The 72,089-nt window shown below is 34.4% G+C and overlaps 2 protein-coding genes across 2 annotated transcripts; both read right to left on the bottom strand.

The window, feature by feature from the left end:
* Nucleotides 1–10,108: 10,108 nt before the first annotated feature.
* Nucleotides 10,109–30,336, bottom strand: LOC108319132 (uncharacterized). The gene is made up of 5 exons (XM_017550164.1): nucleotides 30,161–30,336; nucleotides 11,751–12,051; nucleotides 11,079–11,404; nucleotides 10,487–10,817; nucleotides 10,109–10,387 (listed from the first exon to the last, which is right to left on the bottom strand). The coding sequence occupies exons 1-5, from the start codon at nucleotides 30,334–30,336 to the stop codon at nucleotides 10,109–10,111; spliced, it is 1,413 nt and encodes a 470-aa protein (XP_017405653.1).
* Nucleotides 30,337–30,453: 117 nt separating this feature from the next.
* Nucleotides 30,454–32,271, bottom strand: LOC108319133 (uncharacterized). Its single transcript, XM_017550165.2, has one exon. The coding sequence runs from the start codon at nucleotides 32,269–32,271 to the stop codon at nucleotides 30,454–30,456; it is 1,818 nt and encodes a 605-aa protein (XP_017405654.2).
* Between the last annotated feature and the right edge of the window lie 39,818 nt (nucleotides 32,272–72,089).

Below are 72,089 nucleotides of genomic sequence, written 5' to 3' on the forward strand. Positions count from 1 at the left end.
CCTCCATTACACTTACCGTCTTTTCCTTACTGCAAACCACAAAATCATCATATTTATAACATAAATAAAAAGACATGAATCAGATACCTGTAGGCACTATAATTCGTTTATGAAATGATTAACGACTCTGCACATACAGTGTTTCTTTTCCTTAAACCTTAAACTCATTTCTCCAATCATCATTCCTTTGTACCCTCTCCATCAAGTATAGAAGAAATTATTAACAGCCATTTATTACAAAAATATATATAAGACAATACATAAAGTAAAAGAGGTATACATCATCATGCCAACAAATATTTCTCCATAACAAAAATTGTTGAACTATTGAATAATCTTACTGTATTGAATAATCCCTAAAGCAGTAGACATTAATTCCTTAAGAAACTGTTGAACTTTCTCAGTAGCATGTTATTCAAACACTATGGCCACATTAGGGAAATTCTCTACTTTGAGTAAGACTAACTATTTAAGTACTGGAATCACATTTAACTATTTGAGTTATATACAATTTTTCATTTTCTTTGTTGTATTTTTGCTCCTCTTAACAAAGGAATCTCACTTATTTATGTATGGCCTTGTTGTTTTGGAATTGTGCACTTGTTTTCTTTGATTTAGACAATTTCACTATTTTATTAAATGTTGAATGTAGGAACAAATTGAAGCATATGAATCCACAACATCATCTCAATCAAAAAAAATATCCAATTTAGATTCATTGGCTCATGCTTTAGGAATCCAAGAGCATTGTGGACGCGTTCGCGGTCTAGGTTTGGGTCCTTGCCCATTTAAAGTCTTTGGAGTCAAAGTTCGTTCTCATAGTGGATCATCTTTAGCTGCCCCTTTTAATGATGAATTACAAACTCAGGTTAATGAATATTTTATCAATTACTTGATTTGTTCCTTTTATGATTAACTTGTTAGGTATCATTTTTCTTACTTTTTAAATAATTTCATCTGTTACAGGTATCTTCATTGACATCACAAGTTAATGAAATGAAAGATATGATAGCATTTATGTTGCAAAATTATCAAGGTCAATTGCCTTCAAAGTTTGCCGCATTTCAACCATCGGTAATAATTGCTAAATTTATTTGTATGATTTTTTTATAAAATATATAACCAACTAACTATTATGTTATATTGTAGGTATCTGATCAAGGAAGCGTGTCAAACGATGAATGTAATGAAGATCAAGAAAATTAGACATGCATGAACAATTAGTTATGTCTCCATTGATATGCAATATATGAATTTTTGAGGATGCAAATATCACCTGCCATCCTTTTAATTGTGTATGTATTGATATGCTAGTATCTTTAAGTGATTTTATTCACATGCACTATGCAGTCACCAGTAGCAAAATTAGTAACAAGTTTGAGCATGATAGTGTCAATAACTTGATTAGTAGCTGACATACTCTTTATACACATCATGACACTGATTACAAATAAGAAATTTGAGAAAATTTGAATTTAGATATCCTATTTTAGCACCTCCTCACCTACTTGATTATATTAGAATCTTGTCCTTAATGTTGTATAGTTTTTTCTCGTCTTTAATTTAATCGCCACATCTTCTTTTAAATCAGTTTTCCCATTCTCAGATGTTTTGAAATTAATTTCTTCTGCTAATATAGTCCATATAAGACATTTTACATTGATCGACAGAACATTTAAAGAAGCACCTACCAAATTGAAAAAGGTGCACATAATTTAGTTAAATTGGCCATTTCAATAAAGAAGTAATATATACAAAAAAGAAATTTCTACCAGGTTATCCACATGAAAGTGTTATGATAGAAAATGACAAAGGGAACTATTTCAACAATTTTTTAAGTGTGAAGACAGATTTAAAAAGCAAAAAAGAAATGTTAAGGAACTAAAACTTTAATTTAACCTTTACGTCTTTAATTATCTAAACATGAAAAACTAATTTGAACTAGAAGCATGGAGTAACAAATGTCACGACCAATAAAAATTTGAGCTATCACTACATTTCCGACAGTTTTGTAGGAAACCCCTGGAAATAGAGACGGTTAAAAGAAACTCCGGCTATTCCCAACGGTTTGCAAAAACCCTTGGAAATAATGACGATTTTTCCATAATCCCAGGAAATTGTGGCGGTTTCATACAAAACTACCGGTAATGCTTAACGACATTGCTTTTCCCCGAGACTTTTGTAATCACGAAAAACAAATTTTCCAAGGGTTAAAACCGCCGGAACTCTAAAAATAATCCCTGAAAAAATTATAATTTTTGTAGTGGAAGATGCATATTTTATTTTTTAATAATGTATTATTTGTTACTTTTCAATTTTATAATAACGTACATTAATTATAATAAGCAATTGGTTTGTTATAATTAATGTTAATAATAATTAATTGATAATATAAGATACTGTACGTTTTATATATAATGATTTGACTATAACTATTCAACGTTAGACTTCGGAAAGAGTTTTAATTAAGTGATTTAAGAACTAGTATTTCACACCATATAAATTATATTGAATATAGGATATATATTTGGATTACAATGTTAAAGAAAACTTAATAATATTCTAAAATTTCTTATAAAATATTTTATTTTTAATATTTTTATTATGGATATAACAATAAAAAGAAATAGATAAAGGGTTTTGGAATATTTTTTTTAAATATAACTAAAACTAATTTTAATTTGTTACAAAATCACTAGGAGTTAATGAATTAGAAATAGTATAACACCCCAAATTCTCACACTGAAATTTAATAGATAATATAATTATTGTACATTCATTTTACTATCATGTCTCACGCGTATAAAGAGTGCATACTGAAAAATACATTATGCTTTTAAACATCACATAAAACACTCATAATTTTTTTTTTCTTCTTAAACTATTCTTCATTTTTTTGCTGCCTCCTGCTTAACTTGTATTGGTTCGGAAGTCCCTCAACCTCTGTATAACATATACATTATACGATCATCGCAAAAATAAGATTTTCGACACAAGCTAACAAGTAACATGCAACTATTATTATACATAATACATTCACCATTATTATACATAATACACCATTCTAAAAAGGAGACAGTAACACTATTATTATACATAATACATTCATCATAAATTCATGTAAGATGCAACTATTATATTAGACTCTATGATTCGGATAAATTAATAGGAAAATCTTTTCTTAGAGACCATGTTTTATATATATATATATATATATATATATATATATATATATATATATATATATATATATATATATATATATATATATATGAATGAAAAATAAATATATTATTTTTAAGACGTATTAATTAAATATATTTTATGATATTGAATATTATTTAAATATGAATAATATCATTATAATATGAATTGATTATCTACTATGCACCAATTATATATAGTCACGTATAATTGATATTATAACATTGCGCATTTAACAAAACAAATAAAAATAATCTGCATAAAAACTAAGAGTAATATTACAACTACATGGACACATTAAATAATCCAAAAATAAAATAGAACAAAAAACTATTAATTATAAAGAAATTATTTACACTTTTATAATATTACATTAATTATTTTTTTATTAAACAACGCAAATATATATATATATATTAAATCAAATTTTATATAAACAATTTAAATACTATATTTAAATATACCACACATAGTAAAAAATTACATTAGTTGAATATATTAATTATATATTAAAATAAGATGTAAATTAATGATATTTTTTAAATGAAAACATATTTTATTGACTAACTATTTTTAAAAACGAAAAATTATAAAAATAAATTATTTATAAATTCGTGTTTAGATTTCAATATTTAAATATTGTATTTTAAATATTAAAATAGTCAAAATTTAACTTCAAAGTAATTATATCTTAACGTAATAAATAAGTTATTAATATTTTTATTATTAAATAGATTTAATTGACTAACTCTTTTTAAATGTGAAAGCGTGTAATAGTTTTTTATAACATAACTACTTTTGAATACAACTAATTGTCTTATTTCATTATTTTTGGAATTCATTAGTCTATCAAAATTCACTTAGCCTATCAATATATATATATATATATATATATATATATATATATATATATATATATATATATATATATATATACGTATTAAAAAAATATGTTAACAATTTAAATACTATATTTAAATATATGACACATAGTCAAAAACATATTAGTTGAATATGTTAACTATATACTAAAATAATATATAAATTAATGATATATTTTATACTTTTGTAATATTACATTAACTAATTTTTTATTGAACAATGTAAATATATATATATATATATATATATATTAAATAAATCTTTATATTAACAATTTAAATACTATATTTAAATATATGATACATAGTCAAAAACTACATTAGTTGAATATGATAATTATATATTAAAATAATATATAAATTAATGATATATTTCAATTAAAATATATTTTTTGACTAAATATTTTTAAAAATGAAAAAATATAAAAAAAAATTCCTTATAAATTTGGGTTTAGCTTTCAATATTCAAATATACTAATTTAAATATTAAACATAGTAATTATATATTAGAATAATAAATAAGTTATTAATATTTTTCCTATTAAATAGATTTTATTGACTAACTATTTTTAAATGTGAAAAAGTATAATAATTGTTTCTCTATAAATTCATGGTTAGCTTTCTTAAAACAATACAAAAGACTTTATCTTCTATTCAAATTTAGAATCCTTAAAAAATACTAAGAAAAAAGATATGGGAAAAGTTGAGATAAAAGCTATTGGAGTTTTAATTATGGTCATGATTCTTTTGGGTTTTTCACATGCTGAATTAAATGGAAAAACTGATGATATTTTTTGCGCAGAAAAATGTGCATTCAAATGTTATTCTGAACAACCACTCCTTGTATTATATAAAAATTGTATTAAGGATTGCGAATCACACTACAACAAATTATCCTCTGATTCTGTTTATAAATGTTTTACTACTTGTGACTTAATGAAGTCCATTGCCTACAACACTGGTATGCGCTCTCTCAAAATAATCACTTATTTCCATAGTTTTATATTTCTATTTAGATTTCATTTTATTAAATATTTTTTCATAACTTTGATAATTACCTTTTCCCTTGCTTTTAATTTTAACCAATTACTTTACTTTCTTATAGGAGCTCATGGTCTTGCAAATAACGTGATGAATACATGCATGCAAGAGTGTACAATGAAAAAGTTTATTATCTTCTTTTTATAATTTTATAGCTGTAATCAAAAGTATATGATCTTTTATTAAGAAATTTTTTCCTTTAGAGACGATGTTATATATATATATATATATAGGCCGCTATTCTCTGGTTGTTCGTACACTTTGGGTGCTTAGTTCAGATTTAGTGGCTTGTGCTTGTCAGGAAAATGCTGTCTTTGAATGGCTGACCCGGCTAAGCGTATGTGTTGTCCAGCAAGGAAGGATGCTTGGGATAGTAATAACCTATCACACCTTAAAATTGGATAAGCCGCTTCTACCGGGGAAAGAATAAGAAATGTGATTTCATTATATTTCTGACCAAGAACAGGGAATGAACTTCCTTGGCCCTAGCTAAGAACAAATAAGAGGAAAAACCCTTGTATGCTCTTTAACCAACCTCAACAGTGGAGAACTCAACCACCTGCCACGACGAAACAAGGGAATGAAAGGCCGCTTTGCGTTGAATGCTCTTGACCCTGCCCACAATGATGGCTCTATTGTCTTGGGGAGCGTTGAAGCTTGCTTCTTCTCCAGAGTTTTCTTTGTCATCAATACAACTTGTCCTTAATAGATCCGATCTTATTCTAGGAATTTCGTACTTTTGTCGGATCCTTCCTATCTCTTGATCGAGCTTGTGTAGGTAGATGTTGCACAGTATAAATATATTATTTTTAGGACATATTAATTAAATATATTTTATTGATTTAATTGAGTGTTGTTTTTTTTTTATTTTAATATTTTAATTGAATTTTCATTGAAAGGTAATTTTCTTAAATTTTTAAAATATTTAAAATAAATTTGTATTGTTTAAAATTTAGAACTTAAATAAAAATATTCAAATTTGTAAAAGCTTAAAATTTAATTAATTATTTTAAATTATCTATGATTTTATCAGATAATATTATGTCTAATTAGAAGATGCATATTTTGTTTTTTAATAATGTATTATTTGTTAATTGTCAATTTTATAATAACGTACATTAATTATAATAAACAATTGGTTTGTTATAATTAATGTTAATGATAATAAATTGATAATATAAGATACTATACGTTTTATATATAATGATTTGATTATAACTAATCAACATTAACATTAGACTTCGTAAAGAGTTTTAATAAAGTGATTTAAGAATTATTGAATATAGGATATATATTTGGATTACAATGTTAAAGAAATCTTAATAATATTTTAAAATTTCATATAAAATATTTTATTTTTAATATTTTTATTATGGATATAACAATACAAATAAATAGATAAAGGGTTTTGGAATATTTTTTTTAAATATAACTAAAATTAATTCAATTTGTTCTAATATCAATCGCAGTTAATGAATTTGAAATATTATAACACCCCAAATTCTCACACTGAAATTGAATAGATAATATAATTATTGTATATTTATTTTACAATCATGTCTTACGCAGTATAAAAAGTTCATACTGAAAATACATTACATTTTCAAACATCACATAAAATAGTCATAATTTTTTTTTCTTTCTTTTTAAAATATTCTTTGTTTCGGTATAGTAGTCGAGGCCGAGATGCGAATCTGATGAGTCACGTCTTCTCCTTCTAGCAATGTAGTTATTTTTACGTCTTCTTCCTGCCCAGAATTCTTCAGGGAGAATGGAGCGGGTACCTGCGAAGGCACTCTGACGCTCAAGTCAGAAAAAGGGAAATGATAGCTTTTTCAGCCCAATAATAGAAGAAATAATGTATTCTCCTCCTCTCTTGATATTCAAAAAAATGTACCTTTTTTCCTTCTGGTTTTTCATATTTAACCTACCACTAAGATAAACCGTTTACCTGAAAATCCGGTTGGTTGAAGAACTTAACTTCTTGGAAAACACAACCGCTTGGTCGTACTTGATATTGGGTTAGTTGGTTCCGCGATTTGCGACATCATGGCCACATATTTCTAACCGCTTATTCTTTGGTTTATCAGGATTAAAAGATCCATTTTGACTAAAACTGATCGAACGTTTGTTGACTCTAGCCTTTGAATGGGTTGTCGTGACTCTGCGAGCTAAAGTTGACCATTTGGTTTAACCAACAGACGATCGCTAAAAGACGATCGCTGGATGATTGATGTTAGAAGCGCCAATGATGAGCATATGATATGACGATCGTTCTGCCTAGCGGGTGGACGATCGTTCGGGAATGGTCATATGACAACTCGTTATTGTGTGACTTGTTTATCCTTGGTGATCATTTGGATTTCCAATCGGTCGACTCAGATATCCTACCATACATAATGCCCCTCGAGTCCGAGTAAACGAACACGGTTTAAGCATGTGAGTTTACTGTAGGACGTTGAGGGTACATTTATTGAGTAAGGTAATTGCTACGCACCGTTTTGTGGAAAGGTTTTAGGGTTTCCCGCCTTTGGAGGTATATGTAACGGCATGCAAACAGAGCCGTTGGATGAAGCTAATCCTACGGTGCGTGGCGTTCTGCCTTCAGTTGTGCGTTTAATAACACGAAAGGAAATGTGAAGAGGCGTAACACTTTGTAGTAACACAAAAGCATCCTTTCTACTCCGTTGACGGTTCTCCTGCTTTGCTTCGAGTTGATTCTTCTCCTTTACGAACCCGCCAGGTAAACCTCAACCCTTTCTCCGTTGTAGTGTGTTCATCGTTGATAATGGAGGAAAAGGGGTGGAATGCACGTGCTGATACGCCGGAAGCGTCATCGACGGTGGAGCGCCATGAAATCACCACTGTTCTTAGCGACGAAAGTGCGTTTTTGTATGGAAATGTGTTGACTAAAGGTCCAGAAGAGTGCGCTGCTCCCTCGACTTTTGGTAACGGCTACGATTGGGCTTCGTGGGAAGTAAGTGATTTTCGTAGCTTATTTAGAAGTAGAGTAGTACTAGCAGATTGGGTAGAGAATAGTTGCGTCTTAAGAACCCTAGGTTAAAGATCTTGCGTCAAGTTGGTGGCTTGACGTGAGAAGGAAAGAGTTTTTCAGGGAAGAGAGAACGCCACCAACGATTTCTTCTATTTTTATTCTTCGTCGTTCTATGATCTATATATTAGGTTGCCCTTAACTATTTTTCAAATGGAGGTTCTAAGAACCCTAAACGAAGCACCAACCCAACTGCATCCCAATAACCTGGATGATTATGAGAATAAGGTAGTGGAGAACATGTGGGAATAATAAATGGCTGATGCCATGTTGGAATGGGCGAGTCGAACAGCTATGGCTGCTTGGCACAGGGCATACGCCTCCGACAGGGGCGTGTTGAGGGTCAAGCTGGAGAAAGTGCGGACTCAACTGAAGGAGCTGGCGGATGTCCACTCTAACTGTGATAAGAGGCAGAGGTAGTCGGAGCAATTGATGTGTGAGGCCCAAGTGCTATTGAATACTACTCGGTCAGTCGGCCTTGCTCTGAAGAAAGAACGGGATGAGCTCCAGATAGAGCGGGACCAGATGGTGTCCGAGTTAGAGCAGTCAAAGAAGATTGTGGCTGCATTGACTAAAGAAAGCGACGATCTGACTAAAGAAAGAGACGATCTACTTGTTGCGGCTGCCGAGGAGCGAGAAATAAGAGAAGAAATGAGCAAAGCCATAGTCGTGGAACACACTAGAGGTTTCAAGAAGGCTTTGAGGCAAGTCGCGCATCTCCTTCAAGTGTCCATTGAGGGAGTGACATTTGATCTGAGGAAGGACGTATATGAGGGTCAAATGTTGCCCTTAGATGAGATTCCAGATTATGCTTTCATGGAGGCTGAAGTAGGTGTCGACGATGGAGTGGCTGCTGCTGAGGAGCCCAATGCCGAAGCTGCTGGAGGATCCGTTGTCGGATCTCCAGATATTGTAATAGATTAGGTTGTAGGATTTTGGCGTGGCCATGAACTCTTATTTGTTTGTTTCGAACTTTCGTTTTGTAGACTTTCGTTTCGAAATAGATGTTTGCTATCGTGTTGTTATTATTGTTGTATGAACGGTATAGTATCCTCATACTGGTGTGAGGTAGACGTTGGTAAGGTCTGTGAGTGATCAGTTAGATCAAATGTGTTGGGTATTCCAGGGTGAACATCTATTAGGGGAGTGTATCCCTTTAACAAATGTGTTGGGTGTTCGAGAGAGAACATCTACCAGGGGAGTGTATCCCTTTGACGAATGTATCTGGGTGTTCGAGGGAGAACATCTACTAGAGGGAGTGTATCCCGTTGTGTGGTTGTTCTAAGGTGAACATTTATCAGGCCGAATGGTGCCTTGGTCCGGATGTTCTAAGGTGAACATTTTCCAGAGCGAGTGTATGCGTCGTGGTTTGGATGTTCTAGGGCGAACATTTATCATGCCGAATGGTTTTGTAAAATTTGACCCTGGGACTCGACATGTGAGAATGAAATAAATGAAGAATGGGAAAGATATTCTTTATTGTAAGCGAGAAAAATAATGTGTTATGAACATGAAAAATAATAAACTTCAACTGAAATAATATTTAAGGTGAGTGGCGTTCCAAGTGTTAGGGACGGTTTGTCCATTGAGGAGTTCAAGGCGGTATGCCCCATTCATCAGGTCCTTAGTAATGCGGAACGGTCCTTCCCAGTTGGCTGCTAGTTTTTCGTGCGCTCGGTTTTTTCTCGCTTCTCCTCGTTTCCGCCACACAAGATTGCCATTTTTGAAGGCTCTAGGCTTGACTTTAGTGTTATAACGGCGGGAGAGCATTCTTTTTTTGGTCGCTGCACGAACGATGGCGACCTCTCGCCGCTCGGGCAGTGTGTCGAGATTCATCTGCAGTTGTTCATCATTAAGGGTCATGTTAGTGATGTTGCGTCTTAGTGACGGCTCTCCGACCTCGACTAGAGCATGGCATCGGTGTTGTACATCAAATTGAATGGAGTGTTCCCGATGGATCCGTGTGGGGTGCATCTGTATGCCCATAGGACTTCGGGTAGTTCTCCACCCATAAACCTTTAGCCTCGCCAAGTCGTTTTTTCAATTCTGTGAGCAGAGCTTTGTTTGCTGCCTCTGCTTGTCCATTAGTTTGTGGATGCTCTACCGAGCTGGTCACATGTTTAATCCCCAGGCTTATGAGGAAATCCTCTAACTTTTTCTCAATGAACTGCTTGCCATTGTCTGTGACGATCTTTTGTGGCAGACCGAACTGACATATCAAGTGCCAGATGAATTTCTGTACTGGTTGGGCGCTGATTATGGACAGTGGTTCGGCTTCTATTCATTTAGTGAAGTAGTCGACCGCCACCAGGAGGAATATGTTTTGAGCTTTTGCGATTGGCAACGGTCCGACTATGTCGATTCCCCATTGGGCGAATGGCCATGGGGAGATGATGCCATGCAATTCTTCAAGAGGGACGCGAAAGTCATGACCATGTGCCTGGCATGAGAGACATTTCTTGACAAATGTCTCGCAATCTTGGTCGATCGTTGGCCCGTAATATCCTGCGCGTAGTACGCGCGCTCTAAGCGTATGCTTTCCCGAATGAAAGCCGCAGATCCCGGTGTGGAGCTCACGTAGGACGTAATCTACCTCGTCCACCGATATACACTTTAACAAGGGTGTATTGTTGCCACGCCTGTATAGGTCGTTGCCTATGTATAAAAAGCGCGCGATGCATTTTGAGTCACTCACGGTGACCTTTTCTCCTCGCTCCTACTTCATCATCAAGTCTTGTATGTTCTGTCTCCAATCAGCTTCCTGTGTCGAGACATCGGTGGCAAAATCTTCCACGACTGGGTGGTCGAGATTCATCTTGATGATTGAAGATAACTGTGTTCTCTCCTTTGAGAGTTAATTTAGACAGGAGATCCACCCTTGCATTTTGCTCCCTAGGTACATGAATGATGCTGACATCGACAAAATCCTTGAGGAGGGTGCTCGCTTTGTGAAAGTAGCGTAGTAGTTGTCTTTAACCTGGTAGGTTCCGTTCATATTCCCGACCACCAACTGGGAATCAATCCTGCACTCTAACTGAGCGACCCTCGATTCTTTAGCTAGGGTTAGACTAGCAATCAAAGCTTCATACTCTGCTTGGTTGTTGCTGGTTTGAAACCGGAATGTGATGGCTTGTTCTACAACTAGACCGTTTGGTCCTTCTAGAACAATACGAGCTCCCCCCTCTTTTGTTCGAGGATCCGTCCACATTAAGGAGCCATTTTGGCTCTGAGCCGTCAGGTATTGGTGTTAGCTCAGCTGCAAAGTCTGCCAGGTGCTGACCCTTGATGGATCCCCGAGGTTCAAAATGGAGCCCGAACTCAGAAAGTTCCACCGACCATGATACCATCCTCCCTGCCAGGTCGGGTTTCCTAAGGATCTTAGCGACTGGGTGAATAGTTCGGACGACCACCTGATGACTCTGGAAATACAGTCTAAGTCGACGTGAAGCTGTGAGCAGGGCCAAGGCTACCTTTTCGATCTGGGAGTATCACTCCTCCGCCCCTTGTAGTGTTCGACTCAAAAAATATATCAGCTGAAGGGTAGGGGTCTCCTGTACTAAAGCGGCACTTACATCATGATGAGATGCTGCAATGTACAACTGTAAGTCGGATCCTGCTATCGGTCGCGCCCTGATTGGAGGGATGGTGAGAATGTGTTTAACAGCACCGAAGGCTTGTTCACACTCATCGTCCCAGTGTTGGGTGATGCCCTTCTTCATGTTCTTTAGGATAGGCCTGATGTGTTCGGCCAACGTCAGAATGAAGCGTGATAACGCTGTCATTCGGCCAACCAGACGTTGTATCTCTTTTAGGGTTTTTGGGCTTTGCATTTCTAACACGGCTCTACATTTGTCTGGGTTGGCTTCGATGCCCCTGCATGTCAGCATGAAGCCCAAGAACTTGCCAGTGGGGACTGATAACAGTTGAAAAACTGTTATTTTCATGCTTAAAATTGATACTAAAAACATCCTTTCACACTTAGAAACTAACTTGAAATCATGCTTTTGGTCATATTTTTAGAAATAAGAGAGTTAGACAGGTTTATGCTTGATTTTAGTGTTTTATGCAGGTTTTAAGGTGAATTTGGTGAAAGAAGTGAAGAAGGATAGAGATGGAATCAGAAAAGACATTAAAAAGTGCAAAAAGGAGAAAAACAACTCACGCACTTACCGCTGAGGGGTGAAAAGGCCGCTGAGGGGAGAAAAACAACTCACGCACTTATCGCTGAGCGGTAGTTTATCGCTGAGCGGCACTATTTTGGGCTTGGGCCTAATTTTTTGTATATTTTAGAATAGTATATGAGCTTTAGGACGTCCTAGGGTTTGTATCTTTGGCTGAGACGAAGCAAACACTCACTTTTCCACCCCTTGAAGGAAGATCTTGGATGCTCAAGCTACCTCCTCCTCTTTCTAGGGTTCTATCTTTCTTTCCTCCATTATTATTCATCTAGTTTCACCATGAATATGGTGAACTAAACCTTGTATTGTTGTTGGGGAATCAATGTAGTCTTGTGAAACTCTCATATATGGAATTTGTTTTAACATCTTATTTTAAGACCTATGCTTTCTTTCATCATTAGTTAGGGTTTTTCCTCTTTGCTTAATGCTTGCTTTGTTTAACTCATTCATTGCCATGATTATTGATTTTGTCGATATGGGAACGTACGGGGAAATCTAGATCCGGGGAATTTCTCCCAATAGCATATTGGTTGCCTTTAAGCTCCTGCACTTCAGAACTAATTACTAGGAATGCTAGGAATTGTATGAACTCGTAATTAAGGATAGGCTGTCTTGCAAGGTGATTTAGAGAGTGACATTAACATTGATGAAAAGAATGATGAATTCCTAAAAGTATACGAGAGTGGATAAGATGAAATTGATAACCCCAACAACATACTCATCCATCTAATTCATTAAAGTGCCTGATTTCTTCTTTTCCATTGATCAAATTCATGCATACATGTTTAATTACTGTCTTTTGCATTTAAACCTACAATCAATTGTTTACAAGTCTTAAATAATCAACAAATCATATAACTAACTAGGCCGTGAGTCCTTTGGGAGAACGATACTTAGTCTTACCGAGTTTATTACTTGATACGATTCGGTCACACTTGCCGAGGGTTAAACATGTTTTTGGCGCCGTTTTTCGGTGCTCATAAATTTGTCATCAAGTTTTTGACGCCGTTGTCGGGGACTCGTGGTTTAACTAGTTCATTTGTGTGATTATTGATTATCTTTGACTTTAATTTTTAATTTTAAAATTTGAATTTTTGTTTTTATTTTTATTTTCATTTTATTTATTTTATTTTATTTTATTTTATTTTCTTTTTTTATTTCTATTTTATTTGTTTGTTTTTATTTTTTCTGTTTTCTATTTTTATTTTCTGTTTTTATTTTTTTTTTCTGTTTTTATCTTCTTATCTCTGATCTTATATTTTCTTTTATATCTTTTTGTGCTAACCAATTCTTCTAGGGATTTGTTTGTTTGTGTATGAAGGAAGCAATCAGAACTAGGAGCAAGAAAACTATAGAACCTCTTTTTGAAGGTTTAGACGAGAGTAGACAGAGGAGAAGAATCCATACATCTAGAGAACTTTTTCCTTCTCCAGAAACTCTGTTACAACCATAGCACTGAAAATATGGAGAATAATAATGCCAGAAGAACTCTTGCAGATTACACAAATATAGCTGGACCTCAACATTTTAATAGCATAACAAGACCGATGGTCAATGCAGCCAACATGGAGGTTAAGCCAGCATTAATCCAACTGGTGAAGAGTAATCAATTTAATGGGTTATCTCACGAAAGCCCATATGAGCATCTCACAACTTTTAATGAGATCTGCAACACGGTGAAAATAAATGGGGTGTCGGACGAAGCAATCAAACTTAGCTTGTTTCCATTCTCATTAGGAGGCAACGCTAAGCTTTGGTTAAATTCTTTTCCAGAAGGAAGATTTACAGAGTGGGAAGCAGTGGTGACCAAGTTCCTAAACAAATACTTTCCACAATCAAAAGTAAATAAAGGGAAGCAAGAGATTTCATCATTCAAGCAAGGCATGGAGGAATCACTGGGGCATGCATGGGACAGATATAAAAGCTTATTAAGAAAGACACCCACGCATGGATTTGATGAAGTGGAAGTAGTCCTAATCTTCCTTGGAGGTCTTGGTTCACAAACCAAGATGATGTTTGACGCCTCAACAGGAGGAAATATCAAATGGAAGACTCCAGAGGAAGCTACAGAAATCGTTGACAATATGGCTACTAGTGACAATGAGCTCAACAGTGAAAGAGGAGCTCCTATACAACAAAAAGGAGTTCTACAGTTACAAACCCATGATGCCTTGCTAGCACAGAACAAGATACTAACTCAACAATTGGAGACTCTTACAAAAACACTTGCACAACTGCCAAAAGAGTTAAAGACTGTTGCACAGGTTCAATCACAGTTGTGTGAATTATGTGGAGGTGACCAAATCAATGGTCAATGCGCTTTTCCAGCAGAAGCCTTAGAGGATGTTAACTTCATGGCCAATCAATACCGTCAGGGGAATTTTAATCAAGGGTGGAAACCACACCCAAGCATTGGTCACGGACAAACTGGGCAATTCAATAAGCAACAACAACAACCAACCTTATGGAAACAGATTTCTATACTTAACGAAAGGTCAATAAGGATGGAAGAAACTCTTCATCAATTCATACAAAAAACTGAGTCTACTCAAAAGAGCAGTGAAGCTGCTATTAAGAATTTGGAGACTCAAATGGGTCAGATTACCAAGCAGTTGGAAGAGAGGCCAGACATAATAATTTTGGGGCTAATAATGAGGTTAACTCCAGGGAAGAATGTAAAGTGGTGGAGAGTACAAATGATGAGAGAGTTGAGTTAGAAGAAGGAGAGCAAGTAAAAGAAGAGAGAGAAAAGAGAGAAAAAGATAAAGAAGAGAGGAAAGAGAAAGGAGAGAGAAGAGAGATAAAGAGTAATGATATTTTTCCTTTTCCAATAAATCAAGAGAAACAATTTGATTTTACAGAATTATTCAAGATGGTGGACAATGATGTACCTTGGAATCATATATTACAACAAATTGAAGTTTATACTAAACCTGAGGAAGAAGTCTCTACAAAGAAAAGACGTAGAGATGATGATACAAAGAAGTATAAAGCTGTTAAAAAGGAGCCATTCCCTCCAAAAGCAAAAGATCCAGGAGGTTTTTCCATTCCATGCACAATAGGGAAGAAAAGGATAAACAAGGCCTTACTTGATTTAGGATCAAGTGTTAACTTGATACCTTATTCTTTACTAGAGCAGATCGGTGATATTGATGTGAAGCCTGTAAAGGTTAACTTAGTAATGACAGGTGGATCTTCAAAGGAACCCTGTGGTATAGTAGAAGATATTATAGTTTGTGTAGGCAAACTCCAGTTCTTGGTAGACTTTGTGGTGATGGAGATGGAGACGAAAAAGATACCCATTATTCTCGGAAGACGGTTTATGAAAACGGCCAAAGCCATCATTGATGTGAACGAAGGTATAGTGGTGCTCCAAGATAGAGAAGAGAGAGTTTTTGTAGATGTCTTCAAAGAAGAGAGGCAGATGCAGGAGGAAGAAGCTAGTCATAAAGCTGCATTTCAAGATGTACTCATGACTAGCCCTAAAGATAAAAAGCCCAAGGTTAAAGGTAAACATTGTTTATTGTTTCAGGTACAGGAAAAAGAAATGATTGGAAGAGGAAGAAAAGTTCCTGATGACTGGATGAAAGAACAACTCCAACTGGGTACACCTGTGAGATTCAAAAACAAGTTGTGGGTTGTAAAAGGCTACAAAGAAAAGGAGATGATAGAGATAGAGTCTGCATATTCTAGAAGAGTCAAAACAGTACACCGGAAGCAGTTGAGGAGTTGGTGGGATATGGACATCAACCATGAAGAAGGAACTTGAACTTTATTGGGTCAAGCTAATGACATTAAAAGAGCGCTTGCTGGAAGGCATTCCAGTGATTTGAGGACAATATTTCTTTTGATTTTATTTTGGTTTTGTAATTTTTAATCAATTGGACATTATTTCTGTAAATATTTTGTTGGGATAGAGCATCTACTGAAGGATGCTAGGTGGTTAAGTATCTACTGAAGGATACTAGGTTTGTTACACCTACTGATGGGTGTTGGTAAGAAAGTTTTGCACCTACTGATGGGTGTTGGTGGATTTTGGGTCAAGCTCGTGACGTTAAACAAGCGCTACCTGGGAGGCAACCCAGTTGATTGATCATATTATTTCTGTTTGTTTTACTATAGTTGCATAATAGGGTTTTGCATGAGTAATCTGAAAATTCAATTGCAGGGAACCAGTGAGGGGCATGAGAAGGAGGCATCTAGGTTAAGCTAGGAAGAAAAAGAAAACTTCCCCAAAGTGCCGCTGAGCGGTAGTATCGCAGACTGGGCTTAGGTTGCCCCTTAGCAGAACCCGAGCCCATTAGGGTATTTTTATACCCTAAGCTGCGTTTTAGTTTCTCTTTTCAGACTCTTCTCTGCACACACACTCCTACATACCTCTTCAAAGGTTCTCTACATCTTTTCCCCATTCCCTCTTGAGAAAATCTCCCTTTCATTCACTTTCTCACTAGTGTTCCATCTAAGTTTGGGGTTGGAAGAGAGCATCATAGCTTGAAAGCATTCTCATTTCATCTAGCATGTCCACCCAAGTAAGTCAAGCATTTTTCATTCTAGGGTTCTTGAGTTTGAATGTGATTGTTAAAGCATGAAGCATTAGGGGTTTTGATTTCTATTCATGGTTTGATGATTTAATTGATGATTAAACCGATTAAATTGTTTGATTTTAAGCTGGAAACGTGAAAATTGTATTTGGGTGGAGTTAGGATAAGCCAAAAGAAGTTTTTCAAAATTCTACAGATGTACCGCTCAGTGGTAAATTACCGCTGAGCGGCACTCTGACAGACTTGTGATTTTTGCTGCATTGTGTTCGGGATTGCTGCACTGGTGGCGCTGAGGGGTGATTTTGACCCTCAGCGGTGGTTTAGCCTCGAAATAAGGTGTTTTCTGTGTTTTACTAATGATTAACAACATGTTTTGTGGTTTGGTATTTGTGTGTGATGTAGGAATGGCATCCTCTTCAGGCAAAAGATTGAGGACCATGGCATCAAAAGAAAAGAAAAGGAACCAAAACAACCCCATTCTAGTAGGTTCCTATCTCGCAAACATGAGAAGCACTTCAAGGTGGTCCAAGATAGGAGACTCCTTATGGAGAGAAAGGTGGGAATGATACCTAACTTTGCTCCTCAATTTGGAGAGCAATTGTTAGGGAATGATTGGGGGAAGCTAGCCACATACCCTACACCTGCCAATATAGCTGTGGTGAAAGAATTTTACACTAATGCAAGAAAGATTGGTGATTATCCAGCAGAGAACTACCTAGGCTATGTCAGAGGCCATGCTATTAGGTATGATCCTGATTACATCAACAAATTCTTGGATACTGTGTGGGCTGGTGAACAGTTCCAGTTTGCTCTCTATATGGAAGAAGGCGCTGATTTTGATGATGTGGAGAGAGTTCTATGTGTACCTAGAGGACATTTTCAAAGGAATATAACTGGCTCTGTGGTGAACATTAGGAGGACTGACTTGACTCCTCTTGCAAAGTATTGGATAGCGTTTTCTCATGCCAACATTCAGCCATGTTCTCATGTGTCAGACATCACTCTTAGCAGGGCACTCCTCCTTTACTGTGCAATCAGGAACTTGAATGTCATTATTGGACAGGTTATAGCTGATGAGATAAGGGTGTGTGCTAACATAACAAACAACAAAGCACCCTTAGGACATCCTTCTTTAATCACACACCTCTGCAAGATAGCTGGGGTGGATACTTCTGCTCCACCATTTGAAAGGCCAAGGAAAGCAATTGATGAGGCCTACTATAGACAATACTGTGGAGGTGAGGAAGCAGCTTAGCCAGTTCCACCACGTCATACTCGAAGAGAAAGAGGGCAAGCACAGAGTCAGGCATCTACTGAGACACATGAAGCAGAACCTTTTCAAATGAGGGACATGTACATGTCTCTTATAGGTGCACAATTACAATCTATCCACAGAGGGCAGGTGGCTACTACAGAGATGATTGTTGGAATGTATGATACACCTCCAGCACACAAGTGGACTATGGAGGAGTTTCATAATGTGGTAGCTTGGCCAGCAGAGCAGGTACAAGGAGGCAGAGCTGAAGCAACTGAAGCTTCAGCTATGGAGATGGATGAAGATGATGTTGATGATGAAGATGATGCATTTGAGGATGCTGAAGATGAGGAAGAAGAGGAGGATACAGATGACAGCTCAGATTGATGAGGAGTTGAGATAGCATTTATGATGGAAGACCATCTAAGATGCACATTGGACCTCTTACTAGAGCCATGGCAAAGAGGATTCAAGAGGAAGAAGGATCACTTACCATTTTGCTTTTATGGAAGGTAATTTACATTGATTCTTTTTCCCATAATTAAAAGCACATTTTTCCTTCCATTGTAGGAAGGCCTTCAAAGCTGTAAGGTTCCCACACATACTCATTCCACTCAAACACACCAACCATCAATCAATCTCACTCAATTTCCGTTGCATCCACACTGCTGATTTCAATCTGCTACACCAATCCTGTTCTCGGTTTTTGAAGCTTTTTCTACAAGGTCCAGGTCATTCTAAGCATGGCTAAGTTTCCATCAAGTGGTATCATGAGCTTAGGTCGTCCACGCACCAAGAGCTAAGCTATTTCATCCATTTTTATTCCAATTCTGTTTCTGTTTTTGCATTCTGTCCAGTTTTTATTCCAGCACTGTTTCCATTTTATTTTGGTCCTGTTCTTCTTAATTTGGAGTGTTTAATCATTGTTCGGTGTGCTTCCATTCTGTTATCATGTTTATCCTTTATTTTAAACGGTGAATTTTCTTTGTTTGAGTCATTTCTACCTTTAATTTTCAATTTCAGTGTTGTCTTGGTCATATGCAAGTGAATATTGCAGTTTTAATTTCTGTCACTGCTTTGGTATTCTCTTCTGCTGGTTTAATTCATTTTGCTTGAGTTCAAGTGCTAGATAAGCTATATATCAACCAATAAAGGCAATGAGAATTTGTTCTAGCCTTGGTGATACAAGCTAAAGCACTAGAAATCCATTTTGATTTCAAATCTGTGTTGAACTCTGCTACAAAATTTCAATTCTGTTTTTAAATCATGAATCTGTTTTCCAGTTGATTTCTTTTTATTCTAGTGCTTTATACAAATTTGGTTGATGATATGGAATGATGCTAAAAGTGTAGCAGACCATTACAAGCAATGAAATGCAATTTGCATAACTTGGTTGCTCACAATTAATAGCATTCCACTGTTTCAGCTTTTAATCCAAGCTTTTCACCATGCTAAGCTTCTTTGAATTGTCTAATCTGAGTTTGGTCATGCTAAGCACATTAAATCTAGCTTAGATCTGTGTTTTTACACTTCTTAGAGTCATTTCCTTTGCTGTCCAGTTTTTGAATCCATGAAAAACTAAAAGTGGTTGGTTAATTGATGGTTTTTGCTGCATAATTTGGCCATAGCAAGGGTGATTTTCGAATCCTATTGTTTCTGTGCTTTTGGAAAGCTTGAGCAAGTCTAAATGGATGTTTGAAAGTTGTTAATACTGCTCATTTGGTCAAAAATAAATTTATATGAAGATTGGATATTTAAACCATCATTTTTGAGTTAAAAATGGAAGTGGATTAGTGATTCTAAATATTAATCATTGTTTCAGCTGTTTAAGAGTTTAAACATGTTTAATATCACCAAGAAAAGTTGTTTGAACATTCATCAAAGTTTTTGAATCACTGCCACTCATTTTGGGTTCCAAAACCACCATTTTAGTTCATTTTTCTGGTGCAGTTTTTGTTTTTTTCCAGCCACTGTTTTGGTAATTTTAGTGTAAAATTCATTGCTGGATTGTGAAAAAGCTGGTTCAATGTTTAAAAATGAAAATACATGATCAAAAGAAGAAGTATCAAGTGTTAAAAAGTTGTTAGAACCAACCAATCCAGATTACAGGCCCTAAAAAGAAATCAAAAACACAAAATCTGAAATTCATTGGGGCATTTTTTCAAACACTTCTGAAAATTATCAAATAGTTTGCATTTGGAATAATTTCTTAACTGTGCTTGTGTTTTTTTTTTTTTTGCTTTCTTCATCCATTCTAGTGCCTTTGATAAGTTCCTTTTGTGTACATTTCATTGGTGTGTTGTTCCAAATTGCTGTGTCTATTTTTTATTTTTGGCATCCTAAGTTTCAAAACAGCAACATAGTTTGGTGCATATTTTTAAACTGATTGGTGTGATTTTGCTGAGTTTTGGAGTGTATGTGCAAGCTGTTTGGGGCATCCAGCACCAGAATCCTTCTCCTACATTGGTAGCCTCCTAGGAAGTGGTTTGAGCATTGAAAGTGGAGCAAGAAGGAAAACTCAACAGCAGCTAAACAACATTGTCCAGCAAGCTGCAAATTCTGTTACAGCAAGCAACTTGCATCTCCAATTCAATTAGCTTCATGCAACAGCAAGAAGACAATGTTTTCATTAAATTCTTGGCCTCATTTCAAGTCTATATCACGGAATTTGCTGTTTGAAAAGTGTATTTAGGTTTACTTTTGCTGTTTTGAGTTAAGTGACTTGGGAAAATGCTCTTGAAGCAATTCCAAGTTCACAAGTGAACATTGTAATAGTCCAATTTCGTTTTCTTTAGTGTGGAAGTGTGTCAAGAGGCTCCAAGTGCCACTTGCACTTTCACTTAGGGCTGTCTAACATTTACATTTTGCATCTTTATTGCTTTCTTTAAATTGCTTGATTGATTCTTTTTTGTTTTAAGTCTCCGTGGTATATAGGATTGCATAGCATTTAGTCAACCTTTCTTTGGTTATAGGTTCATTTCATAACATTTGAAAAGAATTTGAAGAATTTCTAATTAGAAACTTAGGTAAAAGATAACTCTAAGGAAACTCCGGCTAAGGAAGAACTTGGTTTTTAAGCTTGTCCATTAGTGACTCACCTCTTCTTCCTGGGAGCTACTTAGAAACATCTTTCACCTTTAGAATCTCTTTAGAAATTTTTCACCAAAAACAGAAAAATTGTGAAAATCTTTTCATTCATTACTTATCAAATATTTTGAAAACCTTGTGAAAACCTTTTTCATTTGACAAGAATGAGTCAATCAAGTGTGCAAGGTAGCATCAAATCCAATAGTGAGAGTTCTTTAAGGGAGGAATTTCAACAAAAATTTGAACAAAGGGATAGAGAGATTAGTGAGCTCAAAGACATGATTAGTCAACTTTTGGATAATCAAGACAAAAGAAAAGAGAGATCTTCCCATAGGAGAAGAGAAGAATCATCATCTTCTCCTAGTGAGCTTGAGCAATATAGTAGTCATCACAATGATGACCACTACCAAATGCTTCCTAGAAGACACAATAGAGTGAGAGAACACCATCCAAGAGAGCCCAAAATTGATCTACCTTCTTTTCATGGAAAGGATGATGTGGAAGAATATCTAGAGTAGGAAATGAAAGTTGAGCAATTGTTTGAGTGCCACCAAATAGATGATGAAAGGAGAGTCACCATGGCTTCTCTAAGCTTTCAACGCTATGCCTTAATTTGGTCGACAGCCTTGGTCAAGGATTATAGGCTAAGACACTTACCTTCCATCAGATATTGGAATGAGTTGAGAACTACCTTGAGAAGAAGGCATGTACCAACCTATTATGATAGGGAATTAATGGATAAGCTTCACAAACTCCAACAAAGGAACATGAGTGTTGAGGAATATAGACAGAAAATGGAGTTACTCATGTTAAGAGCTGGGATAAGAGAAGAACCTAGGATAACAATTACTAGGTTTCAAAGTGGACTCAACTATGACATAAGAGATAGGGTTGAACTTATACCGTACAATGATCTCAATGAGTTAGTCCAACTTTGTGTGAGGGTAGAGCAACAACTCAAGAGGAAAAGCTCCACCAAGAAAGATTACCCTTATAGTTCTAATCATAAAAAAGATTACCCTCATAGTTCTAATCATAAAAAAGATTACCCTCATAGTTCTAACCATAAGAAAGAGTATAAGAGGGAGGGTAGTCTAACCAAGCCAAGATATGAAGAAGTTAGAGAGAGAGAGGAAAAGAAAAAGTCAAAGAACCTTCAAGAGATCATAAGAGTAAGGAGACTAAGTGCTTTAGATGTGGGGAAAAAGGGCACTATGCATCTGAGTGCCGCAATAGAAGGTCAACTTACATCCTTGAGCATGAGAGTGAAAGTGAGGGTTTTTCATATAGTGAGTCTGAAACATCCACTTCTGAAGAAGAAAAAGCTTTACCTTGTGATGGTGACTTACTTATGCTAAGGAGACTCCTGGAAAGTAAACATGTAGAATTAGAACAATCACAAAGAGAGAACCTATTCCACACAAGATGCAAAGTTTTGGAAAAGACATGTTCAATGATTGTGGATAGTGGTTCTTGTTGTAACTGTTGTAGTTCTAAAATGGTAGAGAAGCTTGGCTTAACCATTACTCCTCATCTTAAACCTTACAAACTTCAATGGATCAAAGAGGATGATGGAATAATAGTTAAAGAACAAGTAAGAGTACCCATTTCCATTGGCAAATATGAAGATCAAATTGTTTGTGATATAGTACCAATGGAAGTTAGGCACATATTACTTGGAAGACCTTGGCAATATGATAAGCAAGCTTTACATGATGGAGTCACCAATAAAATCACCATTCAACACAAGGGAAAGAAAATTATCTTGTGTCCTCTTACACCTTCACAAGTAAAAGAGGATCAAATAATTCTTAAAAAGAAGTTGGATGGAGAAAAGAAAAGTAGGAAAGAAGGAAAGGAGAAAACCCTAAACCATGCCTCAAATAAGGAAGTTGTCCAACCTCAAACTTTGAATATTTCTAAAAATCTTTTTCTTGGACAACCTCCTTTTCTTCTCTATTGCAAAGAGGCACTTGTTTCAATAAATCATGAACTTGGTTCTCTACCAAAGGGGTTGCAAAAACTTTTAAAAGAATTTGATGATGTATTTCCTAAAGAGGTACCAAGTGGATTACCACCTTTAAGAGGAATAGAACATCAAATAGATTTAGTGCCTGGGGCCAGCCTTCCTGACAGGCCAGCCTATAGGACCAATCCCATGGAAAAAAAAGAAATAGAGAAACAAGTCAATGAATTGTGAATAAAGGGTGGATCCAAAAGAGTTTAAGTCCTTGTGTTGTGCCTGTGTTGTTGGTTCTTAAGAAGGATGGATCTTGGAGGATGTGTACAGATTGTAGGGCCATCAACAATATAACTGTCAAATATAGGCATCCCATTCCTAGATTAGATGACATGTTGGATGAATTACATGGAGCAAACATTTTTGTTAGCAAAATGATGAAGATGAAGTTTTGATGATATCTAAATCAAGTCAAGAACAACCAAGACTCATGAAGAATGATTTTTGAAGACTTGTAACTTTTGTAATAACTGTATGAACATAGGAAATTAGTGGTTTTATGTATGCATTCAAAAGTGATGTAAAAATAAACCAAGAAGCAAAAACTGTGCAGTGCTAATCGATTAACAGGGGTAAATAATCGATTATTCCAGAGAAAAATGGAAAAATACAGCAGTGCAGTGCTAATCGATTAGCAAGGGGTGTTAACCGATTAGCGTTAATCGATTAGCAGAGGGTCTTAATCAATTAGCAAGGTGACCGTTTGAAAAACTAGCCGTTTTTTAGCCGTTCGACTATCCGTTATTTTGTCTTTTAGTGACTAATCGATTAGCAACTTAAGATAATCGATTAACACAGTAAGAAAGGCTGAAAACGAAAATGGAAGAGCTTTTGGATGAGTCTATAAATAGACTCTCATTTCCTCTCAACAACTAGTTGAGAAACTCTTCCCTTGTGCTCAAATACTCAAAAACTCTTGAGAATTGTGTGCTCTTGCTCAGCTAAGGAAACTCTGTCTGTAGAGTTGGTGAAATACTGCTACGGTGATAGAGGAATAGCTGGTTCATCCTTGGTGTGTCTAAGGAGGTGTTTGGAAGAGGAAGTTCATCCTTCGTGAAGTATTCGGAGGAGGTGTTCATCCTTCGTGAAGTATTCGGAGGAAGTGTTTCATCCTTTGTGAAGATTCAAAGGAGGTGTTGTTTCATCTCTTGTGGTATCAAGAGAGGTGGTTTCTAAACTCTTACAAATTGTATCTTTGTGATTGTAGTTTGTAATTGTTTTGTGTTAGTGAAACTGTTTATCTTGTTTTGAGATAAGCGACTGGACGTAGGATTGGTAAGATCCGAACCAGGATAAAATCATCTGTGCAAATTTCTCTCAACCTTACTCTCTTTATTTGTCAATATTAATTGCTAAGTAAGTTTAATTGAGTAGAAATTAAAAGGCACACGTTTGAATTAAAAACCCTCTTGGTTTGTTATTCCACGCTAACCATTCCGCTGCAGCCGATTCTGACAATTTTTACCAAAATTGATCTCAAAAGCGTATATCATCAAATAAGAATTCAAGAGGGAGATGAATGGAAAACTGCTTTTAACACCAAGTTTGGTTTGTATGAATGGTTAGTCATGCCCTTTGGCTTGACCAATGCTCCAAGTACATTCATGAGGTTAATGAACCATGTTCTTAGAGAATGCATAGGGAGGTTTGTAGTGGTCTACTTTGATGATATCCTAATCTATAGTCAAGGCCTTCAAGAACATCTTAACCATGTCAGAAAAGTCTTGCTTCTTCTTAGAGAATATCATCTCTTTGCCAACTTTGACAAATGTACTTTTTGTCAAGAAAGTGTGATTTTCCTTGGATTCAAAGTTGGAAAAGAAGGTGTACATGTTGATCCAGAGAAGATCAAGGCTATACAAGAATGGCCAACTCCCAAAAATGTAGGAGAAGTAAGAAGTTTTCATGGATTAGCAAGTTTTTATAGAAGATTTATGAAAGACTTCTCCACCATAGCTGCTCCTTTAAATGAGCTAGTCAAGAAAGACAAACCTTTTCTTTGGGGTCATAAGCAAGAGTTGTCTTTTGAGACTTTGAAGCACAAGTTAACACATGCACCTATTCTAGTTTTGCCTGATTTTTCCAAAGCCTTTGAACTAGAATGTGATGCATCTGGGGTAGGTATAGGAGCTGTTCTAATACAAGGAGGACATCCCATAGCTTATTTTAGTGAAAAACTTAGAGGGGCAACTTTGAACTATCCTACCTATGACAAAGAATTGTATGCCCTCATTAGAGCTTTAAAAACTTGGAAGCATTACTTGGTAACTAGAGAATTCATAATACATACTGATCATGAATCTCTCAAGTACATTAAAGGGCAAGCAAAGCTAAACAAAAGGCATGCAAAGTGGGTGGAATATCTTGAGCAATTTCCCTATGTCATCAAACACAAAAAGGGGAGTACTAATGTTGTTGCGGATGCTTTATCTAGAAGACATGCATTGTTAATAACCCTAGGATCTCAAATATTAGGATTTGATGACATAAAAGATTTATATGAAAATGATGAAACATTTGCATCTACTTATTCATCATGTCTTAAGAAGCCTTTTGATGGATTCTATCTTTCTGAGGGGTATCTTTTTAATAAAGGAAAACTTTCTATACCCCAAGGATCCATTAGAAAACTTCTTATCAAAGAGAGTCATAGAGGAGGTCTCATGGGTCATCATGGAGTTGATAAAACTCTAAATATTTTGAAAAGTAAATTTTATTGGCCACACATGAGAATAGATGTTCAAAGGCATTGTTCTAAATGTATAGCTTGTTTACAAGCTAAGTCCAAAATTATGCCTCATGGACTCTATACACCTCTTCCTATAGCTAATACCCCTTGGGAAGACCTTAGCATGGACTTTGTTTTAGGATTGCCAAGAACTCAAAGGGGGTATGATTCTATATTTGTGGTAGTAGATCATTTTAGTAAAATAGCTCATTTTATACCTTGCCACAAAGTAGATGATGCTAGCTATATCTCTAGACTCTTCTTTAAAGAAATAGTGAGATTGCATGGCTTACCCAAAACTTCTAAGCCATTTTTGGAAAACTTTATGGGAAAAGCTTGGAACTAAACTTCTATTTTCTACTACATGTCACCCATTAACTGATGGGCAAACTGAAGTAGTAAATAGATCTTTATCTACACTATTACGGGTAATATTAAGAGGTAATAACAAATCTTGGGATGAACATCTACCTCACATTGAATTTGCTTATAATAGAGTAGTCCACAAAACTACTAATCTTTCTCCTTTTGAGGTTGTTTATGGCTTTATCCCTATCACACCTCTTGATTTACTACCTCTTCCAGAATCATCTTCTTTTTTCATAAAGAAGGTAATTCTAAAGCAGAGTTCATCAAGAAGTTACATGAGAAAGTCAAAATCCAAATTGAAAAACAAACTAAAAAATATGCAGAATACAACAACAAAGGGAGAAAGAAAATAGTTTTTGAAGAAGGAGACCTAGTTTGGCTTCATTTGAGAAAGGAAAGATTTCCCTCTCAAAGGAAATTCAAACTTAGTCCAAGAGGAGATGGTCCATTCAAGGTGGTCAAAAGAATAAATGATAATGCATACATCTTAGATCTCCCTGAAAGTTATGGTGTCAGTCATACTTTTAACAACTGCGATTTAATTCCTTTCACAGGGAATGATCAATAGGGTGAATCAGATCTGAGGACAGATCCATTTCAAGAGGGAGGGTCTGATGGAAGACCATGTAAGACGCACATTGGACCTCTTACTAGAGCCATGGCAAAGAGGATTCAAGAGGAAGAAGGATCACCTACCATTTTGCTTTTATGGAAGGTAATTTACATTGATTCTTTTTCCCATAATTAAAAGCACTTTTTCCTTCCATTGTAGGAAGGCCTTCTAAGCTGTGAGGTTCCCACACATACTCATTCCACTTAAACACACCAACCATCAATCAATCTCACTCAATTTTCGCTGCATCCACACTGCTGATTTCAATCCACTGCACCAATCCTGTTCTCGGTTTTTGAAGCTTTGTCTGCAAGGTCCAGGTCATTCTAAGCATGGCTAAGTTTCCATCAATTTACTGATGAATGCTATCATAACTAGAGTAGGACTTATGCTTTTATTTGGTTTAGTGTTCTGAACTTATTCACTTTTGTTTTTAGAATAGGATTTGATGTATTCAATTGGAAACTTTGTCTGTTATGATGGTTTGCTTATGATTGTGATTGTTTGATAAGTGATGCTTGATGAGACTTTGATATGGATTGATGTTGAGATGTACATATTAGATGCTTATACAGGTGATTCACAAGCTTTGTGAACAAATGCATGATGTTGTGAATGTGAGTGTGATTCTAAGCAGGATGTGTATGTCAAATGTGAATGAGCTTATATGTGAGGTTTTGAGCTCCAGAGTTTTTGTGAATGAATGCTATTATTTTGGAAGCATGAATAACTTTGCCCAAGTCTTCTATGATTGAATTACTTGCTTGTTTGCATCATATGATCAAGGTCATTTGATGGTAACCCTTATATTAGCCAATGTCATGAAATTAGCCATTAAAAGAGAGCACTTTGTGTTCTATCCTTTGAACCCTTAGCGTTGAACATGATTTGAAAACCCTTATTGAAAAGCTTTACCTTGAGTTAAGTAGAAAATATTGTGTGGCATTGATAAATGTTCAAGTTTGGGGTTGTTGGAAAATAGAAAGGGAAATTGAAAGCATTGAGCTAAGAATTAAAAAGTAAGTATGTGAAAAGCAAAAGAAAAAGAGAAAATTAAGAAAAGAAAAAGCAAAGCTCAATGCAAAGGAAAGTTGGAAAAGTAAGAATGATTGTGTTTATATGATTCTCTTAACTCAAGGGTTTTGTGATCTAGAAAAAACAATTTTCTTGTTAGCTCAGCCACATTATAAGCCATTGAAAAAGTCCTTGTGATGATGCATGCTTGTGAATTTATTTGATTGTGGTTAAATGAAAGGCAAAGTCAATTCATGTGACATTGTGATAGTAGAGTGAATGAGTAATTACCTCTTATACACTTGTGTTTGAGTGAAACACTTTACCTAGTGAGGAAATATTCCATGAGCACATGAACATCCATGCTTAGTTGATTGATCATTCATGAGAAATAGCATTTGTTGGATATTAAGTGAATTTGTGAACACCAAAGCATGTGCACGTCTTGATTGAAATCTTTGTCATGAGTTTGATTGAAGTTTTTACTTATTTTGAAAAGAGGATTTTTGAATGAGTAAACCATTATATGGATTGGTAGAAGATTGAGTTACATCTTGTTTACTTGAGGACAAGCAAAGTTCTAAGTTTGGGGTTGTGATAACAGTTGAAAAACTGTTATTTTCATGCTTAAAATTGATACTAAAAGCAACCTTTCACACTTAGAAACTAGCTTGAAATCATGTTTTATGTCATATTTTTAGAAATAAGAGAGTTGGGCAGGTTTATGCTTGATTTCAGTGTTTTATGCAGGTTTTAAGGTGAATTTGGTGAAAGAAGTGAAGAAGAATAGAGATGGAATCAGAAAAGACATCAAAAAGTGCAAAAAGGAGAAGCCGCAAGTACCGCTCAACGGCAGTTTACCGCTGAGCGGCACTCAGAAATCCACGTTGGCTCCGTTGAGGGGTGAAAAGGCGCTGAGGGGAGAAAAACAACTCACGCACTTACCGCTGAGCGGTAGTTTATCGCTGAGCGGCACTATTTTGGGCTTGGGCCTAATTTTCTGTATATTTTAGAACAGTATATAAGCTTTAGGACGTCCTAGGGTTTGTATCTTTGGCTAAGACGAAGCAAACACTCACTTTTCCACCCCTTGAAGGAAGATCTCGGATGCTCATGCTACCTCCTCCTCTTTCTAGGGTTCTATCTTTCTTTCCTCCATTATTATTCATCTAGTTTCACCATGAATATGGTGAACTAAACCTTGTATTGTTGTTGGGGAATCAATGTAGTCTTGTGAAACTCTCATATATGGAATTTGTTTTAACATCTTATTTTAAGACTTATGCTTTCTTTCATCATTAGTTAGGGTTTTCCCTCTTTGCTTAATGCTTGCTTTGTTTAACTCATTCATTGCCATGATTATTGATTTTGTCGATATGGGAACATACAGAGAAATCTAGATCCGGGGAATTTCTCCCAATAGCATATTGATTGCCTTTAAGCTCCTGCACTTCAGAACTAATTACTAGGAATGCTAGGAATTGTATGAACTCGTAATTAAGGATAGGCCTTCTTGCAAGATGATTTAGAGAGTGGCATTAACATTGATGAAAAGAATGATGAATTCCTAAAAGTATATGAGAGTGGATAAGATGAAATTGATAACCCCAACAACATACTCATCCATCTAATTCATTAAAGTGTTTGATTTCTTCTTTTCCATTGATCAAATTCATGCATACATGTTTAATTACTGTCTTTTGCATTTAAACCTACAATCAATTGTTTACAAGTCTTAAATAATCAACAAATCATATAACTAACTAGGTCGTGAGTCCTTTGGGAGAACGATACTTGGTCTTACCGAGTTTATTACTTGATACGATTTGGTCACACTTGTCGAGGGTTAAACAAGTTTTTGGCGCCGTTTTTCGGTGTTCATAAATTTGTCATCAGGGACTCCGAAGGTGCATTTAGAGGGGTTAAGTCGCATGTTGTATCGTCGTATTTGGAGGAAAACTTCTGTCAAATCCTTGAAATGTTGTTCCACAGATTGATTGCGGATGACCATGTCGTCTACATAGACATCCATGCATTTGCCGATTTGATGGTGGAAGACTTTGTCCATAAGGCGTTGATAAGTGGCGCCCGCATTCTTCAGACCGAACAGCATTACTTCATAACAGTAATTTGCGCGCTCGGTAATGAAGGTTGTTTTATTCTGATCGGGCGCGTACATGGGAATTTGGTTGTACCCCGAGTCTGCATCAAGAAAACTGAGTATAGTATGTCCTGAAGCCCCATCTACCAACCGATCAATGCTCGGAAGGGGATATGAATCCTTAAGGCATGCTTTGTTGAGGTCGGTGAAGTCCACACACATTCTCCACTGGCCGTTCGACTTCTTGACCATGACCACGTTCGACAACCATGTGGTATAAGTTACTTCCCTGATAAACTGGGCGTTCATCAATTTGTTGACTTCTGCTTGGATGGCCTCTCGTTTTTCTTCCCTGAATCGTCGTTTCTTCTACGCAATCGGACGCGCTTCCCTGAAGATCGATAGTTTATGCGCCATCACCCCTGGATGGATTCCCGACATATTTGCGGCCACCCACGCAAATAGGTCAGCGTTGGCTCTTAGTATTTTCGTTAGATCCTGCTCATCATGCAGCGCCAAGCTACTACTGATGGTCGTGGTTTTTGAAGCATCTGCTTCCAATTGGAAAGTTTTGACGTCTCCTTGTGGATGGAGACGTTCGTCAACATTTGTTCTGGGATCCAAGTTGATCGCCGTTGTTTCGGCTCCTCTGGCTCTTCTAGGTGGCATGAAAGGGGTGACCTTTAAATTGGCGACGTAAAACTGTTGAGCTGTTTGCTGATCAGCCCTGACGGTACAGATGGTACCTCTTTCTATCGGGAATTTCATAACTAGATGGGGGGTGGACAGGATGGCTCCGAAAGCGTTCAAGCAAGGTCGTTCTAGTAAGGCGTTATACGAGGTATTTGCCTCTACTAGTAGGAACCTGACTCTGAGCTCTCGCGCCTCCCTGCCTGTTTCGAGTCGAGTTCGTAAGTCGAGGTATCCCCAAGTGTCGACTCTTTCCCCTGTGAAGCCTACAATATGCTCGTTGAAAGGGGCTATCAGGTCTTCGGATAAATCCATTTTCTGGAAGGTGGTCCAGTACAAGATATTTACTGAACTACCTTGATCAACGAGCACTTTGCTGACATCGTAATGGGATATTTCGGCCATGATGACCATGGGATCATCGTGGTCAGGGTCGAGAGCGTGGAAATCTGCGTCAGTAAAAGTGATGTTGGGCATGGATCGAGGTTGTCGATCTACCATGTGCACCGTCTTTAAGTTTCTCAAATGTCGCTTCCGGGTGGAGGATGATGCTCCTCCCCCTGCGAAGCCGCCGGATATGGTGTCGATTCCCCCTCGGACCGACCTTTCCCTCTCCGAGTGTCGGGGTTGGCTCCGGGATCGTCCCCTTCGTCGGTCGTCCCTGGGAGGTGATTGTTCGGGACTTCGCCGGGAGGTTTCCTTCCGACTGGGAGTTACCACTCTAGTGGATGTTCTCTCCTTTATGTATTTTTGGAGATATCCCGCGCGGATGAGTCTTTCTAACTCATCTTTCACCATGTTACATTCTTCTGTATCATGACCATGGTTCAGATGAAGTTGACACGCTTTACTGCCATCAGCATTCTTTGGAGTAGCCTTCCGTCGAACAGTGAGGAATTCTGCGTGTAGTGCCTCTTCGAGCACCTTCGCCCTGGGTGCGCTGAGGGATGTATAATGATCGTATTTGGGTGTCCACCCCGACTCTTTTCGAGGGGGTCGATTAGTTTTATAGTCGTTGGACGACCGTTTTATGTCTTTTTTGGTACTATTGTTCGGACTTTCATGCTGTTGCTTTTTCCTAGAGTTCCTGAGGTCCTCAATGCGAATGAATTTCGCGATTGTTGCTTGGAGTTCCTCCACAGACTTTGGAGGATCTGCATACAGCTGTTCCGCGAAATATCTCGGTCGTAAACACGAGGGTAGATTGCTGATTATAAATGTGTGGTTCACGTCCTTTACACGTCTGGCCGTCTCGTTGTATCTTTGCATGAAAGCCTTCAGGGTCTCATCTTTCTCCTGCTTGGTGTTTACGAGCTCAGCAGGAGTCATCTCCGTTCTTCTGTTGGTAGCATACTGTTTTCGAAAGAGAGCTTCTACGGTGGCGAAGCAGTCCACCGAATTTTGAGGAAGAGTGTGGTACCACTCGAGTGCCTCATATTTCAGGGACAACGAAAAAGCTCTGCAAATAACGGGGTCGTTATCCGTGTAGAACGCCATGGCATCTATAAAGTTGCGGAGATGATTGTCGGGGTCTGCTGAACCATCGTATCTTTCTAACGTCGGAGGAGGCTTTTACGACATATGAGCTTGCATGATGGCTTCCGTAAATGGAAGAAAGTTAGTGAGCCGCAGAGAGGTGGGCCCCTTCCTTCCTCCTCCGACAGGTTCAGATGGTCCTCCATGATGGCTTCCTTCATTATCGTCCTATCGATTGGAGGCCGATATTTCCGGCGGAGGACGCTGCGCCTTCAGCGTCGCAAGCTCCTCTGTTTGTTTCCGCTAAATTTCCTATTGTTCTCGTATGGTCTGCGCTTGCGCTTCGATCTGTGCTTGTAGTTGCTTGATCAAATCTCGGGTGTTGTTGTCCTCCATAGCTTTTGTGGTCTTCTTTGGGATATCAAATCTCGGCCCCACGGTGGGCGCCAAAATGTTTCGGTATAGTAGTCGAGGCCGAGATGCGAATCTGATGAGTCACGTCTTCTCCTTCCAGCAATGTAGTTATCTTTACGTCTTCTTCCTGCCCAGAATTATTCAAGGAGAATGGAGCGGGTACCTGCGAAGGCACTCCGATGCTCAATTCAGAAAAAGGGAAATGATAGCTTTTTCAGCCCAATAATAGAAGAAATAATGTATTCTCCTCCTCTCTCTTGATATTTAGAAAAACGTACCTTTTTTCATTCTGGTTTTTCATATTTAACCTAGTAGTAAGATAAACTGTTTACCTGAAAATTCGGTTGGTTGGAGAACTAAACTACTTGGAAAACACAACCGCTTGGTCGTACTTGATATTGGGTTAGTTGGTTCCGCGATTTGCAACATCATGGCCACATACTTCTAACCGCTTATTCTTTGGTTTATTAGGATTAAAAGATCCATTTTAACTAAAATTGACCGAACTTCTGTTGACTCTTACCTTTGACTGGGTTGTCGTGACCCTGTGAGTTAATGTTGACCATTTGGTTTAACCAATAGACGATCGCTAAAAGACGATCGCTAAAAGACGATCGCTGGATGATTGATGTTAGAAGCGCCAATGATGAGCATATGATATGACGATCGTTCTGCCTAGCGGGTGGACGATCGTTCGGGAATGGTCATATGACAACTCGTTATTGTGTGACTTGTTTATCTTTGGTGATCGTTTGGGTTGCCAGTCGGTCGACTCAGATATCCTACCATACATTCTTCATTTCTCTGTTGCCTCCTTCTTCACTTGTATTGGTTCAGACGTCATTCTCTCAGCCTATGTATAACACAGACATTATACGATCATCACAAAAATAAGATTTTCAGCACAAACAAATAAGTATCGGTGAACTACCATACAAAATTCTAAATAGGAGACAATAACACTATTATTATACATAATACATTCACCATAAATTCATGTAAGATGCAACTATTATATTAGACTCTATAATTCGGATAAATTAATAGAAAATCTTTCCATTATTTTTAGGACGTATTAATTAAATATATTTTATGATATTGAATATTATTTAAATATGAATAATATCATTATAATATGAATTAATTATCTACTATGCACCAATTATACATAGTCACGTATAATTGATATTATAACATTTTGCATTTAACAAAAGAAATACAGATAATCTGCATAAAAACTATGAGTTATATTACAACTACATGGACACATTAAATAATCCAAAAATAAAATAGAACAAAAAACTATTAATTGTAAAGAAATTATTTACGCTTTTATAATATTACATTAATTAATTTTTTATTAAACAATGCAAATATATATATATATATATATATATATATATATATATATATATTAAATCAAATTTTATATAAACAATTTAAATACTATATTTAAATATACGACATGTAACATCCCAAAATACAGTAATCACCATATAGTAGAATTAATTACATTTAACAGTAAAACAATGCAGTCTTACACTAAAATTAGAGTTCATAAACCAAAAGGCTTTAAATTACAGAATTCCATACAGTAATTCAGAAATAATAGAAGTTCTGTACGAACGATTTTACAAAATCAAATAACCGAACGTTCAAAAACTAAAAAGCTAACATCTAAAAATAAACGAACACTCTAGGGCTCGGCTTTGACTTCCACTTCTACCAGGTTTTCTTCTTCAATAACGTCTTCTAGCAATGCCTCACCTTCTGCTCACATCCACACGGATGATCATTGCAATGACAGGACGGAAGTACAAGGACGAGAGACAACACAAGGAAAAACGAAGGGTAAGCTTATGTAATTTAATTCATACATCAACATTTAAATTAAACATTCCAAACAACAAACAAGCATATAGTTCAACATGTATAATCATACGAAATCTATCACTAGACGGACCGTTCGGACTGTATGAATCTGTGTAGCTACAAGCGTTCTTGCACCCGAGTGATGTAGTAACTGGGATACACTCAACAGCTGCCACTCGAGGTTAGCCCTATCCAAAGTACCCCTAAGGACTAGGACCTCCTGCCGTTCCCACACATGACCTACCCCCTCTACGTGAGGACGAGTACTCACGGAACATCAGGATGAACTGCCAGCATTAGCATAACCACAGTCATACTTTACCAATTCCAATATTCAATACATGAGTCTTCCCTCCCCGGAACGCTCGTTCAAATTCCATAATTGTATATTCTTTCCATATAATGTTCACCCTTTATAATCCTTTACTTTATTACTATTTTCATCATTAGTTACAAGGACATGAAATAACGAACGTTCAGCCCTCTGAAGAACGAGGTCGGACGATAATAGTGAGATCAACGATTCTCCCGTTCGGAACAGAAGAAGACTAAGAGAATATCTTTTAAATTTAAGAGGTGAACTGAGTAAACTAGAGCAATCTGTGACGAACGGTAATTACCACATGAGTTAGTTAAATGAACTAACTCTCTTGAGTTAAATCAATTCTTAAGAAGTAAGTCGAGTAAGAAGGTCTTAGACCATATCCAATGCAGAGAGAAAAACAATGGATTAAAGACTATATTTCAATTAATTCACCCACGGAAATCCAATGCTAGTAAATGACCGAACATGGAAAAATATATTATTACAGTTGAACGAACGCTATTTTATCAAGGTTGATTATACAATAATACGGGCGCTTGGTATAAGACCGAGCAATACTTAGGACGAACGCTAGGTGTAGGACCGAGCGCTTCTTATTACGAACGCTAGGTATAAGACCGAGCGTTACTTATTTCAAACGCTAAGTATAAGACCGAGCGTTACAAATTCTTCTTTTAAAGTACGAGGGTATAAATATATTATTATTTTATTTCAGACATCCGGATACCACTAGGCTGAGCCGATCGTTCAAACCTAGTATTTTACAGGAGGACGCTCGTTCTCGACCAGAGTTCTTTCCAAATGAAAGAATTCCATTTTAAATAGTTTACTAGAAAACCGAACGGTAAATGACTGTTCGATAACGAACGTGCATTGTCATAGTGAGAATGTCATATTCAGATTTTTCATCGATTTTTCAACTCACATTTCAACATAACAGTTCATATCTTATAACTTCATATCAAGTATCAATTTACATACTTTACAGAATTCCACATTAATAATTCATACTTCATAGTGATAACTCATTTTTCACATGTATACATTTCAAACATCATCATACATATCAACCAGCATGCATCATATTCATGCAATCAACTTAAACGAACGTTCATACAAAGCACAGCATACAAATTAAATCAAATAAGCTTCCCTTACCTGGATTCGTGAGCAAATTGTCCTAAACGCAAGATTTGTGGCTCGCCCAACTAACATTTTCTACCCTCAACGGTCACTTAACTCTTCCAATCAAATCTAACCACAAGAAAATCGAAGTATTTAGACTACACCCTTGCATGCAGCCAAAACTTGGTTTTTGCAGGAAACCTAAGAACGAACAACTAAGGGAAGAATCTTACCAGCTTCAGATTCGGAAACTGTTCGGTCCAAATTGAAGATCACGACTCAGAGAACGCTCCTACGGTTTCTGAATGTTGATCGGAGAAGAAAGTAGTGAGTTACAGTAGAGAGAAGATGGAAACTTTCTAGAGAGAAGGATGAGAAAATGAAAAGTCAGTTTTCAGGAGGAAGAAGGGTGCATGCAGAGAGTGGGAAGAAGGTTTCAGAAAATCATTTTTCTTCCCAAGGAAAAACGAACGTGCCCTCTCATACGGACACTTGTCTTCCACTACTGATTTTAGAACGTTCCATTCTTGACACCTGGTGTCAGTTTGCAGAGTTTGGGAGTGCGTTTTAAATGGTCTGAGCAGGATTTTGGGTGCATTAACTGAGATTTGACAGGTGGGTTTTTGGGTTAAATTTTCAAGGTCTTACATGACACATACTCAAAAATTACGTTAGTTGAATATATTAATTATATATTAAAATAAGATGTAAATTAATGATATTTTTTTAATGAAAACATATTTTATTGACTACCTATTTTTAAAAACGAAAAAGTATAAAAATAAATTCTTTATAAATTCGTGTTTAGATTTCAATATTTAAATATTGTATTTTAAATATTAAAATAGTCAAAATTTACCTTCAAAGTAATTATATCTTAACGTATATTAATATTTTTATTATTAAATAGATTTAATTGACTAACTACTTTTAAATGTGAAAGCGTATAATAGTTTTTATAACATAACTACTTTTGAATACAACTAATTGTCTTATTTCATTATGTTTTGGAATTCACTTAGTCTATCGTTATACTTTAAATACATATTACCTTTAATATTATTTAAAATGTTTTCATATTGGTGTTTCATAAATAATAATTTAATAAATTTTTATAATTTAGATATTACCTTTTTATATCATTAAAATATGGCAATAGAAACTTATAAAATAATATCATTATAATATGATTATCCACTATGTACCAATTATAGGTAGTCAGTATAATTGATATTACAACATTGCGGATTTAACAAAAAAAATAAGATAACACTCTGCATAAAAAATAAAAATTATATTACAACAACATAGACACATTATAGAATCCGAAAATAAAATAGAACAAAAAACATTAATTATAAAGTAACTATTTACACTTTTGTAATATTACATTAACCAAATTTTTATTGAACAATGTAAATATATATATATATATATACGTATTAAAAAAATTTATATTAACAATTTAAATACTATATTTAAATATATGACACATAGTCAAAAATATAATAGTTGAATATGTTAATTATATACTAAAATAATATATAGATTAATGATATATTTTTAATTAAAATATATTTAATTGACTAAATATTTTTAAAAATGAAAAAGTATAAAAAAAAATTCCTTACAAATTTGATTTAGCTCTCAATATTTAAATATTGTAATTTAAATATGAAACATAATATTACACATATATATATATATTACATTAACACCATTTTTATTGAACAATGTAAATATACCATTCCAAAATATCATATACACATATAATATAATAGGATTCAACTATTATAATATGTAAAAACAGTTGGGAGATAGAGATAATAGTATTTAAATATGTATACAGTCATCCAAAAGATAAAGGGAATTAAAACGAAAATCAAACTTGAGTACAAGTTTCCAAAGTTCTCCAAAATACAAGGATATTCAAATTTTAAAGAGACCTAAAACGTTTTCCAAAAGTGTCGAACTATATAAAATAAAAGCTAGGAGTTTTTCAAAATAACACGCTAATCAACTAAGAGCTAGTAGAGGGCCTAAGTACTAGGGGCTGGGTCTTCTTCAACCTTCAAAGCTTGCTCCAATGGTACATCATCACCTACTGCTCACATCCAAAGGATTGGATGATCATCGCAAGGGAGAAGACAAATACATACATTGCAAGGGTGAGCTAGGTCTCAACCAAACATACAGATAATTTCAATTCAATCTAGCATTTCCAAGAACAACCATACACACATAAACATGTAAGTCATCATAAACATAAATATTTATTTCACAAAACTCATTAAAGCAAGCATCCCATCATGTTAAGACTCCTAGACACGTCCGAACATAGAATGTATGTAGAGTTGGGCCGAATTGTGCACTTGTGATGGCCCCTACTGCTTTGCAAAGCCATTGCCGAGGGGTTCCACCCGACCATACACAAGGCTAGTCCGTTACCGCGGAATAGACCTTCAGTGATAGCGCCTACCCTAGGATTTTGACTACCTTAGTTCTCTTCATAGGTTATAAACTTCAATGATTCACATGGTTATTTCCTAATAAATTATTTAACAGAATTCATTTCTTCTAAGCATTCAAAATTATCACAGCATTGTATCAATACCAGTTCCTAATCATCCAATTCACAGTTCATATCAACATCAACTAGCAGTACACGGTCAAATAGGCAAAATCACAAGTTTTCAGATTATCCTTAATTAAAACACAACCCATAAACTTTACATGCACTCTATCACTATATCTACTAAATCTAACTTATGCAAATTCAAGAATTTCACAAAACAGCACAAAAGCCCCAGCTTCCCTTACCTCTAGTGTAGACGACCAAGCTCAAGTAGGAACCATAGACCACTTGTTTGCACTCTCAAAATGTTAGAATCACCTATAAATCATCAATTGATGATGGAAAACGAATCTTAGAACCAAATAGAAGCTAGATTATGGAAGAAAATGAAATGGGTTGCATGCAACAAGTTCAATCGCATGCTTACAACCCTAAGACACATGAGAAAGGGGGTTTTCTTACCGGTTGGAGAAAACGGAAAATCAATTGGTAGAAACGTAGCTCTTGGAGTCCTGAAGGTCTAGGTAGCTTCAATTCGGGAAACGAATGGTCAGATTTTGGAGTTGGAACGGAGAGAAAGGCAAGGCAAGGAAGAAAAGAGATAGTGCTTGAAAGAAAAGGGGAAACGTTATTCTAAAGCACAATTTAGATGTGGTTTTTTTCATAACTTTGATAATTAGCATTCTTTTTTCTTATTACTTTAAGACTTAATATCACTAATGGTCCCAATATTTGTCGGCTTTGTTCGAAATGATCTTAATTTTTTTAAAATGTTCAATGTAGTCCTAAAGATGGTAATTTGTGTTCAATTTAGTCATTTTGGCTAATGCCGTGTAAATTGTTAACGACCAACTGTCCAACTGTGCAATACTCAAATGGATGGCATTTAACTGCCCATGTGGACATTTTAATCGCACCACCATAAAGCACTGATGCTTCTAATTTTGAATTTGGAAGAAGGCTAGAGAGGAGAACCATCATTTAAAATGACCACATTTCCAAGCTGTTCGAGATAACATAAATAAAAAATGGAAAAAGAAATTGTCTTTTGAATTAAAAATGTGTAGGATTGGGAAAAGCAATGTAACTTTGACATGAAAGAGTGTTGATAAAAAATGTGTGAAGAGAATATACCAAACCATAAAAATGTGTGAAGAGAATATACAAAACAATACTGTATAACAGCACACTCAACTATAAGTCCAAAGGTTACACTAAACCTAAATATGTCCAACAATGTGTTTGGGTCTATATAATTCAACATCATCACAACTATACTTATTTCTCAATCAAAATAAATCACTATCATATCAATTTGTTAATAGTTACGTATTCTATTAAATCCTATCAAAGTCTATTTCTCTCTGTTATCATTTATTTTCTAAATACACCAAAACCCCAACCAAGTAGATGTGTTGAGAAAGTATTTAACTTATTCTTAAGAAACTTGAACAAAAAACCAAACATATCATTCTAGACTTAGATAAGAATCCATATTTCCATGTTAGATTATATACAAAAATACCCCAAAAAACTACATGCATGCAAGAGAATATTAAAAGATAAAAGAAAAGATAAAGTAGGAAAAACTTACTGAAATCAAAATTCTAATTGGTAGAATTTGATTATTATCAGCACACTAATAGCTACCTGGTGAAAAAGATAATAAAAACTTAGGTATCACATAAAGAAGACAAAGTAAATTACGAGGTTTAGAATTTTAAATAGATAGTTAACAAATTTTGGAAATACAATTTTCATTCATCATCTATTTTTAATCTCTGTTATCTGATAATCCTAAATGTATTCATTACAACTTAAGAAAATAGTGATTGATAGATGTCTCTGAATTTTACTGTATTGAAGTTCGAATGTCAAACTCAAACTAACAGATTTAGGCAATTTTAGCATGATAGAATTTAAGATTTTAACTTATAAGATGAAGTAAAAAGTAACACCTAGATCAAAAAAGTCATTAAATATTTCTAAAAACTGACATGGACAAGTTCAAGTGATTGTTGTTGGAGTTGAAAAAGACATATATCAATGCAGGTTGAATCTTCTCCTCGCGTTGCCGTGCTCATTACGAACTGTGATTGATTTTTTTCAGTAGTTGTTTAGTTTAGAATAGTTCTGTGTGTAATCAAATTGTTCATACTCTCTTTAAAATAAGAATTGTAATCAAATTTTCATATTGATGTCAATAGATGATGACATTAATCTTCTTAACAGGATATTTTGGGTACTTTGTATTTCTTAATTGACTTAGCCTTGCTGAACGTAAACATAAGGTGTGTTATGGCCTTGTGAAAGTTGTTGTGCTATCACATCCATCATTTGTCCAAGTGAATAACTTCCGAGGTATGAGTTTTCATCAATGTTGATTATTTCTTAATTTACATATTTACATAAAAACAAAAATATATATATATATATATATATTAATTTATTTTTATGACATTTAAAAATATTTTGTTAATAGTATTCAATTTTTTCTTAGAAGTAGTGATTCAAAGTCTAGTAAATATTATTCTTGAGCAATGCTATCGTAGCTGGTACTTAGTGTTTTATTCACCATTTACTTTTAACATTAAGTAGGTGTACTACTTAGTATTCAAAACTTATATGAAGGATGTGATAAGTATTCAAAATATTCTTTCTTGGTGAAGTTGTATCACATCAAATGTCTATGCAGAATAAGTGACAAAGCTATGTCCATGATACTGGAGTTGCTAGCAGATGCATTTGAACATGCTAAAATTCCAAATTCATTCTATGAAGTCAAAAAAGCTTGGTCTTCATTACACCAAAATTGATGCTTGCCCAAATGATTGTATGTTGCATGTTGGAGAACACAAAGATAGAGATTCTTGTAAGAAATGCAAGACATCAAGATGGAAGCCAAAAAAGAGAAATACAATTGGTAACCATTAATAGAAGAGTTGAAGGAGTTGTGGAACACTGGCATCAAAACTCTTAATTCATATGGGAATGAAGTATTTGATATGCATGCAGCCATATTGTGGACTATTAGTGACTTTCCAAGACTTGTAACCTTATCTGGGTGGAACACACATACAAGATTGGCATGTCCGATATGTAATTTTGATACTACTCCTAAGAAGCTTGTCAAAGGTGGTAAATTTTGTTTTATAAGTCATTATCGTTGGTTAGATGAAAGACATAGGTTTAGATTGGCTCATTGGAGGTTGGATGGAACTATTGAAAATAGAAGCCGACCAGTGACAATCTCAGGACATGATATCTTACAACAACTTGGTAATGTTCACATTGAATTTGGGAAAGAACCTATAATTGAAGAAAGCTCAAAAAGACAACGCATCTCTAAGGTAGAGACTCTACAATGGCGAAAGAAAAGTATATTTTTTGACCTTCCTAATTGGGTAGATAACTTATTGCACCATAATCTGGATGTTATGCATATTGATAAAAATGTTTGTGACAATATATTGTTTACATTGTTGAATGATAGTACAAATAATAAATGCAAAGACAATCTAAAGGCAAGAAAGGACTTGCAACTTTGGGGTATAAGACTAGATTTGTGGTCTAACGAGCATTCTAGATATCTTCCTGCTATATATACATTGTCAAATATAAATAAGGATATGTTTCTGAAAACTTTGAAGAATATAACTGTACTTGATGGTTACTCAAGTAATATCAATAGATGTGTTGATGTCAAACAACGTAAGATTGGAGGACTAAAAAGTCATGACTCACATGTGGTGATGGAGCAACTTCTCCCTTTGGCAATAAGAAAGACACTCCCTAAAGAAGTCTCGTCTATTTTGATTGATCTATGATCTTTTTTTAAATAATTATGTAATAAAGTTTTGAAGATAGATGAACTTGTCCAATTACAAGGTAGAGTATTCCTCACATTGTGTCACATGGAGATGTTATTCCCTCCTTTTTTCACAGTGATGGTTCATTTGATTGTGCATTTAGTAGAAGATGTCAAGCTTGGAGGACCTGTCCAATATCGATGGATGTATCCTATTGAGAGGTACTTAAGAAAATTGAAGTCTTATGTGCATAATAAGGCACAAGCTGAAGGCTCAATAGCTCAAGGTTACATGGTTGAAGAGTGCTTAACTTTTTGTTCTAGATACTTAGATGGAATTGAGATTGTGTTTAATAGATTGTGTCGTGTTAATGATAAACCAAGCATTGGCTCTTGTATTGTAAGCATTTTATTCCCACCAGTCGGAAAACCAGTTGGAGGTTTCACTTATTTCACTCTATTTGCAAAGGAAAAGTTACAGGTACATCGTCATAGCCTAACAAATAGTTCCATAGTTGACCCATTTCTTCAGTAAGTATTTTCACTTCGTCAATTCTATTAATTAGTCTTTTATTAGAAAGTAACTATGTATAATTTGGACACTTCGTGTAGGGAATTTAGAGACACTATACAGAGACAATTGAGAAGTCGGAGTCGACAATCATCTTTGATAAACTAGAGAGTTCATAGGGAATTTGCATATTGGTTTTCATGCCGTGTACGTATATTTATACTAATGAACATTGGTTTCATTCCATGTTATAATTGATAATTGATATGGACATGTTATTTTTTTTCCTCTTAGATAAGGAATGACTCAACTAGCCTCCACTCAACTGATTTGAAATTCTTAGTCATGGGCCTGATTGATTGTGCAAAGCGATATAGTGCCTATAATGTTAATGGATTCAAGTTTAGGATCTTGGAGCGTGACATATGGCTTTAAACACAAAATAGTGGAGTGTTTGGTACATTTGGGACAAGGAGTTATGCAAGTAGTAGTGATAATCAAATGCAATTTGGAGGTGTGCCTTATCATGGTCGATTAGCGGACATAATTGAAATAAATTATCATGGTTGTTTCTCAATTGTCTTGTTCAAATGTATGTGGGCCAATACAACCACATGTAAGGGGATTATGACTGATGAGTTGGGATTTACAAGTGTAAGTTTTGGACGCTTGATTCATAGCGGTGATAATGATGATGATGAACCATACATTCAGGCATCAAAAGCACAAATGGTATATTATGTAGATGATGAGTTTGATAAAAATTGGTGCATCCCAATACATATAAAGCCTAAAGACTTGTACAACATGGGTGAAGATGATGTTGACAATTTTCATGAATGTGAACCATTTCAACAACAAAATTTAGAAATATTATTTCCAGATGATGAAAGAAATATACCATTAACAAGGTTTTAATTTTAATTATTAGTTATTATATATATTGTTATTCTGTTTATTTTCTTGTTTATTATATTTATAGTTGGTTTAAGTTTTATTTATGTAATTGTTTGTAGAGCACCTGAAGATGAAGAGAATGATAGTTAAGAACAATGACACACAACATGATACACAAGCACATAATACATGGGGTCATATAGTAAATCATCCACCAGCACCTCAAAGTGCAACACCTAAAGTCCAATCATCTCCATCTCCATCTACCCCTCAAAAAAGTAAGTTCCCTTTACTGATTGTTTAATTAAAGTTTATTTATGTTGTTGAAATTTTTTGACATTCATTTATTTGTAGAACATACAAACTAAAGTTACCTCCGATAAGCCAAAACCTATGCACTCTTGGAACCATTCAACCCCCAAATGCAATTGGTGTTCAATCAGAAAATCAAGTATTTTCGTTTGGTCAACCCCCAAATGAAGTTGTCCAGTCACCCGTTGAAGTTGATGTAAGTGTTCTTTCAAATATGTTAAATATGTTCTTTCAAATGATAAAATATGTTATCTTAGCATATACTTTGATGAATTTTGATAGTCATGTTGTGACATTTCTAGGAACCAGAAGTACACCTTGAAACTAAAACTAATTAGACAAAAGAATTTCTCAATATAATTTGTTTCTCTGTTGCTTGCATCTCATCTCTATTCCTATCAACTACATTCATTTAATCTAACATTTAACCTTGTGTAGCAACAAGAAAATTCACATGTACAAGATGAACATGAACAAGATGAAAATCAAGATATTTTGTTGGAAGTACAACAACAAAGGCCATCAACATACAAGAGATCATGGTTGGTTGATGTTATTGGTAAGCCATTGTTACTTATATCAATAAATATTGTTGAAGTTCTTTCACACAAGGGTATTTGACACAAATTTGATTTCTTCACAGATGACCAATGCAAGATGACTACCAAACACTTAAAAACAAATGATGTTTGGAATTTGCCTCAAAATGAAAGGATTATTGTACGTTGGAATGAGCAGTATCAACCAATTGGAGATGGTGGCGCATTATTGAATCGGTTCTTAGGGAATATTGCTAGAAACTTCAAGCATTCCCTATTTGTTATTCTACTTGGAAGAAGATTCCTAAAGATTACAAAGAAGACATAATTCATAATACCATTCAAGTAAGTAATGTAAATTTTCAATTCATAATTAAGTTATTTGATAATTGTTGTTGATTTTGATTAAAATATGTTTTGAAGACAAAGTTTGTAGTTAATTTCGATATTCAAATCAATTACATCTTGAAATTACTTAATCATAAATGGAGAGATTCTCGGCAAGAATTGTGGCAACAAAGAGATGATGGCACACGTACTAGAGATGAATTGATTGCCATGGCTCCAGAAGGAATAGATAAAGATCATTGGGCTTCTTTTGTTGATTATCGACTTGATGAAAGAACAAAGGTAAAACCTAAATTTCTTTTCTTAAAATTCTGATATAATTTATTATCTTTTTTTATGACAATAGGACAAAGTAAACTCTTGCTCACACGGGGGGTTCGAAGAGCATTGCAAGAAAGAGGGAAGAAATGGTGAAGTAATATTGTTCTTCAGTTTTCTATTTCTCATTATATTTATGACACACTTAATATGTGTTTGGTCATTTTCATAGGAAAAAGAGTGTGGACACAAAGTTAGCAGAGGAGAAGTATGGATAGCTACCCATAAGAAGACCAACGGAGCTTATGTTAGTGATGAGGCAAGGAAAATTGGTGTAAGTTATCTAAGCCTAATTATGGTATAGTTACAATTTAAATATGTCATGAAGTATTTTTTTTCAGTGGCAGAAACTAGTTTTGACTAATTTTCAGAATCTGAATGTAAGACAAACATGTGAACCATGTATTGTAATTTATTTGGTGCTTTAGGTCTTACTATAAGGGTTGAATGCATTCTGGTGAATTGTTGTGAAGTAATGTGTTGACAAAGATGAAATAAAACCTGTTGAATGGGTACAATTTGTTGAAATTAGTGGCATCCCCTTCATTAGACACTAGAAAACTACACAGCCAAACAAAATAGGAAACCATTTATACATTGTAACCCTCTACATTAAACTCCAAAGCCTTCATAAAAAGTAATAGATAATTGTTTTACATAAGTGAATCCCCTGCCCCGCCATCCAGAAGAAAAGAAAAAGGAGACTTCATTTTTATTAGGTGAGAGGCTTTGTCTGACAGCGCATAACACCTAGTGCTACCCAACTTTCTTCTCTTTTTTAACTTGTTAGTGTTATCCATATCAAACACAGAATAACCAAAAGTTATGGCAAACAAAGAAAATATAATCTTCACGCATTTTCTCTTTCTTCCATAACACTACAACCAATCATCACTTCCAAACATTTCACACCTTTCTCATACTGCAATTATCCTCCATTGCACTTACCGTCTTTTCCTTATTTCAAACCACAAAATCATCATATTTATAACATAAATAAAAGACATGAATCAGATACCCGTAGGAACTATAATTCGTTTATGAAATGATTAACTACTCTGCACACATAGTGATTCTTTTCCTTAAACCTTAAACTCATCACTAGTACAGGAGAAACAAATGGCCTCGGTTATTTTTGGTCATAGGCTCCGGTTTAGAAACCGAGGCATATACGAACGAGGTAAAAAGTCTTCTTTTTATGCCTCGGTTTACAACCGAGTTAGTATTTTGACTTATATTGTCTCAGTTTAAACCTGAACCGAGGCAGTAAAATATTTTTTTTTATTTTTTTTATTTTTGCCACATCGTGGAGTACAGGGAAGATTTTTTTTCTGGACATTGTGGAGCGATGGGATGCAGAAGTGCGTTCAATCCCTTCATCCCTTCATCACCTGAAAACACCAGAAAACAGCCCAAGCTTTACCGAAAATCCCTTCAATCCCTTCATCACCGAAAATAACCCAAGACCAACCAAGAGTTTAAGCAAAAAATAAAAGTTCAAGATCAAACAAAAAATAAAAATAATGCGTTCCCTGCACACACGCTTTAGCCACCCAGAAAACCCTCTCCCTCTGATACTCTCCAATGGTGTTTTCGGTCTTCGATTCCACTTGCGACCCAAATAGCAAGAAAGAACAGCCAGAATTACAAGCACAGACATCACAGCAAAAAATGGACCAACAGATCTGAAGACTTCCATGCGCTAGAACCAGTACTGCTCGGAACAGCTTCTCCCTCACCTTGTTCCTGCTCTGACTGCACCATTGAAGCCAGTGCTGGTGTTGCCATGGTGGACTTGGTAGTGGCGACGGCGGGGAGGCAAGGACCAGTGACGACGATGAAGAACAGGCGAGCGGTGGTGTGGCGTGGCGGTGGTGAACAGCGAGCAGAGAGGTTTTGCGGGAAGGACGACGGGGGCGGTGGTGCGGTGGCAGGGGGAACTGAGACGAAGGGGCGGTGGTGCGGTGGCGTGGCGGCCGAAGCAAAAAGCAGTGGTGAAGAGGGAGCATAGAGGTTTTGCGGGAAGAAGAAGAGTGAAACTGAAAAATTTTTTAACTTTAACCCTAAAACGAGGCAAATATAGGCCTCGGTTAATTTCCAACCGGTGCCGTATACCTTTTTCAAAAGCGGATTTAATAGAACCGGTGCAGTATACTATTTTTCAAAAGCGGGTTTAAAAAAATCGGTGCAGTATACCCTTTTTAAAAACGGGTTTAAAAGAACCGAGGCATATAGTGTCTCCAAAATTACATTTCTGCCACCGCATTTTTATATGCCTCGGGTCTTCAAAAACCGAGACATAATACGCGATTTAAAAACCCTGTTTTTTACTAGTGCATTTCTCCAATCATCATTCCTTTGTACCCTCTCCATCAAGTATAGAAGAAATTATTAACAACCATTTATTACAAAAAAATATATAAGACAATACATCAAGTAAAAAAAGGTATACATCATCATGCCAACAAATATTTCTCCATAACAAAAATTGTTGAACTATTGAATAATCTTACTGTATTGAATAATCCCTGAAGCAGTAGACATTAATTCCTTAAGAAACTGTTGAACTTTCTCAGTAGCATGTTATTCAAACACTATGGCCATATTAGGGAAAGTTGTAGACTTAAGATCAAAACCCTACATCAACCCAATTCCCATCATTTGTAACTCATACACACATACATTCAAACATGCAGTACCAATAATACTTCATATTCATCCAACAATCCAGCAAACAATACAACCACTCAGAACAAGAATCATAATCAAATCATATAAGCTTTCCTTACCTCTAAATGTAGCCGAACGCTCACAGTTTGAATAGAATAGCTTACCACCAGAAATCTTAGAATTCTACAGGTCACGATTTATGAAACTAAACCAATCAAAAGACCAAAAGTGTGTTCAGAATAAGATGTTAAACTCATGCAATCAGAAACTTGGTTTGCATGTACCAGAAAACAACAATGCTATGAGAGGGATGAACTTACCAGTTCAGAATGACAATTTGATCGGCTTAAAAGGAAGGGTTTAACGCCAACAGTATTCAGGTGTTGCCTGAATGATGGTCGAAGAAAAAGAAAGGTAAGAATTGGTATAGAGAAGATGAAGATTGTAGAGAGAAGGACGAGAAAATGAAAGTTTCAGAAGTTTGAAGACGAAGGGTGCATCTAGAAAGGTGGCACGAAATTTGAAAGTTTAAGTATTTCATCACCGTCAAAATCAATCGGCCACTCAGCTGCTCACACCTATCTTTCACTTTTGGATTTTCACTAGCACCTAGCTTCCACTCACATGGGGTTTTTAAGGGTTCTGACAATATATCAGAAAATATATTAACAAAACAATAATAAAATACCACTATAAATGGTCACCGAAGAAGAATCAAATGTTTGATGCATCAAACTCACCATAAACGCCAGTACATATGACTAGTCACAATTTACTAGATCGGACCAGGGCTGCTCTATGAATAGGGATGTACCAACTCCGGTTTTTAGTATTCCTCTATCCTACCATAAAAAATAACCTTAACATAAACATTTTGGGGAAACAAGAAGTTGAATCTGGCATAGCCGGTTAGACATCTTTCTATCTAGAAAGATGCAATAGAAAAGGATAAAAACAATAAAAGTTTTGGGGAAACAAGAAGTTGAATCTGGCATATCCGGTTAGACAACTTCTCATCATTGCAAAAAGATGCAAAAGAAACAAATAAACGTTCTGGGGAAACAAGAAGTTGAATCTCGCAAAGCCTGTTAGACAACTCCTCATCCTTCTAGAAAGATGCAAAAGAAAAAAATAAACGTTTTGGGAGAATAAGAAGTTGAATTTGGCAAAGTCGGTTAGACAACTTCTCATCCTTCCAGAAAGATGCAAAAGAAACAAATAAACGTTCTTGGGAAACAAGAAGTTGAATCTGGCAAAGCCACTTAGACAAATTTTCATCCTTCTAGAAAGATGCAAAAGAAACAACTAAATGTATTGGGAAACAAGAAATTAAATCATAATGTAACCACATTAGAACATAATCAAAATCACGTTTTACGACCATCAATAGACGTGGATCTCATCACAGAAGCATGTTCATATTCAAAATTCAAGATCATACAAAAACAAAAGACTCCATATCAAGATTTAAGATCAGACAAAAGCAAAAGATTCCATATTCAAGATTCAGGATCATACAAATAAAAAGGACTTCATATTCAAGATTTAAGATCAGACAAAAGCAAAAGATTACATATTCAAGATTTGAGATCATACAAAAACAAAAGCTCAAAATTTGCTCCCATTACCTCTATTCCAGAATTAATCTCTTGCTTAGAAGTTGTTCCCCGAAAACTTCAAGAATTTCCCTATTGCGACTAGAATTTCCTTAAACTCTCTCTTCTCTCAAAATTTCTCAATTTTGGGTACAATTTAAGCCTTTCCCCTACTTGATATTTATAGGCTAAGATTTGGCACTTGATAACGGTTGAAAAACCGTTATTTTTATAGTTAATTTTGACATTAAAAACACCCTTTATGACTTAGAAACTAGCTTGAAATCATGCTTTTGCTTAAGTTATGGAAATAAGAGAGCTGGATAGGTGTTATGCTTGGTTTTCCTTGTTTTGACAGGAACTAAGATGAATTGGATGAAGAAGTTGAAGTAGCAAAGAGTTGGAAGGAAAGGAAGGAAAAGTGCACAAAAGAAGAATCGCAGCCACCACTCAGCGCCATTTTCACCGTTGAGCGCCAATATTGCTGTTGAGTTCTCTGCCTAATGCCTAAGCGCCATGGCTAAGGGCTAATCCAATTATCGCAGTCACCGCTGAGCGGCATTTCTACCGTTGAGCGCCAGAGTTTGCTATTGTGTACATTGTTTCACGCTTGGGCACTATCGCTGAGCGTAGGGATGGCAAAAACATCCGCGCCCACGATATTTGCAGATAAAATCCATGACGGATAGTTGGTATCCGCGAATATTTACTATTCGCGGGTTGCGGGTATTTTAATACCCGCTTATAAACGGGTCGGGTTCGGGTATTACACTATCCGATCTACGGATATTCATTACCCGCTAAAAAATTAAAATTACGTTTTTATCATTAGGTTTAAATTAGGTTTTATTCTTTTGGCTTTTTGTCTCTTTCTACATCTCTACAACAACCTCTTCCTCCTGCCATGCTAAGGCATTTTGTTCCACCATCGTCGGACATATAGTTCTGTGTTGGACTCTCTTAATCATCATCAGTGTTTAATGCAGTCGCACTTTACCGATCAAGAATGGTATCTCTTCGAATTATCTTTTTTTGTTTATCCTATTTTTTTTCTTGTCTTAAGTGAGTTCTGATATGCTTTTCAAAATTCTGCATGCACATTTATGTGAAAAGAATCTTTAATTAGTTTGAATACACAGAGACAAAAATTCTATATGGGAGTTTCTCGCATGTGACAGAATACCGGTTGAAAAATAAAACCCCTAAATTTTTTCCAGATTTAGGAACAAAAACTATCACTAACCAATATGCATGGAACAGTTGGGGAATAATATTAATATATAGATGTATGTGAAGAAGGGCATGAGTTAAATACTCTGAAAGGCAAATTCATAATTTCTGTACAAAATTTCTGTATAAAGAAATTATAAGACTCATTGGAAAGATTATGTCTGTATTAGGAAGAAAGAAGGGATTAAATTTTAAGAAGAATTAAATAAGTAAACAGTAGAAAGGAAATAAATATAAATAATAAATAAATAGTGATTAAAAGAAGGAAGGGTGACAGTAGTTGTAGTTGCAGACAAGAATGCTCACTTCGTCGTTCACCACCAGTGGTTGTCTGACATGGATTCCATGAGTAGCCAATAGAGTGAATAAAAAATAAGGTTATTTGGATTATTTTATGAATGAACGAGGGAGAGGTTTTTGTGAGTTAGGTGAGAGGGAATCCCAAAAACATACATGTTAGAGAGTTAACGAATGTGAAGTCATGGATTTGTGCACACAGTGGAGTGGATAATGTATTGAATATGATATGAAAAAGGAGGAGAGAGAGGCAAAAAGGTCTGGATGATATGCTCTATCTTAGAAGTTGAACCAAATATTTTAATATTTATTTAAACTTTAGAAATTTATGGATTGACATATTGCAATCACAAATAAGCCTCAATGGCTTCTTTTATTTTAGCCATTATGCTTGCATCATAAACGTCACATCCTAATTAATTTATTCATTATATTGTACTTTTGGAATTGCCAAAAAAAAATGAAGTCTTCACTTTTAACCTCTTCACATTTTTCAAAAATTAATTTTATTTTCCTTTTCACATCATAATTTTATTTTCCTTTTTGTTGTGGTACCATTCACTCAAGAGTCTGGATTGAAAAGGATTGGAAGGGGAGGGATAGTTTCAATGCAACTTTATATGAATCTTTTTTCCAATGTGTCTTATAATTTCTTTATACAGAAATTATGATTTTGTATATAAATTATGAATTTGCCTTTCAGAGCGTATCAACGACGATAGGGATAGTTCTGTAGGGTACCTTTTCACTGTTATGGACTGCACCAATTTACATTTTTTTTGCATTATTATACCATCACTTTTAATATTGATTTAATGCATTAGTTACCTGAAGAAGTTGTACTTATGTTGTTGGATTTACTAGATTCAGTATTACACTAGATAGTCTAAGTATTTTATCTCACCCGTAGATATATTGTTATATTTTAGCTTTGATAAAACTATATGTTGCAACAGAAGCCTTATGTTGATCAATTTTATTTTTAGGATGTCTACTCAAGATACATTTTCTCCTATAGATGATGGTCAACAAGGAAAATTTATAGAACCTAATGTAGGAGATTCAAATCAAAATGATGTTCCTGTAGATTCAAATCAAACTGAAAGTTCAACTCCTACCGTTAACTCAAGAAGATTATTGTAAGAAGTTTGGAATCACTTTAAGAGACCAAAGGTAGATGAAAAATGGAAAGCGATGTGCAATTATTGTTCCAAAAGTCTTGTAGGTGATGCAAAGCAAGGTACATCACATTTGAGAAACCATTTCAAGAGCTGCAAGCTTCGAACAACTCGGGACATCAGGCAATCATTTTTAAAAACTCATAAAGAAGGTGGTGAAACCGTAGTTGTTGAAAATTATGTGTTTAATCAACAAATAACTAGAGATGCACTCCATAAGATGATAATTCTACATGAGTATCCAATGTCAATGGTTGATCACATAGGCTTTAAAGAAATTTGTGCTATTGTACAATCTCTATTTAAAGTGGTTTCTCGAAACAACTTAAAAAAAGGATATTATGAAGGATTACAATGCCGAAAAAGAGCAACTGAAATTATTGTTGTCAAAGATTCAAAGTCGAGTTGCAATTACAACTGATATATGGACTACTAGTAATCAAAATAGAGGCTACATGACTATAACAACTCACTTTATTGATGATTTATGGAGGCTACAAAGTCGACTTATGAGGTAATAACATTATACTTTATTTTAAGTGTAATTTTTATATTAACATTGTTCTTCACTGAATTAATAAAACATGACTTTCAATTTTAGGTTTATGTATGTGTCTGCTCCTCATACTAGTCAAGTTCTTGCTGAATTATTGGTTGAATGTTTAATATTGGAATCTGTCGCAACCGAAATCGCGACGGGACGACGATCCGAAAAAGAAACGGGTTTGAAAAAAGAGATATTGGTATACGCTTGGTCCCCAGTGGAGTCGCCATCTGTCGCAACCGGAATCGCGACGGGACGACGACCCGAAAAAAAAAGAAAACGAAACGGGAGTTTGAAAAAAGAGAGATTAGAGTCGCCACCATAGTTTATTCTGGAAAACTACGGAAAAACCATAAAATGATAAGCCATGGTCTGCGAAAATGAGATTCTTGGTTCGGGAGTCGATTACGTGTAGGGAAGGTATTAGCACCTACAACGCCTGCCCTAAGGCAGTACCTTTAACTAAATACGCGAATATGATGTGGTTTTCAAAATGTTTAACTATCCCCTAAAATAAAACTCTAAAGAAACAAAATATATTTTTTTAGTTTTTTGTGCCCCACAAGGATTGACCTTGCTCCTACGTATTCTCATTCAGAATCAGAAATCAGGGTTACGTAGTTCTTTTAGAAACCGGAAAGCTTGTTTGAGAAATTGTTTAGAAAATGATTATGGATAAATTTTGGATTTTTGGGAAAGTGAACCTGACAAGGACTAGCCTTGCTCCTATGTATCTCGACTTTTGATGGAGAATCAAGGATCACATAGTTCTGGCAAGGAAGATTGTTTGTTGTTTGAAAGTGTTGATTTTTTTTTTTAGTTTTTGAAGATTTTATATTTTTTTTTGGTATTTTGACGTAATATTTAGATTTTTGCGTAATGAGCACTAGGCTGATGCGTACGATCGCACGAGCACTCACACGGCTTTTTTACTTATTTTGTTTTTTTATTTTATTTTTTTGCGTAATGAGCACTAGGCTGATGCGTACGATCGCACGAGCAGTAACACGGTTTTTTTGTTTATTTTATATTTTTTTACTAATGAGCAATAGGCTGATGTGTACGATCGCACGAGCACTCACACGACTTTTTTGTTTATTTTATAGTTTTTTTGCGTAATGAGCAATAGGCTGATGCGTACGATCGCACGAGCACTCACACGGCTTTTTTGTTTATTTTATTTTTTTTGCGTAATGAGCACTAGGCTGATGCGTACGATCGCACGAGCACTCACACGGATTTTTTTTTGTTTATTTTATATTTTGGGTAATGAGTACTAGGCTGATGCGTACGATCGCACGTGTATTCATACCGATATTTATATCATTACATGTTTTTTTAAGTTATATATATTTTTTTATATTTTCTTTTTATCAAGAAAAAGAGGTGAGTTGAAATATTTATGTCATAAAAATGTGAAAAAGATAGGATAAAATTGTGGTAGAAAATAGGATAAATTTATAAACTAAAAAAATGATCAAAATGCATATAAATAGAATGAAAAGAAAATGTGTATCTTGTTGAAGATTTGAATGATGAAGCAAGACTTTGCTTGTAATAAGTTGTGAGAAGAGATAGATTGATGGTGAAGAAGATAAATTTATAGTAGAAATGTGGTATGAGATTTACTATGTATAGAGGGATTAGGAAATAGTAAAATGTGAGAGAAAAATGAAGTAGAGTTTTGGGATGGAATAAAGAGGTTTTGAGAGTGAGAAGAGATGGATATTATGTAATTGTGTGTATGTGAAGTGAAGGGAATGTAGGTATTTATAGAGTTAAGGATGAAGAAAGTTGATGAATAAAAATAATATAATAAGTTGGTGGAAAATTTAGATGAAATATAATAAAAAAGATGAATAGAACAAATTAATGTGGAAAATAAGTGAAAGAAATAATATAAAAAGTTGGTGGAGAAAATAGGTGAAATAAAATATAGTAAATAGTAAAAGTTAATGTGGAAAATAAGTAAAAGAAATAATATAAAAAGTTGGTGGAAAATTTAGATGAAATAAAATATAATAAAAACGATGAATAGAAAAAGTTAATGTGGAAAATAAGTGAAAGAAATAATATAAAAGGTTGGTGGAGAAAGTAGGTGAAATAAAATATAGTAAATAGTAAAAGTTAATGTGGAAAATAAGTGAAAGAAATAATATAAAAAGTGGGTGGAGAAAGTAGGTGGAATAAAATATAGTAAATAATAAAAGTTAATGTGGAAAATAAGTGAAAGAAATAATATAAAAAGTTGGTGGAGAAGTAGGTGAAATAAAATATAGTAAATAATAAAAGTTAATGTGGAAAATAAGTGAAAGAAATAATATAAAAAGTTGGTGGAGAAGTAGGTGAAATAAAATATAGTAAATAATAAAAGTTAATGTGAAAAATAAGTGAAAGAAATAATATAAAAAGTTGGTGGAGAAGTAGGTGAAATAAAATATAGTGAATAATAAAAGTTAATGTGGAAAATAAATGAAAGAAATAATATAAAAAGTTGGTGGAGAAAATATGATTAAAAAATGTAAGTGGAATAATTAGAAAAATTGGTATATAAAAATTAATATGGAAATGAGGTGGAAAAAGTGAATGAAAAAGGTAGATTATGTGGAATGTGATATGGAGGGTGATGTGGATGGTGATGTGGAGCGTGAGGTGTGGTAAGAGAAGATGAGTGGTGAGGAAGTAAAAAAGTAAGAGATTATTTTGGACCATTGGATTAAGTGTTTAAAAGAAAATTTGGGGGTGCAAAAACTAAAACAAATAGTATTTTTCATTTTGGTTTTTTTATATAATTTTTTTATTCATTTTTGTGATGAATTTAATTTACTCAGACAAAATTGGGTGTTGACAACACCTAATATAGTCAATCCGGACGAAATTGAGTATTGACAGAATATAGATAGAAAAATTTCTACTTTAACAGTTGATAATTGCACTACAAATGATGCTCTGATTGATCGCATTTTAGACAAGATTTCACCTAGGTCTCTTATTTTGGGTGGTCAATTGTTTCACATGCGATGTTGTGCACATATATTGAATTTGATTGTGAAGGATGGTTTGTCCATTATTGCTAATGTCATTGAAAAGGTCAGAGAAAGTGCTAATTTTTGGACAGCTACACCTAAAAGAGATGAGAAATTTATAGAGACATGTGCTCAATTGAATATTCCATTCAAAAGAAAATTAGTTGTTGATTGTAGAACTAGGTGGAATTCTACATTTTTAATGCTTCAAGTAGCCATACAATACAAAGATGTATTTGATCGTTTATCATAACGAGACAGTCAATATAAAGTTTTGCCTAGCACACATGATTGGCAAATGAGACATGAAATTTGTCAAAAGTTGGAAATATTTTATGATGTGACACTCTTGTTTTCTGGTACCTCTTATCAAACTGCCAACATTTTCTTTCCAAAGGTATGTGAAATTATGTTGGCTTTGATGGAATGGCTTAACTCTCCCAATTTTATTATTCACTAAATGGCTGCATTTATGGTTTTAAAGTTTAACAAGTGTTGGAGTGTGATCAATGGAGTGATGGCTATAGGTATTGTCTTAGATCCCAGGTACAAAATTGATTTATTGGATTATTTTTTCCCTCAAATATATGGTAATGAATCTGATTGTGAAATTGAAAAGGTGAAGATTATTTTTAAGGACTTGGTAAGAGAGTATGAAATGTACATGAAAGGTAAGAAGTCAGTTTCTTCATGTCAAAATCCGAACATAAATGTAGGCCAAATTGTTGATGGAAGAAAAGATGCTTGGAGGAGAGATTTTGCAAAACACCAAATTGCAAAGAAAAATGAACCATCAAATTATAAGTTAAAACTTGATTATTACTTGAAAGAACCGACACTACCCGATTCAGATAAAGAATTTGACATTTTAATTTGGTGGAAGACTAATGGATTAAAATATCCAATCCTACAAATGATTGCAAGAGATTTTCTAGCCATTTCTATCTCAACAGTTGCTTTTGAGTCTTCTTTTAGTACTGGTGGTCGATTTCTTACTCCAGATCAGAGTAGATTACACCCAGACACTTTAGAGGCATTGATGTGTGTTCAAGATTGGCTATGGAGTGACATACAAGGTAATTAAATCAACAATTCAAATTACATATTTATATTCATTCAAATGATTGTCTATGACAAATGAATTTATTTTCCTTTTTCAAGTTCTTCAAAATTGAAAGTGGATAACATGAAGCTTAATACAATACTAGAGGAGATAATTGATGATAATGTTAGTAGTTTTGTTTATAATATTTTAATTTAATTTTATTAATAGTGTCACTTTGTCATTGATTGATGACTTTATTTGTATTTATTTGTTTCAGGAATTAAGTGGTCAAAATGAAGATATGAAGAAGAAACATAAATTTTGGAATCTTATTTTTAGAACAATTATTTTTAAATTTACTTGTATTTGGATACATGTTGTACTATTAATTTTTATTAATTTGAATTTATGTTCTAACTTTTATTTACTTATCCATTGAATTTATTTGGATATATGTTTTAAATATTATTTGTATTTGTTTTGAAATTTAATTTGGATTTCATTTGAAAACTTAAAAAATAATTTTTTTATAATATTCGCGGGTTGAAAAAGGATATCCAACGGATATCCGCAGGTTAAAAAAAATCCGCGGATTTTTTTTAGGCAGATATCCAACGGGTAGCAGGTCGGGTTTCGGGTACAGTTTTATCCGGCGGGTCGGGTTGCGGGTAGGCACTATCCGTACTCGACCCGGCCTGTTGCCATCCCTAGCTGAGCGTCATTCTAAGTGTCGCACCTAACGCTGAGCGCAATTCTTACCATTGAGCGCTGTCAACTTGGGCCTGGGCCAGTTTTCTAATATTTTTATGTTCTATTTAAGGACTTGCACGTCCTAGGTTTAGTATCTTTGGACAGAAAGAGGCGAAAATACACTCCTTTCACCCCTTGGAGGCTGATTTTAGATGCGGAAGCTCTGATCTTCAACTTTTAGGGTTTTATCTTTCATTATTTTCATTATTTTCATCTAGTTTCACCATGTCTATGGTGAACTAAACCTCCATTGTTGTTGGGGAAATAATGTAATCCTTTGAAACTCTCATGTATTGAATTGATTCTTGATTATATATGCTTTACTTCATTAATTGTTAGGGTTTTTCCTCTATACTCTATGCATGCTTTGTTTACCTCATTCAATTGCATGATCATGTTATCGATATGGACACATATAGGTAAATCTAAAACAAGGGAAATTCTCCCGAAAGCAATATTACCTAGACATAGGAATAGAAGGATCGGTTACCTTTAAGCTTCTGTGCGAATGTAATGCATGATTAATTGTTAGGGAGACAAGACATTGTGAACTAGTAATTAGGATTAGGCTTTCTTCACCGAGACATCGGGTTTAAGGTAAATTAGAAAGTGACATTAACATTAATGAAGAAAGATGAATTCATAAATACATGAGAGTGGATACAATAAGTCGGAAACCCCAATAACATAATCATTCCATATTTTACATCAATCAGTTTTGCATCTTTCAATCCAATTGATCAGGACTTGCATTCATGTTTATTTTCCGCAATATAAACACAATGATTTCGTTAAAAAGTCTTATTTAATCAATAAATCACATAACTGTTTAGGTCTTGAGTCTCTGGGGAAACGATACTTGGTCTTACCATTTATTATTACTTGACACGATTCGGTACACTTGCCGGAATGTTAACAACACTGTTTAGTTTTTTTTAAATAATATTTTATTAAAATAATATTTTATTAAAAACAATATTTAAAATCCCATTACCGAAAGTTGCTCTCCTTAACTCCACTTCTGAAAGTAGTTTTGTCCTTTTGCAATAATTTTTTTTACAAAACTTTCTAAAATAAATTCTCAAAATTTTGAATTCCACCTAAAATTACTATAATTTTTTATCCTAAATTTTTATTTTTCTTATCATAATTTTCTTATTCATTATATTTTCTATCTTTAAAATTATTACTACTAAAAAAAAATTGATACTATTTATTAAAATAAATAACTTTTCATCAACTTTACAAATAGACATAACTACTTTTTGAATACAACTAATTTTCTTATTTCATTATGTTTTGGAGTTCACTTAGTCTAACGTTATACTTTAAATAAATATTATTGCACAATTATTTTACAAAAAGTTCCTTTTACTCAAGTATTGCAGTAAATAAAATTTAAAGTAATTATTGTTTATAATTTTAAATGACAAAATGTTTTCATATTTGTGTTTCACGAAATAATAATTTAATAAGTTTTTATAATTTAGATATTCCCTTTTTACATCATTAAGAGATGACAATAGAACCTTATAAAATAATATCATTATAATATGAATTGATTATCTATGCACCAATTATACATAGTCACGTATAATTGATATTATAACATTGCGCATTTAACAAAAGAAATTAAGATAATCTGCATAAAAACTAAGAATTATATTACAACTACATGGACACATTAAATAATCCAAAAATAAAATAGAACTAAAAACTATTAATTGTAAAAAAATTATTTAAAATTTTATAATGTTACATTAATTAATTTTTTATTAAACAATGCAAATAAATAAATAAATAAATAAATATATATGATCAAATTTTATATAAACAATTTAAATACTATATTTAAATATACGACACATAGTCAAAAACTATATTAGTTGAATATATTAATTATATATTAAAATAAGATGTAAATTAATGATATTTTTTTAATGAAAACATATTTTATTGGCTAACTATTTTTAAAAACGAAAAAGTATAAAAATAAATTCTTTATAAATTCGTGTTTAGATTTCAATATTTAAATATTGTATTTTAAATATCGAACATAGTCAAAATTCACCTTCAAAGTAATTATATCTTAACGTAATAAATAAGTTATTAATATTTTTATTATTAAATAGATTTAATTGACTAACTATTTTTGAATGTGAAAGCGTATAATAATTTTTTCTCTATAAATTCATGGTTAGCTTTCTTAAAACAATGCAAAAAACTTTATCCTCTACTCAAGATTTGAATCCTTAAACAATACTTAGAAAAGAAATATGAGAAAAGTTGAGATAAAAGCTATTGAAGATTTAATTGTTTTGAGTTTTTCACATGCTTAATTAAATGGAAAAACCGATAGAGTTTTATGCGAAGTTAAATGTGCATTAAAATGTGATCCTAAACAAGCATTCCCTTCATTGTGAATCAAGCTGTAATAAATTATCCTCTATTTATAAATGTTTTACTAGTTGTGACTTAGTGAAGTCAATTGCCCAGAACACTGCTATGTGCTCTCTCAAAATAATTAGAAATTTTTTCATAATTTTACATTTTTATTTAGATTTCATTTTATTAAATATTTTTTCATAACTTTGATAATTAGCTTTCCTTTTTTTTATTACTTTAAGACTTAATATCACTAATGGTCCCAATATTTGTCAGCTTTGTTCGAAATGATCCAAATTTTTTTAAAATGTTCAATGTAGTCCTAAAGATGGTAATTTATGTTCAATTTAGTCCTAATTGGCTAATGCCGTGTAAATTGTTAACGGCCAACTGTCCAACTGTGCAATATTCAAATGTGATGGTATTTAACTGCCCATGTGGACATTTTAATCGCGCCACCATAGAGCGCCACCACCACCGTTGTTCTTCTTCTCTATCCAACAATCACCCAGAAACAACACCATGACCATCTTCCCCTTCCTCCACCGTGAATCGTCGTCAAGATCTTGTCAAAAAGCTTACCATCTTTAAGACTACATTGAACATTTAATTTTAAAAACATTAGGACCATTTCGAACAAAGCTGGCAAAAATTGGGACCATCAATGGTATATTAAGCCTAATTTTAACCATTTACTTTACTGTCTTATCAAGTGTGCATGGTCTTACAAATAACGTGATGAATACATGCATGCAAGAGTTTACAAAAATGTTATAATTTGTAAGAATAACTTTTGAGTGAAAATTTGATAAAAGAAATTGTATTCCTATACATTTTTAAGAAATAATCATGACCATTAAACAATATTGGTTTATTTTCATACTTGTTGTTGATGTACTTTCCTTCATCTTATGTCTTCATTTTTACTATTACGCCTTGGGTATTAATAAAATTAATAAAATAAAGTAATTTTTTAACAACATTATCATCCATTTCCGTTAAGGAAGAAAACTAAAAAAATATTCTAAAAAAATGATAATTAAGGTGTGTGAGCAAGGTATTAAAATAGAATGTTAATTAAAACTATGAATATGTAACATCCCTTACAAGTTATTATAGTGTTTTAAGATAGAAAAATTATTGAAAGAGTGTAATGTGATTACCCTGACAATTTTAATAGTATTATTATTTTATACATTTTAAAATTTTAAAATAGTCTAGTTCAAGTCAAAACTATATATAATTGATTAAGCTGTCACATTTATTTCAGGATAACCTAGCTTGGCACATAACATATGTAGACTCATTTAATCTAAACTCTAGCTATGAAAACATGTAGCATACCTTAGCTTATTTGGACATCATAAAAAAAGAAACCTTTTAAGTCCAATTGAATGATAGTGTGAAGGTTACATTACTATTATTTTCTAATTATTTATATTCTCAATAAACCTAACGTTTTTTAAAATAATTATTACTTATACTAATTAAGAAATAAGTATGAGAAAGTTTATTATCTTTGTTTTATAATTTTATAGTTGTAATCAAACTTTATCATTCTTTGATAGAAACATCGTTAATATATATATATATATATATATATATATATATATATATATATATATATATATATATATATATATATATATATATATATATATATATATATATATATATATATAGTCTGGGTGGTGATGATCTGAGTTATGAGTTGAATAATGTGATGTATTGTAAGGTTATGACTAGGATAGTCTATGTTATGATGTTTTAACATTGAAATTATATGCTATGTTATGTTCTTAGTTACTCACCGTTTCTTTTTGTGGTTGTGGTTCCATCTTCGATGATCGTACTTGTACGGGAGTAGAATGCGTTGTAGAAAAGGCAGGGATGGAGTAGCACGACAAGAGATATGGGAAATTTATCATGTTTTACCGTTATTTGACGTTTTTCAATAATGGATTTGATATTTGTAAAGTTTGAACTTATGTTGTAAGATGTTTAAACTTTTTGAGGTTTTGTTTCCGCAATGTTAATTTTAAATGAAAATAAAATTGGCTTATATTTCAGATTTTGTTATTTTCTAGTGGTACTCCGTAAGGGGTGTTACATTTATATATATATATATATATATATATATACCAGTTTGTTAATTTATGTAAGCTTCTTTTGTTCAGTTGGTACATTTTAACGTGTACCAAGTTTTAGTAGACAAAAAAAATTCTCATTGATAAAAAAACATACTATAACACAAGGGTATTTTAATAATTTTTTTAAATTAAAAAAAATCATGATCATTCTCCTAACCCTAACCCACGTTTCTCACTTATCCAATTTGTTTTTCTCTCATCTTCATCTCTTTCTCACCTACACATAGCAACACACGGCACCACAATATGTTGCTCTTGTTCTGTTCGTTTATTTGTTTGCCAGTTTAATAACAAAATAATTGATGATTTTGATGTTGATTTTTGATTGGAGGACTGTCACTACAAGAAATAATGAAATTACATACGGACAATTATATACGGATTCATATCCGTATATAAATGAGACATTATGTACGAAATTTATGTACGGATACCAGAAAAAGCTTTATATACGGATATTATATACGGATTTTTATATACGGAATTTTCCGTATATAAATTCCGTATATAAAGTTTGCGCGTGGTGGCGGGAAAATTATCCAAGGATACATCCGTATATAACCCGTAGTATCCGTATGCAGTTAGAACGAAGTTGTTAACTGCGGATATTATATACGGATGTGGGAAATTATTTTTTTTTTCTGATTAATTGGATGCTGAGCTGCATATCACACTCTGAAGAAGTGTTTTCCCCTCTTTCTCGAACCCTAACTCTGTTCTCGAACTCTAGAACTCTTGTTCTCTCTCTAGAACTCTCTTTCCCCTCTTCATCAATCCTTCATCAACCATTCATTCACCTCTCTTCTCGAACATTCAGTCAGATCTCGTGTCGAGCCTTCGTCTGAAACCTTGAGTCACGTCCCCTCTGGATCGTCTCTTCTCTGCAGCTGTAAATCATTCTTCTCTGGAGCCCTAAATCTGGTAAGTGATTCTTCTTTTCGTTCATGTTTATGGTAATCTGTAATGGTTAGAAATCTTTAAAATTGAAACCTAATCTGTGTTGATTTGATTTTCATTGCCCCATTTTTGGTTCGTTTGGGAAGACGTAGTTGGATTTTGACGAGGCATCGATTGAGGCTGCTGTGTTGCGGTATAAGCTGAGACGTAGAACTTGGTGCTGCGAAGGCCGAAGGAACCACAAAAAGGTGTTTTAAATTTCCTCTCTTGTAATGGAAATTAGCTTTTATAAATGTGATTCTTGCTTCTACTACTACTGCTCTATTATGGATTCAAACTCACTCACTTAGCAAGCAATCCCTTGTGGCACTCTGATTATTTAAATTTGTGCAAGAAATTCGTAGAGCAAATAGGAAAATCAAATTAGAACATGCACACCACACAGTGTCGTGCTTTCTCCTCTAGTGTCCATCTCCTACTGTTCCAGCACTTTCACGGTCCAGCTCCCTGTCCAGCTGCAGTCTCGTACCTTGCAGCCTCTACACTCTTCCACGGTTCTGCTCTCCTTCCAAACTCTCTACTATCTACTCCTACACTACACTACACTACATTACATTTTTAGTGAAGAACTACACTACACTACATGGAGATTACTCTAAGAGCTACTGGAAGAGAGGACCTCTCCCAGCCCGTCCGTCCTGCCTCTCTGGAACCCCTCACTTCACGACCAGCCTCTCCTCTTATATTCTTGGAGGTTCTCTCCTTCATCCGTTCCAGCCAGCTTCCCTATGTTTTTGGTCTCCCATTATCATCAATTGCTGCTTTGAGTGTTGTGTGTTTTCTCGGTGACAGTGTGCTTGCTGCCTCCAAAAAATGTTTAGAATTTTCTTCATTCTTCCTGCGCTTGCCACAATGAAAGAAGTCTCCACTTTTCTGAAAATAAGGGAAAGTTGCACCCCATTTCCTACGTGTATTCCCATGCCAAATAAACAAATAATTTCCTTTGAGTGTGTGGGTTTCTTCTCTTCTGTTTGCTTCTGACCACTGCACCACCGTGAGACTTTTCTCATAGCCTCCTTCTCTTCTTTAAGACCATCATTCACTTCCTTGCTCCCTTCTTGCTACCGTGGGTGTGCCTCCATATGGACATCGTGCTTGTTGTCGTCTTCCACTTCACTTCTACACACGGCTCTTTTATTTTCTTCCAAGTAAAATGCTCCCTTCTGTGTGCTCTCCCATACGGCTGCTGTCTCTACTTTTCTGCCCTCCACTTTCTACGTGCACCCTTCATCTCTCAACGTGCTGGACCGTGAACTTCTACTTTGACTTTAAAAGAAATACAAAACGGTGCTCTCCATTGGATGTTCACGTTCCAGCTCTCGGTGGCTGCTCTGTTTTCTCCTCTTCTAAAATCATGGCAGCCATAGTTTGATGTGCGTAAGGGCTGTTGGACTGCTGTAGTGCTGGATGTAGAACTTGTGAGCTTTTTCATGTGGCAGCCGTGTTTGTCTCTGCGTGGGATCTTCTTCCAGTTGAGTTGCACATCACGTAGATACCAATTCCACTTTTTGAATTTGTCTGCAAGTGTGGGCCATGTGGTTGTTTTTATCATTCAAAAGCTTAGAATTTTAGAGCTTTGTGACCTTTCAAAGTGGTGGCCCCCTCCATCATGTGCATTGGCCGTTTGCTTTCATAAAAAAGAAATGACAATTTGCTTTCCTTACGTGTTGCTTCTTTCTCCAAAATGAAAGGCTTCTTTTTTCCAAGCTAGCGGGGCCATGTGTTTTTTTTATTCCACTTAACATATTACTTACCTAGAAAGATAAGCATTCACGTGAACTTTTGCATTCCAACAAAGATGGTTTTAAAAATTCTTTTCCATGTGAATGTGGCATAAACATTGGTGGATATATCCGTATATAAGTTATATACGAATATTTCCATATATAACTTATATACGGATATATCCGTATATAATTTCCGTATATAAGTTATATACGGATTTATCCGTATATAAGTTGTATACGGATTTATCCGTATAAAACATATACGGATATATCCGTATATAATTTTCGTATATAAATTATATACGGATTTATCCGTATATAACTTATATACGGATTTATCCGTATATAATTTCCGTATATAAGTTATATACGGATTTATCCGTATATAAATTTAGCTACGACGGTATTATATACGGATTTTTGCCCGTATGTAATCCGTATATAAAGATGTATTATATACGGATTTTGGGTCTTATATACGGATTTTTGCTGTATGTAATACACTTTTTTCTTGTAGTGTGTGTTATATCTTTTCCCTTCTCATTGTTATTAAATTTCGTTTTTAAATTTTAGAAGTAGTAGTTTATCTTTAGGAAGTTAAATACTTTGCATACTTTTTATTTTAGAAGCAATAGTTTGCAAATAATTTAAACTTAAAATCTTATAATGTCATCTTTCCATAATTCCCATGACTGTAATTCTCTTAGAAATTAGACACAAAATGTCATGCCAAAAATCAAATTCATTATAGCATATTTTCCATACATGTCCATTTAGATTTATTGGGTAGGGAATGTCATAGAAGCTAGTTTTTTCATCCACTAACTATTTCAAGCAACAACACTCCAAAGCTATTCAAATCAGACTTTGTAGAAAAGACTTCTTCAATGGCATATTATGGGGACATATAACCATTGCAAGAAATATTAGAAGAAAAGTAAATTTAATTTATACATTGATACAAAAATGTAACAAAGATTGGTATTTGATATGGAGTCTTGTTGGGTAAACATTCTAGCCATTCCAAAATCTGCAATTTTTGGATTCACGTTCTCATGAAGAAGTATGTTACTAGTTTTCAAGTCTTTGTGAATTACTTTGAGTCCTAAGTACTTGTGATGATACAATAATCCTTGTGCAATTCATTGTATTATGTTGAAGCACTTATTTCATTCTAGTAATTTTCTTCTTGTACAGTCTACTCTATGCTCATATAGAAATGATAGTTACGTTAGAATGTATAGTACACAAATAATAAAAAGCAAAAATGACTTTTTTTTCATGATGTTAAGCATGAGTAATTATAGTAAAAGTTTAGTTATGTTTATATTATCGTTTTATGAAGTTTCATAGAGTTCAGTGCAATGCAGTTTAATAAAACAAAAAATAGTTAACTTCAGTTTGTTTCAAAAATACTTTATAGTTCAGTTGAGTTCAGATGAACTATTTTTTAGTTCACAACAAGTTTTAATAGTTCAATGCAGTTAGTTAGTTTTTCGCGCCCCATATTTATGCCCACATTTTTAAATTTAATTTCAATATTTTAGTGAGATTCTTATGCTTAAATGGTTGATTTAAAATGAATTTGTGACAATTGGATTTATTGGTTTGGGAATAAAAAGGACTTAAAAAGTTATTTTTAGTTGCATAAATTATTCTTGGATATTCTTATGTTTATTAGTGCAGCTGAAATTAAAGTTTTATTGGTCTAAATTGCAAATTAAGGCCCAAATCATAATTTTATAAAGGAATATAAAGGTGATGAATGCACCCCTATTTTTACAATCATACACTCCTATTTTATAAATCAGGCCCAAGAGTAAACCTTTTCTGCTACACCCCTAAATTTCCTATTCCTACCCCTTCTACCACTAACTAGTCAGATTCACCAGATCATGCCACATGGCAATCTAATATACACAAATCTGATCGTTGAGAAGTTGTCATCTCATTAGTCCTCTATACACCAAATAGACCAATCAGTTTTTGCCATGTCACCACCAAAAACCCTGACCAGGCCCTCAGGCCGCCGCCACCATGAACCATGCCACGCTTCCTTGTGCCTCCACTGCCTACCATGCGCTAGCCGTCGTGACTACCACCCAAAGTCACCACGCGCCACCATCGATCTTGTCATTTCCATTCTTCACCGATCCACTACCTGCAACTCGTGCGAACTCCATGGAAACCTCAAACCATATCTGCCTTGAACCCTAAATCACCATCTCCTCCACGAGAGGCTGCCACCATGACCATTGCGAGAGCTCTCTCTTCCTTGTTCAACCACACCGTGACACACCTCCATCAACCTCGTGTAATCACAGACCATGCACTTCATCATCTTCTTCGTATCAATGATCACCCAAACTACATCAAAGCCTCCACGGAAACCCTACAAATCAAAAAACCACAGAAAATTCAAAATAGCAAAGAACCCTAAAACCCAGTCGCGAATTTCAATCTCCACCACGCGAACCTCCACCTTCATGCTTAAAATCATGAGATATCCTTCCTCCATCAATTTCCTCCTTCGAGCACATCCACGACCAACATTCAAAAGCCCTAACCTAGAATCACACCTTCTCTTGCCTCCACTAGCCACCATCAACTTGAAACACAAAATCAAAACTTAGAGAACCATAGAAATCGCGATCTAACTAAGTTCGCGCAACCACCACCTCCATGCACAAAGCCAACACGAACCGGAAAGGAAACCAAGTGAAGCGTCACCGCGTTGAAAGGGGCAAACCCTATTCGAAAATCCATTCCCTCCTTCGCGGTGCAGGTGACATCCCTTGTTGCTCAATCCAAAACCCTAATTTTGGGTGAGAAAGGGGCTACCACGTGAGTAGTATTAATTTGATAGCTTGACTACTAACTTGGAAATAGTAAAGTTTCCTTATAAAGTAGTATTAATTTGATAGCTTCAACAATAACTTATCACCTTTCTTATCCTTTTTCCATAATTCCAATACCTGCAATTCTCTTAGAAATTAGACACAAAATGTCATGCCAAAAACATAGCTTATTTTACATACATGTCAAACTACATTTAATGGGTAGTTAGTATCATAAAAGCTAATGTTTTTTCGCCCAGTAACTATTTTAAGCAACAACACTCCAAAGCTGAAAACATCAGACTTAGAAGAAAAAGCTCCTTCCATGGCATATTCTAGAGACATATATTAGATGAAAAATAAATTTTATTTACATATTGATACAAAAATATAACAGAGTTTAGCAAGCTCACTATGTCCTAACAACCCTGTTTGTATTTGATATGGAATCTTATTGGGTAAACATTCTAGCCATTCCAAAATCTAAAATTTTTCAATTCATGTTCTCATCAAGAAGTATGTTACAGGTTTTCAAGTCTCTATAAATGACTTGGAGTCCTACTTGCTTGTGAAGATACAATAATCCTTATGCAAGTCCTTGTATTATGTTGAAGCGCTTATTCCAATCTAGTAATTTGTTTCTTATACAGTCTATTCCATGCTCATATAGTAGTGATAATTGTGTTAGAATGTATAGTATAGAAAACATAAAAAGCAACAATGACTTTTATTGATGATGTTAAACATGTGTAATTATAGTTAAAGTTCAGTTTATGTCATGATATTTATTTGTATATATTTCAGTTCAATTGGTCGGAACTACTTTTTGGTTTAGTTCAGTTTAGACATTATATGTTTTAGTTCACTCCAACTTTTAATAGTTCATTACAGTTTAGTTAATTTTTGCCACCCCTACTTGTCATGGTTCCATAATTCCCATACCTGCAATTCTCTTAGAAATTAGACATAAAATGTCATGCCAAAAAGTAAATTTACCATAGCTTATTTTACATACATCTCCAATAATATTTATTGCGTAGTCAACATCATAAAAGCTAGTCTTTTTTCGCCCACTAAATATTTCAAGCGATTACACTCCAAAGTTGTACGCATCAGACTTTGTAGAAAAAACTCATTCCATGGCATATTCTGGAGACATATAACTATTGCAAGAAATGTTAAAGGAAAAATAAATTTATTTTACACAATGATACAAAAATCTAACAGAGTTTAACAAGATCACTATGTCCCAATAACACATAAATAAGAACATAATATATGTTGAATCAACTGCATTATAGAGAGTTTAGATAAGTTACATTTAATCCTAACCAGAAAGAAGTTAATTGTTCAGATCTTTAAAACAAATGCATGAAGCAGCTTTCCTCCTCCCATAGTTTCTTAAAGATGTTACAATGTTTGCCTAAGAACTCTAATAATTTTATCTCTAAAAGTGATGTACAAAATATGCATGTTTGTAACAGATATATGCTCTATTCTTACAAAAAAAGTGTTGCTCCAACTTTAATCATGTTGGTTAGCCATGACCTTTCTTTTTAGGTGGGTTTGCTTCAAGCTTGAACTTCTAGCTTAGTGTTTCAACCATGGAACTTTCCATCTCAGGTGGGTTTTCTCTTAAGGTTCAAGTGTCATTTTGGAGCTTAAGGTTTCCTTCCAACGAAGGTTTCTTCATATGATTCAATGCCAAAATCATTGTTCAACCGCTCATATTTTGAATCTTCATGAATCGTTTTACATGGCTTCTTAATACAAACTTCTTAATTTCCTTCAACCTCGCACTACAACTTTAAAGATCAATACATACTTCTTAATTTACTTCATTTGCAGAAATAACACAAACATATAAAATTCCAGTTTTTATAACTTCTTTAATCCTCATTTTGTGTTACAAGATAAAAGGGGTTGCTTTACTAATTTTTATATTAAAATCATGTAAGATAAGTGTATAAATAATATGTGATTTTAAGTAAACAAGACACCTATCACTAACTTAAAAAAAAATCATAGAAAATATCACAGATTTTAAATCTAGCAAACTATTTATGCATGTAGATTATAATGTAACTAGAATTAATTAAAAAAATATATAGAAAAGGTTATGGTAAAAAGAGTAAGCAAATGTGATATTGGTTAAAAATACAAAAACAAAATAAATATGTACATTAAACCCAATTTATTAAAATTAAGAGAAAATAATTTAAAAAATAACAATGAAGTATATATAAAATATCTTCATGTACAATAAAGTTATAAATACATGCACAAAATATGTGTCATCAAGTAATACAATTGTTTACAGAGATCCAGATAAGACCTAATGATACAAAATCCCTTTAAAATTGTTGTAAATAATTATGGTATAATACCTATTTTGGTTCCAATTTTGGTTGGGAATATTTGAAATGGTCTCAATTTTTTTTTGCTGTTTAATGTTTTTGTCATCGAGTAATACAATTTTTTTTTGCTGTTTAATACCTATTTTATTACTTTTTGAAGTAAAAAAGCTATACAACCTAAGAAGATTAGTTATTTATTAAGGATGTTGCGTTAAAAAATAAGAGCAATTAATATGTCATGGAGTGCATTCAATGCTTCTCGATGATCAAAAGCTCAACAAATGATAAAAGAAAACATTCAAAATAAGTATAAAGTTATTTAATGACAAGAAAAGGGATTGTAGTGCAATTTCTTCAAGCCTCTCTGTAAATGGTCTATTTGAAGAAGATAATAAGAATATTCAATGTTTAACAAGTTTTGAAGCTCTAACAATTTTTTTCTTTGCCTTAAAACCTTTTTAAGAATATTGTTTGTGTTCATTCTAGTAAACTAGTAGACAAAGCCTAAACCTTCGATATGTTAAAGGACATTATCCTCTCTAATGAGCATAAATTGTGGTATGATGATTACAAAGACATTTTATTTCTCTTAAGCAAAGAGTGACTTGTTGTTTAAAGAATAGTTTGCATTAAGCTAGGACTAATGTGATGAAGCGATACTTAGATTAAGTCAAAAGTGGTAGCGAGCCAAATAAATACTTGGATGGGGTCAGCCAAAAGTGGATGTGAGCTTAAAGAACACTTGTATAGGGTCAGCTAAAAGTGGTTGTGATGTGAAAGAATTCCCCCATCTTCATCACCACAAAATCCACCAGGAATCTAAGGTTGTTTATTCAAACCACTACATCTTCCACCACACCATAGGGCTTCTTAATGGATCCATCCGCCATTTGCAAAGTCATCTTTGTAGGCTTGACTTCAAGACCACCAATCTTCTCAAGTACAGATAAGGGCATCAAATTGATACTGGACCCTAAATCAATTAGGGCTTTCCCTATTTCATGACTCCCAACAGTGCAGGGAATAGTGAAACTTCCTGGATCTTTAACCTTTGGAGGAAGTGCCTTAAGATCACACTACAATTGCCCTGTACCTCAATTGTTTCCTTTCTGGATATTTTTTCTTTTTGTTGAATTTCTTCAGGAATTTAACATAACCAGGAACCTGTTGCAATGTATCAATCACGGGAATTTTAATCTCCAATTTCTTGAAGATTTCTTTAAAACGCTCAAACTATTTTTCCTTCTCCTTACTAGAATAATTCTTTGGATAAGGAAGGGGTTTTTCATATAATTATTTCTTTTTTCTCTCAACCTCTTCTTTTTCTTTCCTCTTTTCTTCCACATTCTTCTTTTCTCTCTTTCTATCAACCTCACTTTTTCTCTCTTCTTTTTCTTTTGACTCAACTTTCTCTTTTCTCGCTACTACTCTCTCTTTTTCCTTTTCTTTTCTCTCACTCTCTTATTTTTCTTTCTCTTCCTCTACATCTTTCTCTTTTTTACTCAACCTTTCTTCTTCTTTTCTCTCTATTTTTCTCTCATCTAAAATTTTGTCACTTCTAGTAACAACGACTTTGCACTCCTCTCTAGGGTTAACTTTCATATTACAATCCTAGTGTGGCTTTTGAAGAGACGAGGCATTGAGAAGAACCGCCGAAGACCAGTTGAATTGAATCGATTGATGTCTCGTTTTCACATTATCCTCGCTGTCCTGTGGAAATATTGAATTTGAACCTCTTTTTTCCTTGTGCACCGAACATTTCCACTATCTTCGGTTCCTCTCCCTCTTGTTATTGTCATCGTCCATTTTTATCTTGACTCAGATATAGAAGATGCTCATAGTGTATTTTTTTTTGTTCGGAATCCATGGACCATTCGATGCACAAATCCTGTTAAACAGTGTAGTAACCTCAATTAATTGGGATGTGGATGAGAGAGATGCTGTCTGTGTTTGTGAAGGAACACAAATCCAATTTCAATTTCAATTTAAAAATGTAGCAATTTGAAGGACTAAATCTTAATTTTAATTATTTTTATGGTAGCTAGTA

The sequence above is a fragment of the Vigna angularis genome, chromosome 5, assembly GCF_016808095.1.
Source record: "Vigna angularis cultivar LongXiaoDou No.4 chromosome 5, ASM1680809v1, whole genome shotgun sequence".
NCBI classification, from domain to species: Eukaryota; Viridiplantae; Streptophyta; class Magnoliopsida; order Fabales; family Fabaceae; genus Vigna; species Vigna angularis.

Coding starts and splice junctions, on each gene's coding strand:
- LOC108319132 (XM_017550164.1), bottom strand. CDS start 30,336: ATGGTCAAGAAGTCGAACGGCCAGTGGAGAATGTGTGTGGACTTCACC. Junction 12,052..30,160: donor GGGTACAACCAAATTCCCAT/GTACGCGCCCGA, acceptor GCTGACATGCAG/GGGCATCGAAGCCAACCCAG. Junction 10,388..10,486: donor CTCAAAACATATTCCTCCTG/GTGGCGGTCGAC, acceptor TTGATATGTCAG/TTCGGTCTGCCACAAAAGAT.
- LOC108319133 (XM_017550165.2), bottom strand. CDS start 32,271: ATGGCGTTCTACACGGATAACGACCCCGTTATTTGCAGAGCTTTTTCG.